The sequence below is a fragment of the Ostrea edulis genome, chromosome 10 (genome assembly GCF_947568905.1).
Source record: "Ostrea edulis chromosome 10, xbOstEdul1.1, whole genome shotgun sequence".
NCBI classification, from domain to species: Eukaryota; Metazoa; Mollusca; class Bivalvia; order Ostreida; family Ostreidae; genus Ostrea; species Ostrea edulis.
Window position 1 is genome coordinate 24,184,292 of NC_079173.1, and position 61,090 is coordinate 24,245,381.

General features: G+C 36.2%; 1 protein-coding gene across 1 annotated transcript; it reads right to left on the reverse strand.

The window, feature by feature from the left end:
• Window positions 1-6,722: 6,722 nt before the first annotated feature.
• Window positions 6,723-33,975, reverse strand: LOC125665304 (blue-sensitive opsin-like). The gene is made up of 3 exons (XM_048897955.2): window positions 33,346-33,975; window positions 8,947-9,016; window positions 6,723-7,243 (listed from the first exon to the last, which is right to left on the reverse strand). The coding sequence occupies exons 1-3, from the start codon at window positions 33,973-33,975 to the stop codon at window positions 6,948-6,950; spliced, it is 996 nt and encodes a 331-aa protein (XP_048753912.2). The 3' UTR covers window positions 6,723-6,947.
• Window positions 33,976-61,090: the final 27,115 nt, after the last annotated feature.

The window sequence follows — 61,090 nt, forward strand, 5'->3', positions numbered from 1 at the left end:
TTTGTGAAATGTTACATGTTTTGGGGAATCTAATCTGTTGAGAGACATACACACCATTCAGACCATTTCTCATAAAGTAGAGTTGTCAGTTTGATGACAAAAAACCGTCTTGAATTTATTGTGAGGAATGGTCATGTAATGTGTGGAAAAGTAAAACGTTTTACAGTTGTAGATTTTGGACAAGGTTCGTGATTTCAAATATACTAAAACTTTACCAAATTGAGCATATACTGTGGTACAATAATTTCACATTTACACAGTCTGATTAAAACCAGACCTTCAGTATGTCTCCCCTATTTTTCTCCCCCGTTTTAATCATACTGTCCTTTACGGTAAGTGCATCGGGTGGTATTAAAATATTGTTTTTCTTTCTGTTCGTCAATTACCCAAATCAACCGCTGATTTATCCAATTCAAGACATAATATAATAAACATTAAACAATTAGATTTATTCACATAAGTACAACATACAAATAAAACTCAGTTAATGATATACATTCATGCTTTATACCCATACTATAAACATTTGAAATTAAATATATCCAGACAGTCGTTTAAAAATTGGAATTAATCTACACTCGAAAAATTTCAACCCAAAAACAGACTTTTGAAACCCGTCCCAACCCATTTATGATAAGAATAAATCAGATTACGCAAGTCAGTTATTTATAACTTCCGAACTAAACTAATGGCATAAGTGTCGTAAAAGACTACAGGACAAAAAAAAATTAACATACATAAATGATTATGGAGACTTATTACAGGATCTGCTTTCGATACATTTAACATTTGAACATGAAATCTCCTAAATGTGTATGAAATTCACCAGAGAATCAAATAGATCATATCAAATAATACTTAAGTGTAAACTACATCATTTATATCTGCTCAAACGTAAAGCAACAGGACAATGTTACTATGGGCTTCCATACATTTACAATGTGATACAAATAAACTAATGAACAATCAGAATGACAAAATATAATCTGTGCAATTAAAGAAAGGAATAGAAACTTCAAATATACATTTAACTTGCACCGTGGATTGCCTACAGTTGGGCATTTCCAACAAGAATAAAAAAAAAAAATAAAGGCACTCTTTCACACGAGATTTGGCGCCAACAGACAACACGGGTGATGTCAACAACAAAAAAACGAAGAAAAGATTACTAAACAATGAGCAGTAACTCTGACTGAATCCAGAACAAAGGTACTTAATTCTATTTCATTAAAATTATTTATCTAAAAGATTTCTTAATCATAGCCTAATACCAAATTTAAAAGTAAAAATGTGCTTTTCCTTGAATTAATCAACTATAAGCCTTAAACGAAATTAAGGATATGAAGGTATGACATGTTAGTAGCTACATGCAAGGTGAAGATAACGAACAATGATTAATCTCATAACTCCTATAAGCAATAAAAAATAGATAGTTGGGCAAACACGAACCCCTGGACACACCAGAGGTGGGATCAGGTGCCTAGGAGGAGAAAGCATCCCCTGTTGACCGGTCACACCCGCCGTGAGCCCTATATCCTGATCAGGTAAACAGAGTTATCTGCAGTCAAAATCAGTGTGCCAAGAACGGCTTAACAATCGGAATGAAACACGTCGGACAGCATTTGACCCAATGCGAGGTTGTATTGACGAACTAGATCGTTATAACGACCATGAATTTGCAAAATGCTGACTTCAATCGAGACTGTTCAAACCCCTGTACCATCAACTTCTTTGTCAGTAGCTTACCTCGATTTAAATCTGACTATACGCAGAACAAGCATGTATTTAATTTTACATAAAAAGAAATGGAAGAAAATAAAATATTGATTGATTGTGTAATGTTTAATGTCTCTCTCACTCTTTCACTCATATGGATACGTCACCATCGCCGATGAAGTACTTCAAAATTTAGGCCTATGCTCGGCCCTTATGGCCAATGAACAGGGAGGGATATGTATCGTGTCACACCTGTTGACACGGGACCTCGGGTTTTGCGGTCTCATCCGAAGGACCACCCGATTTAATTGCCTCTTACGACAAGCAAGGTGTACCGAGGGCCTATTCTAACCCGGATCCCCACGGGAAGAAAATACAAAAGATAAATAATGACGAATATAAATCCCATTTCATATAATCTCTGAGTTCTTATTCATGATAGAACTGCAACAATAATTATTGCATAATTCCTCAATCACGATTACTTCAGAAAAAAAAATGTAAATAATGAATTGAAATAGATAAATAGATACACGAAGTAAAACTAAAAATAAATGTCTAATAAAACCAACACACCACATGCCAAGTGAAAATCAACCCAAACGTACGGGCCTTTAAACTTTATACTAAAACATTCTTAGTGTAACAAAAAATAAAGGAATTTGACCGGAAATGACAGATATATGCGTTACGTTATTTGATTGGTGAATTATTAATTTGAAAAGCCACCTACAGTGCCCCCCCCCCCCCCCACATTTTTTTTTCAAATTTAAGGTAAATCGCGGTATCTTGTTTCGGAAAATGTACTAAACGATAAAAGAAATAATATTTTTTTCCACTCCCGGATAAATAAATGACAAAATCTTTTGATTTCTTGAATTACTTTATTTGGAGTAAAATTTGGGTCATTTTATTAATTTCACCTTATTAAAATGATCGAAAATAGTACAAATGATTAAATAGGAGAAATATTTCAAGCCCATAAAATCTGTAAAATCCAGGAGCTTCCGGGGCCCCCACCAGGGCTTCGACCTGGACCCATTGCCTCATAAAGTGGCGCCCCCCCCCCCCGTAACCGCAATTCCTGGATCCGCCCCTGACCTAGCGTTCTGATTGAACAAGAAGAATGATCAAGCCTAAGTGTAATTAATACAAACGTAGTCGATGAATGATAGAAAATTATGGTAACATACTAATAAATCACTACATTATATTTTTTATACATTAAACAATTTCGTTGTTTCCAAAATAAATCAAAATACAAATGAACAATTCTGATTAATCGTAACAAACGCAGATTCAATTTATACTGCCTCCATAACTCTGATTTAAATATCTGTTATTGGTGATATGTCAACTCGAAATCAAACATAAGTCATACAACACTGTATATCTAAATGTCAACTCGAAATCAAAATGAGTTATACAACACTGTATATCTAAATGATAATACAATCCATAAATACATGCAATAGAACCAAGCAAATAAATATACGAATATAAAGTTCAGAATGAAGTAAAACAGAACTTCATTCCGAATTATCTCTAGCAGAAACAAACATGTGATCCCTCGGTCATATCCACATAAGTTGACAAATCATAACCATGCATATATGATTTGATGCTCTCTGACGAATACGTAAACAAATGGCATTCTAATATCGAATCCTGAGACATACATGCATTAAATGTCAAAACTAAAAGGGGTACCATTCACTATATTCACCCCAGTTAATGTTTTAGGAGGAGTAAAAATTGGGGCTTTATAGAACATTTACTGTATCAAGGAATGCATCTCTATAAGGGGTTTGTGAAGTTTTGGAATCCAGTATAGTTACCGTAACTCATATTCATTCATCCTATTGACTGGGATATTAAATACGTTTAATACTAAAGCGTTATTTTCAAGAATTTCATCGTTTCAAAGGGAATTTGCAGTGAAAGTAGGATTACCAAATGTTTATTTTGCTGACATCAGCAGTTGTAAAACTGATCACCAAATGTGGAAACGTTTAAAATACAGTTGTAATAATGAGCAAACAAATGCAAAGTTGTTACAAGCTTTGTCAGCTGGAAGCTATAAATATCCCTCACGTAACCTATCGAACTCTTTTATCTTTTCTGGATTACTAAACACAGACGGATAAGTGTACACACCCTTCCTTTGATGTGGCTGATGCGGGATCTTAATATTCCGCATCATGTACTTTTAATCTATTCTGATAAAGTGGTAAGTGCCTTCCTTCTCATATTTAGTGAATCGTTTGGCAAAATCTTCAGAATTTATAATAGAAATTGATTGATTGATTGATGTTTACCACCACACTCAACAATTTCTGTTATCTGGTGGCGCCCAGTTTTTTATTGGTGGAAGAGAGAACCCAGATACAAGGTACCTGGGAAGAGACCACCGACCCTGCGAAAGTAAACTGGGAAACTTTCTCACTTACCGACGCGAGCGGGATTCGAACCCACGCCGGCAGAGGTGAGAGGCCGTGTGATTTTGAGCGCGATGCTCTAACCACTAGGCCACGGAGGCCCCTCAATCTTAAGAATTTATAAATAGAGATAAATGCTCTACTCCTGTAGAGATAAAGATCCCCATGCAATATTTCGATCGCCTATTGCGGCTCAAACCTACGTCAGAGGGCCACAATTTGAAAAAAAAACTGAATCTGCACTACCTAGGGATGTTTGCATATTTACATAACTATTTATGGTTACTTACTCCTCCTAGGCACCTGATCCCACCCCTGGTGTGACTGGGGGTCCGTGTTTGTCCAACTCTCTATTTTGTATTGCTTATAGAAGCTATGAGATTGATCACTGTTCGTTATCTTCGCCTTTCATGGTCATGTTCTTGGGAAGAAGATTCTAAACCATTTGTCCTGTATATCTTCATGAAAACCTTTGATCCCATATTGTTTTCCCATCCTATCCATGGGGATCGTGATCCAGTACAAACTTAAATTTACACTATGTCAAAAAACTTTCATATAAATTTTCACTTTTAGGCACAGTGGTTTTTAAGAAAAATATTTTTCCTACACATTCTCAAATGAATATTTGATTTCCTACTGTGCTCCCATCTTACCCTTGAGGGCAATGATTTGAACAAAACTGCATTTGCACTATGTCAGAAGCTTTCATGTAAATTCCAACTTTTGTAACCCAGGGTGTCCCATAATATCTTATACTATTTCAAACGTAAATAAATAGTCAAAGAATAAATAATTATTACATAGTTTAAATATTCTACCTCGTAAGTTTTATTACTAGCATGTAGATAACCATATGTTTTCAACAACGAATTAGAAAATTATGTAAATGCGAACAAATTAGTACAAAATCAGGCAGATGTTCCAAATGACGTCCTTTCTGCGAAATATCTATACCAATGTGCTTCTTGTAGTTCCCGACCACAGTGGCAGCTCAAATATTTCAAATATCTATTGAAATTGCAGCTAAAGGCAAATATAACTTCATTCAAATTATCTAGACTGAATTCACACATTCTGTCCCTCGGGTACCCCACAAATAAAAGTCTATAGCGGGTCCGGGTCATGGAATAAGTAGATCAGACATCTGTCGTTCTGTAGAAGATAAGATTCTTCCTAACAACCAATGACTATCCTGGCAGAGCGTGGGGCGCCATTGTATTAAGCCAAATGTCTATTTGATTATTTTCGTATACATTTTGGTGAAAATCTTTGCTTTTAACTGAGTTTTGGGGTATTTCTTCAAGCCTAGCGATTCTCAGTACTTTCAGTACTTTGATTGAGTTGTTTCTTGTGACAACTTGATCTTGGTCTACAAATATTAGAATGTCTTCTGTCAAAAACAGAACCAGTTTGTTTTAAATCTTCTAACTAACCTATGAATTTATAATCTGATGAGTTTTTTCTCACCTGGATATTTCTGCTGTGTACTTTGTGTTGCTGGTGTTGGTGATTCTGCCTGACAGCAGAGCTTAACTATGTCCTTAGCTTATTCTTTAGAAAATTACAAATTGTTGTCAAAATCACAAATATTCTCAATGCAAATTCTAGAATTTGGTTTTCACATATAAAACTTTAGGTATACATGTAGACCTTTTATTTAGTATACAGATATATGTATACATATATTGTTTAAAAATTGTAGTAAATTCATTTTAAAATGATATCAGATATTATGGAACATCCTGCACATTTTGTTGCATTGCATTTGTTGATACCGGACGGTTCACGATGTACAACAAAAAAGTGAAGATAACGAACGGTTATCAATCTCAAAATACGAAAGTGATAGTAAGGAAAACGTGTACCCTTGGAAACACTAGGGATGGAATCAGGTGCCTGGGAGAAGTAATCGTCCCCTGTTGACCGGTCACACCCGATGTGATCCCTACATATGTATTTGCCTCACGTAAACGGAGCACTTCGTATTAAAAATCAGGAACGACCTAACAATTTCTAAAAAAACAAAACAAAAAAAACCCAAAAACCCCCAAAAAAAAACAAAAAAAAAAAAACAAAAAAAACAAAAAAACAACAACAACAACAACAACCCCAAAAAAAGAGAAAAACATGTCACACAAGATTTGACCAAATACCGGTTGCATTTGCCAATCAGATTATTATAACAACCATGTAGTTTTTGCGAAACGCAGACATTAAACGACACTGTTGAAACACCTGTAACATCAATTTATTTGTCAGCTACCTGTTTCGATGTAAAATTTGATCATACGCAGAAAGTGTTCGCGCGTGTCGAATATGATGGGAAATAAAAACGCCGTATGCAGGCGATAGTGGAATATTCTATATGAAAATTGAAAGTTGGCGAAGGAGGAGCTGGACTCATTTCGTTTGTCCTGAAGTTAAATTGTTAGCTTCTCGTTAATGTCTCTATTCAAGAAATCATCTAGATATGAACGTGATATCATTAGGGCAAATGTGAGAGGAAACTACTTTGAATACGTACATGAACCGCTGTACTAAGTATACAAAAGTCGTAAATCAAAATTTGAGTGTAGACAGTGTCTAAATATTTCAACACAAAATCTACATGAATATATATAGGAAATTTAGAGACTTTAATCACCGTCTTAATCCGTCTTTCAGTTGCAAAAAGGTGGATGAAACACCACTTCCCGACATGATTTCTTCTTAACAGTCGGACTAGGTAGAGATCCCTTTAAACCAGAAACAAAATATGTATACACACTGTATGCAAACTTTCACCACTTGTCAGACATTGGTGGTTGCGCAATCCCGCACTACTGTTCGTTGAAGTTGCAACACCTCGTCCCGGTTCCTTGGTCTGGTACGCCAGAAGGGAACTCTTGTTAGGAAAGGTATCAATTTTTGGCACTCAGAATTAAATTGTTTATCTCTCAAGAAGTAGATATAAGGATTCCATATTGGGACACTTTTGGCGAGAATCAGTGCAATAGCAACACAGACCAAATTTATCTGGTTACTTTTAGTTATGCTGATGTATAATGCCATACAAGCGTATGGGGTCCAGGCGCCGATGAATGTCACTGCAAGATAACATAGAAACAGACATCAAGGAGGTACTCTACATTGTCATAAAGGCTGCCTTACTTTTAAAACATGGATGAAAATATGAATATTAGCAATATTTGTCTATTCATTTATGAAGTTATCGCCTAGCCGAGAAGCTCAGTACGTTAGCATGTCGACTGCTAAACTGTAGATCGCGGGTTCGAGTCCAGCGGGGCTTTTAATTATTTTTTTTCAAACTGCTTTCAACTTGGATTTTTATCGTGCCACACCTGCCGGATCCACACGATATTAGAATAATGCTAGGTGACGATAATGAACAGTGCTCAATGCAAGGTGAAGATAACGAACAGTGATCAATCTCATAAATCCTACAAGCAATACAAAATAGATAGTTGGGCAAACACGGACCCCTGGACACATCAGAGGTGGGATCAGGTGCCTAGGAGGAGTAAGCATCCCCTGTTGACCGGTCACACCCGCCGTGAGCCCTATATCCTGATCAATCTCATAAATAATACAAAATTATATAAGAGCAGGACAAACACGGATCCCTGGATCACCTGTGGTGGGATCAAGTGCTTAGGAGTAAGCATCCCCTCCTTACAGGTCACATCCGCCATGAACCCTCTGAGAGTAATCAGTATGTGAAGAACGGCCTAACCACTGGTATGAAGCATATCACACAGTATTCGACGGAGCGACAGGTTGTATTTGAAAATAAGTTCATTATAACGTTCACATATTGTAAAGATATAAAATGCAGTCTATCAAATTCACCACTTCCAAACAAATACAGTTTCGTCATCGTGTCATCCCGGATATACAATTACACCGCACAGAGAATCATAAGATTAAGTATATACATGTACACCCATAAAGATTTCCACCGCACAGAGAATCATAAGATCAAGTATACATGTACACCCATACACAATTACACCGCACAGAGAATCATAAGATCAAGTATACATTTACACCCATACACAATTCCACCGCACAGAGAATCATAAGATCAAGTATACATTTACACCCCTACACAATTACACCGCACAGAGAATCATAAGATTAAGTATACATTTACACCCATACATAATTACACCGCACAGAGAATCATAAGATTAAGTATACATTTACACCCATACACAATTACACCGCACAGAGAATCATAAGATTAAGTATACATTTACACCCATACACAATTACACCGCACAGAGAATCATAAGATCAAGTATACATTTACACCCATACACAATTACACCGCACAGAGAATCATAAGATTAAGTATACATTTACACCCATACACAATTACACCGCACAGAGAATCATAAGATTAAGTATACATTTACACCCATACACAATTACACCGCACAGAGAATCATAAGATCAAGTATACATTTACACCCATACACAATTACACCGCACAGAGAATCATAAGATCAAGTATACATTTACACCCATACACAATTACACCGCACAGAGAATCATAAGATTAAGATAAAATTGGACGATCGTCGGAATTACAAGAAGGTTTTTCTTCGACGCTGAAAATTCTGCCTACTTATTTGTGCTCGAATCTTTGTCTTTAAAGCTTTAGTTTGGTTGTCAAATTGTTTTTTTAACAATTAGAAACATATCTCCAAAAAAAGAGACTAAAATCAAAATTCAACCAAATAAACGCTTTATGGTATATTGTGTAATGCAACAACATTGAACTTACCAATCATGAGGAAGATGGTGATAGAAACGTAAATTTCCCTACTCTTGTTCACTCTGTTTGTATTCATGATCTGAAATAGAAATATTACATGAAACTAAGGTTGCACTACCCTCGAGTTCTGAACATTTAAAATTTAAATTCGTTTCCTTTTAGATTCACCATCAGAGTTTTGTTTCCTATGTATCCATTGACCCGACCCTCTAACTTTGTGTTGTAATGGACAAAATGTGCAGCTGTTGAAATTCGAACCCCTACTTTGTACTCACTTAGGTAAAGACTATGTTTACCAGGTTAGAATAGGTCCTCAGTACCCCCTTGCTTGTAGTAAGAGGCGACTAAATGGGGGAGGTCCTTCGAATGAGACCACAAAAACCGGGGTCCCGAGTCACAACAGGTTTGGCACGATAAAGATTTCGCCCTGCTCAAAGGCCGTAAGCGCTGAGGATAGGTCTAAATTTTGCAGTCCTTCGCCGACAATGGTGACATCTCGATATGAGTGAAACATTCTTGGACGGGACCTTAAACAATATACAACCCTGTCATTAGAGGGTTATAGATGAAGTGTTTTTCCTGTTTATTCAATATTTTACGTCGTTCGAAGCGGCTAATCAGTTAGGTAGCAAGATGGGAATTGAACCCGGGTCTCTGGCACACACATCCAGCACTCTACCAATGGAACTAAAGGGTTAAGCCACTAACCAGGGCTAGTTGGAACGCCATATCACTCACATTACCACATTGTCCCCCTCCCTTTTAAGAGTCGTCCCTGACTCTTTCGGAGTACCAACACCGGTGGTGCGAAGTACTGAGGACAATCTCTTTCACCCGCCCGAGATAACCTAGGTCCCAACGTGTGCGCCAAATGTAACGGAGACTTGGCTGATAGGATTTGAATCCGGGACTGTGACACACAAGTCCAGCACTCTACCAATCGAGTTAAAGGGTTAACCTACTAGCCAGAACTAGTAGAATGCCATACCACTCACACTACCACATAAACACCTGAGTCCGTGATACCTGTATGAACACTAATTTCCAGGTGAGTGCTATCTGACGTTGCTGCTGGGTGATTTCTGTTTATGGTGTTGTAACACGTGTAAGCTTGATTAGAAATTAATGTTTCTGCCATTCATTTAACTGAATGGTAACAAAATGGTAATTGAAACGTACTGTATCAGTAATTTAATGAAGTTACCATTAATTCACCTTTCAAAAATAACTTAATTTATTGTCGCCACCAACAGTTTGAAATATGTTCTTTATTTAAACATTGCATGTAATTTCTTAAATAAGTATTGTGAAGACAAATTGATATTGATGTGAGGGTGTTTGAATCATTGTCTGAATAAGCAGACGACACACTTAAATCTACCAATACACATTAGCATAACAAGTCCAATGTGAAGAATGTAATGTTGAGAAACTGGCGTTTTCATCAGGATTGTTCAATTATAGCAATGAATAACATTTCACTGTTTGCGTTTTCGGCTTTAATGCCTTTTCAGAAGTTATGAAATGAAATACAATAGCCAAGTAACATCAACATATCAGGACGGAAGTAATTGTTCTTTGTGACGTCATAATGTGGTGTATTGCTATTTGGCCTAGATTGTTCTACAAAGTGAATAGATATTTAATTGTCATTGACACCTGTGACCGAGATTGTTCTAGACTCAGTGTTATTTTTAGTAGAAAGATTACGTAATGGTTGCATCATTTAGTCTTTCAAGATTGCACTAAAAAATCCATTGCCATTATATATACACTCACAGTCTGGAATTCTTTTGATAAAAAGAAAAGCTCTAGTTAGATATGCTGGATTATCATACTATGAATTACGAGTTTGGACTTACTATTTGTGTGTGTGTAAATTCTGTTTGGATTTATTGTTCAACTATCGTAAGTTAAGATTTTGCTTTTGTAACAACTTTCTTTCAATTTTTAATTGTAAATAAATCTTATTGATAGTTTAATTGACTTTTGTTAGTAAATTCTGCTACGCTATATTAAGGGTTTGTTTTGACCCATAACAGAATTGGGGGCTCGTCCGGGATTTAAAAAAAAATACATCGCATTTTTTTTTTTAAAGATTTCAATTTCATTTTTTCTGAATTTTTGAATTTCATAAACAGCAGGATTGACCATGTTATTCGGTTACAGATTGTCTTGACTCGCCATATGTTCAGGTATTCAATGCCTTAAAAATAGATGAGTTGATCAGTTTAGCTGTACACTTCGGGTTACAGAGAACCGCCGCGGTGGCCGAGAGTTTAGAGCGTTCGCCCCGCATGCGGAATCCCGGCCGCGGCAGACTTAAGTCGTTAAAACAGGTAGTGACAATTCCATCGCCAAACGCTCGGCATCAGGTGTGAATGTCATGGGTCCTCGGAGATGACCTTAAAACGGATGCTTCGTCTCACAGTAGGTATGTCACGCTAAAGAACCCTCACTGCTCAATGGCCGTACGCGCCGAGCATAGGTCTAAATTTGAAGCCCTTCACCGGTCTTGGTGACGTCTCCATATGAATGAAAAATTCTCGGATGAGACGTTATATATAAGTAAGATACAATCAATCAATCAATCGGGTTAGAGATTATATCTTCAATGCGAAACAACAAAGTTACAGTCGCTAAAAACCTTGTAGAAGAAAATATTTTTGAGTCATACGATTTTCCAAAACAATCAGTCGAACCAGCTAAAATGTCGGAATTCGAATTTCAGTTGGAATTAGAAAAATTAAAATTAGAAAGAGAAAGTCAGAAAATGCAAATTGAGAAAATAAAACTAGAAAATGAAAGGGAGGCTGCAGAGAGAGAGAGAGAGCGAAAGAAAGACGAGCAGAAAATGAAAGCAGAGAGAGAGAGAGAGACAAAGACAGAGACAGACAGGGAAGAAAAATCAGAGGGAGAGAGAGAAAAAAACTGAAACACAATTTGAGCGAGAAAGAATGCAATTTGAATGAGAACAAGATATGTTTGAGAAACACAAATGCCCCCGATAATGGCCAATTCCATAGATGGTCAATGTCACAAGGACAAATATCTTGGTACCAGTAGAATGATATTGCCACAAGAAATGCTCATGAAAGCTCTAATATAACTTTACCATTTAGAAGTTATGACCAATGTCATTTTTTTAAAAGTAGGTCAAACTTCATTGTCAAGGTCATAGGGTCAAACATTTGGGTATCCACGGAAAGGTCTTGTCACAAGGAATACTTATGTGAAAAATCAAAGCTCTAGCACTCACGGTTCAAAATTTATTAGGAAGGTTAAAGTTTTCAAAAGGTAGGTCAAACTCCAAGGTTAAGTGTAAAACAATGTTGGTTCCTACGGAAAGGTCTTGTCACAAGGAATACTCATGTGAAATATCAAAACTCTAGCACTCAATGTTCAAAAGTTATTTGCAAGGTTAAAGTTTTCAAAAGGTAGGTCAAACTCCAAGGTCACAGGGTAAAAAATGTTGTAAAGTTTCTGACAGAATGACAGACAGGACAAAAACAATATGCCTCTCGATCTTCGATCTCGGGGGCATAAAAAAATAAAATTACAACAAAAATCTGAAGCCTTGCCTGTCACACATGAATTTGATGCAGCTAAAAATATCAGGTTAGTCCCGAAATTTCAAGAAAAAGCAGTTGATAAATATTTCCCTCAGTTTGAAAAAGTTGCAGAAAATTTGAAATGGCCACGGCAATTTTGGTCCACTTTGTTACTAAGTGTTTTGGTTGGCAAAGTAGCCGAAGTTTACTCGGCGCTGGCCATAGCTGAAAGTTCAAATTATGACAAGGTCAAGGCCGCAATATTAAAAGCTGATGAATTAGTACCCGAAGCGTACAGACAAAAATTCTGAAAATTTGACAATCAAACATATTTAGAGTTTGCTAGAGAAAAAGAAGATTTATTTGATCGATGGTTGAGATCTAATAGAATTAATGCAAATTTCAACAACCTTCGTCAACTCATCAATATTTGAGAACACATTTAGAAGATAAGACTGTGAGAACTCTTGAGGAAGCCGTAGTTATTTCAGATACTTATACTCTTTCTCTCTCATAAGAAAAATTTTGTAGCAAAATCTTAAGCTACTAGTTCATCAAAACGTGTAGACTCAGATAAAAAGAGTGCTTCGGAGGTTCAATTTAGTTCCCAGTCACCACCTCACAGTGGTTCTACGTCACGTCCAAGGTCAGGACGTTCTGAAAGTTTCTCTGGCGTAGGATCGCTTCCTACTTGTACTAATAGTAAGAAAAAAGGTCATCTGATTAGTGAATGCTCTAAGCTTAAGGGGAAAAAATCACCTCGACAAACCACAGTCACATGCTTGTACAGCATTTAGAATTGATAGGAAAGCCTTTGTTTCGTTTTGTTCTGAAGCTCTTGATGTTCAGGGTTCAAAGTCCAGTTCTGTTAATTCTAGGGAGGATTATAAGCCCTTTTTGTCTCAGGGATTTGTTTCACTCAGTGACTCTAAAGAAGTTAAACCAGTTCAGATTTTGAGAGATACTGGTGCTGTACAGACTTTATTTGCCTTTGTCTGAGCAGACGTCTACTGGTGGGTCAGTTTAATTACAGGGTGTTGAGCTAGGCGTCATTCATGTTCCCTTACATAGAATTTATCGGAAATCAGATTTAATTACAGGACCAGTTATCGTGGGTGTTCGACCTACTGTTCCTGTTCAGGGTGTTTTCTTGTTGCTAGGCAACGAGTTAGCTGGTGGTAAAGTCATACCAGATCCTATAGTTTGTGAGAGAATCACTTCCAATGTCGCGTCTGATGAAGAAGACGACGACCTATATCCAGCTGTTACTAGATCTATGATCAGAAGAAAAGAAGTCGAGGCTGACCATGTTCAATCCCTCAACACAGCTGGTTCATCTCAAGATATTGAACTAAGTGACACTTTTCTGTTTGACCTTGATCGCAGTTCATATGAAAACAGACAGCCATTTATTAGTGAGTCTTTACAGAAAACCAGTGACGATGTTGGTCCCAATATACATTTAAACGAGGACAAGGACGCCCTCAGTAGAGAGCAGCTTCTGTCTGAGCAAAATAAGGACCCTGATATTATTCAACTGAGCAAGAGGGCACTTACACCAGAAGAGGGCGCTAAAGTTGGAGAGTCTTTTTATACCAACGCCGGGATCCTTAAGCAAAAATGGCGACCACCTGATGGCGGGTCGTTCACCAGATAGTGATCCCAGTAATATATCGTAGGAACATCATGAGTTTGGCTCACGATAGACCCACGTCAGGTCATTTAGGAGTCAATAAGACTTGTAACAGGATTCTGAGTCATTTTTATTGGCCTAAGTTAAGAAAGGGTGTTTCTGAATTTTGCAAGTCTTGTCATGTTTGCCAAATGGTAGGTAAACCTAATCAGAAAATTCCATCTGCCCCTCTACAACCCATTCCAGTATTCGAAGAACCATTCAGTATGGTGTTAATAGGTTGTATAGGACCCTTGCCTAAAACTAGGTCAGGGAACCAGTATTTACATACTATCATGTGTACGTTCACTCGATTCCCTGAAGCTATACCTCTTAGGAATATTAAGACAGAAACCATAGTCAAGGCCCTTACCAAGTTTTTCAGTTTTGTAGGAGCGCCTAAAGCTATTCAGTCAGATCCAGGTTCAAATTTTATGTCAGGGTTGTTTCAACAGGTCATGTACGAGTTCGGTATTAGACAGTATAATTCTAATGCTTATCATCCCGAGTCTCAGGGGCACTTGAACGCTTCTATCAAACACATAAAACTATAATGATGAAAACATATTATCAGGATGATAAAGACTGTGATGAAGGGATTCACCTTGTTTTATTTGCTGTTAGAGAAACAGTTTAGAGTCCCTAAGATTCAGTCCCTTTGAATTAGTGTTAGGCCATACAATTAGAGGTCCTTTGAAATTGATGATAGAAAAATGGCTAACTGAAACTAGTGCTCTTAACGTTTTAGACTATGTGTCTAACTTCAAAGAGAAACTTGCCTGCAAATTAGCCCACGAAAATCTCAAAGAGTTCTCAAGCCAAAATGAAAGTTTGGTATGACAAAGATGCTAGGAACAGAGTTTTTAAACCAGGTGATAAGGTTCGTGTATTTTTGCCTGTTCCTGGTCATCCTTTGCAGGCCAGATATTATGATCTTTATGAAACTGAAACCAAGCTTAGTGATGTGAACTATGTAGTTAAGACACCTGGCCAGCGTAAAGAAAAACGAGTTTGTCACATTAACATGTTGAAAGAGTATTTTCATAGATGTGACCGAAATTCTGTAAAATCAGTTTCCACTTTAGCCAACGTTAAAACATTACAAAATTGTACTGAGAATGAAATTAGTGTAGAAACTTGTGAAAAAGACTTAAATCAGAATGTCCGTTTAAAGAACTCCGAAATTCTTGCTAATCTGGATACCAAACTAGGACATTTGAATATTGACCAGAGAGAACAAGTTCAATGTCTCATGGCTAATTGTCCTTCAATTTTCTCGATTGCTCCACAAAAGACATATGCTGCTTGTCATGATGTTATAGTTGGTGACGCTTTGCCCATCAAGCAGCATCCCTATCGTATAAATCCATTAAAATTGCAGTACAAGCTGGACAATGACATTATCGAACCAAGTAAAAGTGACTGGAGCTCACCTTGCATTCTAGTACCGAACCTTGATGGCACCTACCGATTAGGTACTGACCTTCGAAAAGTGAATTCTGTCAGGAAAACAGACTTTTATCCGATTCCTAGAATTGATGACTACATGTATATTGACAAAATCGGAAATGCCAAATTTGTTAGTAAATTTAACCTGTTGAGGGGTTACTGGCAAGTGCCGTTGACTGAGGGAGCCAAAGAAATATCTGCATTTGGGACTCCTGATGACCGTTTCCAATACAAAAAGTTTGTTATGACAAATGCGTCAGCGACCTTTTAGCGGATGAATTATTTCCTTCTAAATGACCTTCAAGGATGTGAAGCCTACATTGATGATGATATCATCTACAGCGACACATGGGAGGAACATCTCCAAATCATGCGTGCATTCTCCGATATTCTGGCGAGAGCAAATTTAACAGTGAACCTTACAAAAAGTAACTTTTGTCATGCTACTTGTAGAGTATTTAGGTCATAAAGTAGGTCAAGGTTATGCTACACCTATTGTGGCTAAAGTGAAGGCTATTGCAAAGTTCCCGATTCCTACAAACAAGAAAGAATTAATGAGATTTTTGGGCATGGCAGGTTTTTACAGAAAAGTTTGTCCAAATTTTTCTTCAACAGTTTGTCCTCTTACCAAATTATTGCAAAGAGGGCTAAATTTGTATAGATAAAGGACTGCAATGAATCATTTTGTAAAATTAAATCTGTTCTCATGAATAGTCCATTTCGATAGAATTCTATTAAGTTTAGGAGCCTTCTTTCTGTTGTTTGTTTTTAATTGAGAATCTTTTATTGTGTTTTTGAGACTGGAAAACTCTTCTAGCTGTTCCACAATTATTGTGGTTGCAAGGGTTATGCGTAACTACAAAAGGAATATCGTTGTTCATGTCGTTCTCTTCGTGACGGGAGTTTCTTAAGATAGATATTGGTGTGTTCTGTGCTTTTTTATTTCCATCATTTTCTGGATAAAATTGTCGCCGAAGGTATAATTTCAATTCCTCCAGAATTTTTTTTTTACCATAATGAAGTATCAGTAGTTATTGTACATATCTGTCTAGCCATGTGGTATGGAATGTTACGTTTAGTATGGGAAGGGTGACATGCAATAAAGATCCGTGATCTGGAAATCCAAAAAGGCAGTTCTTTATCACTCATGTCCATATAAAGTAATCTTTAGTGATATTTTGTTCAAATGCAACTAAATGCTAAGAGAACGGTGGATATGGGTAGTTTGCAAATGCCGGAAAGAAAAGGTCACAATGTACGTGAAAATCACGCTCTGCTAGAACACCTGTTCTACGATTTCATGATGTAAATATTTATTTGTATTTCTAAATAGGACTTTGAGATAGACCACGTTCCAATACACATGATAAATCAATTAACACATTTGAGGTGAATCTACAAACAGAATTATGGCAGGCATGTAGCATCAGAGGAACCAGACTCCCAGTTTCATTTGACAATGTAGAGCAAATTTAACAGTGAACCTTACAAAAAGTAACTTTTGTCATGCTACTTGTAGAGTATTTAGGTCATAAAGTACGTCAAGGTTATGTTACACCGATTGTGGCTAAAATGAAGGCTATTGCAAAGTTCCCGATTCCTACAAACAAGAAAGAATTCATGAGATTTTTGAGCATGGCAGGTTTTTACAGAAAAGTTTGTCCAAATTTTTCTTCAACAGTTGGTCCTCTTACCAAATTATTGCAAAAGAGGGCTAAATTTGTATAGACAAAGGACTGCAATGAATCATTTTGTAAAATTAAATCTGTTCTCATGAATAGTCCATTTCGATAGAATTCTATTAAGTTTAGGAGCTGTTTGTTTTTAATTGAGAATCTTTTATTGTGTTTTTGAGACTGGAAAACTCTTCTAGCTGTTCCACAATTATTGTGGTTGCAAGGGTTATGCGTAACTACAAAAGGAATATCGTTGTTCATGTCGTTCTCTTCGTGACGGGAGTTTCTTAAGATAGATATTGGTGTGTTCCGTGCTTTTTTATTTCCATCATTTTCTGGATAAAATTGTCGCCGAAGGTATAATTTCAATTCCTCCAGAATTTTTTTTACCATAATGAAGTATCAGTAGTTATTGTACATATCTGTCTAGCCATGTGGTATGGAATGTTACGTTTAGTATGGGAAGGGTGACATGCAATAAAGATCCGTGATCTGGAAATCCAAAAAGGCAGTTCTTTATAACTCATGCCCATATAAAGTAATCTTTAGTGATATTTTGTTCAAATGCAACTAAATGCTAAGAGAACGGTGGATATGGGTAGTTTGCTAATGCCGGAAAGAAAAGGTCACAATGTACGTGAAAATCACGCTCTGCTTGAACACCTGTTCTACGATTTCATGATGTAAATATTTATTTGTATTTCTAAATAGGACTTTGAGATAGACCACGTTCCAATACACATGATAAATCAATTAACACATCTGAGGTGAATCTACAAACAGAATTATGGCAGGCATGTAGCATCAGAGGAGCAAGACTCCCCGTTTCATTTGACAATGTAGTTTTTCCACCATTTTCTACATGTGAAGTTCGATTGATGCAAGGTGAAGATAACGAACAGTGATCAATCTCATAACTCCTACAAGCAATACAAAATAGATAGTTAGGCAAACACGGACCCCTGGACACACCAGAGGTGGGATCAGTTGCCTAGGAGGAGTAAGCATCCCCTGTTGACCGGTCACACCCGCCGTGAGCCCCATATCCTGATCAGGTAAACGGAGTTATCCGCAGTCAAATCAGTGTGCCGAGAACGTTGATCTGATTTTATGGTAACATTTAATGTTTGTGGAAATGTAAGCTTGAAGCGAGTAATTGAACTAGACCCAATGAGTCAACCGTTGCACAAAGCGTAAACAATTTATACTGGCTTGTTAAAGGTACTATGTAAAAGGAGATTTCAATCATGTGCACGTACATTATGTACAAAAATAAATCATCACGCAAATACATGTAACTGGTTGAAAATAACATGCCCACAGGTACAAATATTTAAACATGTAATACAAAAGCGATGTATAATACAGGTAAATTGAACTGAAGGATAGGAACAAGTTATTCCAAAGTATATATATGTTCTGTTTTTTGCAAGTTATTTTTAAACAACTTCTTCTCCGATGAAATTAGAAAATTACTTCAAATAAATATATAATTATGTAGTCGTATCGCATGACAGCACGTGCACGATATTAGCCTTGGAGTAAATACACATATGGAATTGTAGTAGCTTTACGTTGATCAATTCTTTTTTAAAATCCTTTGCATTCGGTTGTCGAACCCAATATCTTCCTATTCGGGTACATTTCCACTATTATACATGTAACCGTTGAAAAATAGCTTTATCAAACCATATTGTGACGTCCGTTTTGGGAAAGGACGTCGTCTAAATAGGCCTAGTGTTCTGCCTACAGGCACATGTTTTTCGTTATGGATTAAATGTGAAATAGCATTTTGTATTCGGTGGAATGTTTCCGTTGGAAGACCTAATCACCAAAGACTACGAAGATATTGTCAATAAGGAACTCCAGCGTACTTTGTTTTTATTTCAACTTCAGAGTACTTGTACGCGGAATCAGAGTGGCGTTTAACAAAGTAATTATTTGGATAACTGATCACTAGAAATGAATTTCCCTTTTTCATTTTTGTTCTAGAAGCAACTGTCTATGATGTCAAAAAGTCTAGTCTTTAATGCAAGGTGAAGATAACGAACAGTGATCAATCTCATAACTCCTACAAGCAATACAAAATAGATAGTTGGGCAAACACGGACCCCTGGACACACCAGAGGTGGGATCAGGTGCCTAGGAAGAGTAAGCATCCCCTGTGAGGAGTGACCGTGTAAAGTGTTGAAAATGCATACGTTTGGATGTTGATTTGTGAAAAGGTTTGTGATTTCAAATTTACCAAAAGTTCTTTATAATAGTTTAGAATCCACCTTTGATTTACACCACTTCTGGCATATGTTGTTCGTGAAGAGCTAAGCAATGCATGAAAGGTGAAGATAACGAATAGTGATCAATCGCCTATAAGCAATGTAAAATAGAGAGTCGGACAAACACGGATCACTGGATATACCAGAGGTGGAAGTAAGCATTTGCAAAATTTAGGACTCCAGTATGCTATTTTGGAACATACGAAAAAGTCTATTTTTGCGAAAGAATTTAGATATAGTCCCCAAAATAAGGCTTTTTTATATCCCAGACAGGACAAGCTGATGTCCATATGTCCAATATAGCTACACGGATGGTATCAGTTCAGTCAAAGTTGTTGCTTTGTGAAGTATAGCTGCTCCTGTCTGATAAAATACAAACCAACCAGATCAGATCAGGAACATTAGTTGATGGAGGATATATGGAGATTGCTCAGGGATTATAAGGATATATTTTCTAAAGGAGATACTGACTTCGGCCATTATATAGAATTTTTAAAAAAAGAATTAATTTACTGGATGAAACAGGTATATAGACTAATCCCGTCATCTATCAATGATAGATGAAGTTAGAAAATATATGGAACATTTGATAACTACAGGAATAATTAGGAAGATAGGTTCAACATTTGCATCAAATGTTGTTCTTGTACAGAAAAAAATGACAACGTTAACATTAGGGTGTGTATAGATTATGGGATGCCCAACAAGAGATTAATCAGGGATTCATATGACCTTCATCAAAGATTCACATGACCTTCACAGGATCGAAAATATTCTTGACACACTTTCAAGATCGAAGTATTTCTCAGTTTTGGCTATGAAATCGGGATATCCAGTGGCGGATCGTGTCTCCCCCCCCCCCCCTAAAATTTTCAATAAGGTAAATCGTGGCATCTTCTTTAGAAAAATGTACTAAACGATAAAAGAAGCAATAGTTTCTTCTATTCCCAGAGAAATCAATGACAAAAGTTTTGATTTCTTGAATTACTTAATTGGGAGAACTTAATTTTTTCCAAAACGCCTTAAAATTTGCGTCATTTTAGTAATTTCACCTTATTAAGAATGATAGAAAATAGTACAAATGACTTAAATTAGAGACATATTTCAAGCCCTATAAAATCTATAAAATCCAGGAGCTTCGCCCCCTTGGTCCCCAACAGGGCTTCGCCCTGGAACCACTGGGGGCCTCAAGGCGGCCCCCAAACCCCCTGCCTCATAAAGTGGCGCCCCGTAACCGCAGTTCCTGGATCCGCCCCTAATATAACAAAATAGCTTCAGCCTAGATAGTCATTAACGCAGTCGGACCGATTTTATTTTAATCTAATAGTTTACCTTTCGGCAACTTATCAAAATTTGATGGAAGAATGCTTAGGAGATTTGAACATTGAAATATGTGTCATATATTTGGATGATTTCATAATTTTTTTCGGATTTTTATGAGCAGCATATAGATTGATTGTCTTACGTCTCGTCGAGAATATTTCACTTGTATGGAGACGTTCCCAGCTGGTGGTAAAGTAGGAAATAGACCTATGCTTAGGGTTCAGGGCCATAGCAGTAAGGGTTATTTATGGTGCCAACGCCTGCCGTGACACGGGACGTTCGTCTTAACTTAATATCCGAACGACAAGTGATGTCGAGTGTTTGGCGAAGGAGCATTCACTACCTATTTTAACGTCTTAGGTTTGACGCGGCCATGGCACGAACGGGGCTCGAACTCACGACCTTCCGGTTACGAAGCGAACACTCTACCACTGAGCTGTCGTGGAATAAGGGAATGCAGTCCCAAGAGGAATCGAACGAAATGCAATTTATACGATAAAAAGAGGTAAAATATGTTGGACTCTTTGTATGATACATGCATCAAGGCATATCTACAGATCCAAAAAAGGTCATGGAGGATTTAGAATGGGCAGTTCCTATTCATTCTACCCAGGTAAGAAAATTCGTTGGATTTACAGGATTCTACAGACGCTCATTAAGAATTTCAGAAAAATTGTTAGACCTTTACAGGAAATTATGCCTCCACAGAATGAAAGACGAAACGGGTTAGAACAGAAGTGGAAGGATGAATTTGGGGTCAGCAGCATTTAATAAGCCGAAACATTACATGGCAAATGCACCTATTTTGCAGATTATAAGGCTATTTGTATTCGGCGCGTCCGCGCATCACAATTTTTCTAAAGAAAATTTATCGCTTATTTTTAATCGTACGTTTCACCAGAAATCTCACGTGGTGAGGTCACAACAGGGGTAGATGTAATATATACACAGACACTTGAGGCATGGTGGATCATGTAACACGACCCCCCCCCCCCCCCCCCCCCCAACCTTCTACACACCTATTTAACTTATGCATTGTAAATATACATTAACCATCATTTAAATATGTTATAAATCACGTTTTCAGCGATTGTAAGAAGAGATACCATCACTGATAGCGCGAGTTATTTTTACTAATATCTAACAGAGGTTCCCGTTAGCCTTAACACCATAATTATAAAAGGAAAATAAGAGTGTTGATCCCAGATCAGAAAAGTGGGGGTGTGCATAATCCATGCCCGAAGCCTGTGGTTTAACAATGAACTGTACGTCAATGTATAAATTAAATCACTTCTCATATATAATGCAAATATTGGCCAGTTTATCTGAAATTTTACCACTCCCTTCCGAATACATCAAGTACCAGTTCACTCAAAGTCAATAAAAGCGTGCAATCGATGTGTGCTATACATTCATGGACCCATAACCTCCCTAGGCATGGTATACTTTTTATTCCCCCTTTACTTATAAACTTGGTAGGAAGCGTAGATACCCTAATTTTGTAACATACGTGACTGTCGCCGACTCAATTTTTAAAATTGAACAAGCAAATATAAAAATCCGAGAGCGTGTTTTTTAATTTTCTTTGCGTTAATATCATTTGTATTTCCTAATTTTTCATTCAATAAAAGTTTTAACACCTTTTGCGTATGATTTTAAGCAGTGGTATATACCTGGTAGATTACTCCATGTAACCAGATTATATTATGTGATCATAGGGTCAATTAAACACCCAATGTATGGACAAAGATTTCGTATTATCTTTATGTTTTTGATCTATTTTGGCGCTAAATTATTCAAAAACTTTGGGAAAATATTCATCAAGCGATATTTGGATGTGGTATTGAAGAGAAGTTATCATTATTTTCAAAATTTTGCATTTCGATTTTAGAAATGTAACATACGATACAATAAACTTTTTATGAAAACGTATTTGCAGAGCAAATGTTACCCCTTTTATGAAAATCTTGTAGTGTACAGAGAATGAAAATATAAACATTTCTTTTGCAGAAGTCATTGGTTGGTCTGAAATTTGACAAACGTGTCAAGATGTAACATTCGTGATGTAACATTCGTTACCGAGAAATTAATTAAAGGGAATGATATAACAATTTCCCGCGTATTTTTGCTCTCTGTCTGCATGATGTGGTATACGACATGAACGTCTACTATGAACATTTGAGTTTGAAAGTCAATACGTGTTAAACTTTGAGAATTAGGATTAATTTTCTCTTACGGTAAGTACTGTTACAACAACTGCAATGTTTGATATACAATATTGATTAAGCAAATGGAATGTTTTGGTCTGAATTTGTTCTTCTGATATCAAAGAATGTATATCGTATTCCAAATACATGTATCTCGAAATTCCTCTGGTGTAAGAATTGCATTGAGTAGAACGCTGGGAACATACGTTACTCAACGTAACGTATGCTACTTAATGAAATGCTTGATTAGACATCAAATATTGAACTACATTTTGACAAAATATCATCATTAACGATATGTTTGTTGAATATCAACTATGTTATGAAGAAACAAATGTGTTTTTGTTCCCGTATTCACTAGCATATACAGATATCCTCTGCAAGAAATACAGGCCATGTTTTTCTCTGCTACTGTCTTATTTATGATACATGTAACTATGCAACTCTACATTTATCAATTTGCTAGAATTCAGCAACTTTTCATAATATATCTTAGAAATGATGGGATTAATCTCTGATGACTGTTCTATGCAATCTTATAGAGAAATCATTAAAAAATATTTTGTCTGAGTGTAACGTATGTTACCAGAAATTCCGTTACGTAATATTATTCTACTTGTTTTTAATTATTCATTTATTTTTTCAGAAATGGCGCTTGTGAGAGCAGAAGTACAGAATAACTACCATGAAAAAAATGTATTAAAACATAAGAACAACCATGAAAAAATGTTTTAGAAATAATATTAAATGCTCCCCTTGTGGCAATACTGACAAGGTAGAATGTCTGTATAGACAGTGAAAATAAAGGTTTAACTACCGGTCAAAGCTACCATAATGATACATGTAAGTCTTGTCTCTCAAAATACTTATAAGCAACTGGTCAATTGAGTAATTTTGTATGACCTTTGACCTTGTGACTTGAAATCCAATGGGGGTCATCTATTCATAAGGGGGCACCAGTGTTTCAAGTTTGATGTCTATCAAGGAAAGACTTCTCAACGGACAATAGTGTATGTCCAGAGTAGTTTAACCGTTGTCCTTTTGATCTCAAAATCAATAGGGGACATCTATGTCTTAAGGTTCACATTAAATATTCATTCATAACACCGCGTGGTGGATTATACTGACAGTTTCTATGGAAAGGTATTCCAAAATAAGCAACAAAAACATACGATTCGGTATACATTTAATCAAAATGTTGGGAAATTAAACATTTTCTTTATATTATTATTGTAAACAGATTGTTAGAAATGGGTAAATATGTTTCTTTCCATTTTTTAAATAGAAATGATGTGTTTATAGTAATGAAAGGAAAAATAAGAAACATACGTTACTTACATTCTTTATTATAACAAAGAGCAATCCAGGTTTCAAAATATGTCTGTTATTTCTATAAGAATCATGAGCATTTATATAGCGAAACATCAATCTTTTACTTTTGTTTTAATCACATATTTATTGCAAATTAACAAATTCAGAAGAAAAGACACATTTGGTAAAAAAAAATTTTACTTGTCTACGTTATATTTCTATTAAAATTGGTATTTCCATTGAATTAAGTGATGTCGTTATAATTTTGCAACATCAATCGTAAAGAATAACTGATGATGACATCGTTTTGGCATAATATGTTCATGGATGTACTGTTATGTAAGTGTTGAAACATACCTTACATAATTATAGCGCTACTTCATTTACATACAAAAAAGCTATCGTTCTATATCTATTGCTAGTCTTTTGTTTTCATGTTTCATACATATTGAACTGTTCGAGAATATTTGTTAATCAATTTTATTTTCTGCCATTTCAAATATATTGAAAGTGATATCTAGTCTTTTATTTTGCGCTCTTTAAATCTTATTGCTGACTTTTACAGCAGATAATTTCTTATTGTGTTGATTAAATATTTTCTTTGAAAACCTGTATTTATTGTCTTTCGCAAATTAGAAAAATATATGCTCAGTCAATTCCAATACAAGTTGTGGAATAATACATGGAAAATTAATGTTTATCTTACATATCTAGGACTCAGTAACGAAGGTTACATGTGACAAAAATCAAAAAAAAAAAAAAAATACCATACTTTGACCTACTGTAAAAAAAAATATCTGTCATACTTAACTTGAAACAATTTGAGGTGAGTGTTCAACAGATATTTACCATTAATAAACGCATGTTACCCATATATATATTTTGAATGGTCGATAAACGATGATTTTGAAACCCTCAATTGCACGCTTTTATTGACTTTGGGTGAGTTATGTTCTTATATACACTGTATGCGCGGTTTCGGTTTAATATGGCATTAGGAGAAATTGTCGTTGATGAAGGGGGAGGGCTCTGGCTTTAGTCAAATGGGCCCAGGCGAGGTAAATAATTTGAAATGTATGATATTAACAATTTGAGTAGGAATTATGTATATTACAATCGATAAAAGTCAGACGGTTGATTTTAAATATTTAGACACCGAGGAGAGACTCTTAATTGTTTATTTAGTAAATAAGTATTTGTCATAAAAGTGGAAATCACTGTGTGTTGTATCCTAGCACCTAAAATTGTAAATTCTCATATAACTTTAAACAGTTTAGAGCAAAATATATATCGATAGCTAAAAGACACTAAGTGTCATTAATTTGTTGGCTTTGAAAAAAGATTTGATAGGGCTCGATATTTGCGAAGGCTATTTCCATAAAAAAAAAAAAAAGCGATAAAGCTAAAAAGTAAAGAAAACCAAGCTCATTTGAGTAGGTAAACATTGACCACGATTGACGGGCGGTCACGCGGACGCGCCGAATACAACTTGCCGATTATAAATAGCAATTCGAGCTTCATATACATGCTAGTTCATAAGGTTTAGGAGCAGGTCTGTGACAGGAGCAGGGTGGTCAACTGCGGGTTATTAGTTATGCAAGCAGAACTTTAGGAAAACCTGAGGAAAATCATCCTGTAATGAAGTTGAAATTTCTGTGCTTGAAGTGGGCATTAATAATATTTGCTGAGAAATTTTATGATTATCTCTATGGACAGAAGAAGTTCACTGCAAAAAAAAAGACAACAATCCTCTAATATACATTTTGTCATCAGCAAAGTTATGCAACAGGTCAAAGGTGGGTTTCTGCATTACCAGCGTTCCATAAAAGAACATCAGTTCTGAGACAGTCAAAACAGTATACAACCCTATGCAAGTACAGCAATTAATACATTGTTAACATGGTGGAAACAGTGGAACGTTTCGATATTGTTGAAGTCTCCATTGGTCCAGCTAGAGTTAAGAGAACTTCGGCTGAATCAGCGAGGTAAATGAATCAGCGAGGTAAATGCAGTGAAGGCAAGAACACCTCCCGTGAAAGACAAAGACTACATGGACCCGTGAAGGTCCGATTGATTGATTGATTGATGTTTTCCGCCACATTGCTTGTAGGAGTTATGAGATTGATCACTATTCGTTATCTTCACCTTTCACTCAACAATGTTTCAGTTATCTGGTGGCGCCCAGTAAGTATTGGTGGAAGAGAGAACCCAGATACAATGTACCTGGGAATAGACCACCGACCTTCCGAAAGTAAACCGGGAAACCTTCTCACTTACCGGCGCGAACGGGATTCGAACCCGCGCCGACAAAGGTGAGAGACCATTTGATATTGAGCTCGATGCTCTAACCACTCGGCCACGGAGACCTGTGAAGGAATTTCAAATTAGTTAAAGGGGTATTAGAATGCAGACATCATCAGTCATCTTGTATTGCCAAAGCAACTTACACCTAGTGATTCCTTTAACAGAACAACACAAAAATATGGACCACTAAGGGAGGGATAGAGCATTTTCTTAATTAACACAGATTCTTTAAAATGGTCATGAACGTAGATGTAGAAAAATGGATCAAGAATTGTGACAGATGCCTGATTGGTTGTTTTGCTGTTTTCCGCCACACTCAACAATTCTTTATTTATCTGGTGGCGCCCAGCTTTTATTGGTGGAAGAGAGAACCCAGATACAATGTACCTGGGAAGAGACCACCGACCTCCCGTAAGTAAACTGGAAAACTTTTGCACTTACTGGCGCGAGCGGAATTCTAACCCGCGCCGACAGAGATGAGAGGCTGTGTGATATTGAACGCCAACGACAGATGCTTGAAAAGAAAATCCTCTTGTCAGAAGACATAATTGGTGTATATTACGTCTTCTTATCCTTTATATTTAGTTTGTTTAGATTATCTAAACTCAGAAACTATACCATCGCTTTAGCTTTGTCAACTTTTGTAATAATGATAATAATATCCTTTATTTAAACAGGATAACACAATTAGTTTAAAAACTAGTTTACATTGTGGTCCTGAAAACATATATACAGACAGCAGTATTATACAGATACAATATAAAATAGTATATGAAGGTATGTTGTATACATACATGTACGCTATTTACATACCTAAAGCTGAAAATAAATAAAAAATAAAACTGAAAATAATCAAAAACAAATCTATATGGTTTTAATTTCCCGAATGAAAAATTTTTCTAAGATAAGCGGATTTAAGAGTTTTCTGGGTAATATTTTAAAAATTATGGCATATTCCATAACTGTGAACCGTAAATTGTAAACGATCTTCTAAAATATTGTGTCTTTGCTCTCTGGATATATAATGAATTACTTTGACTTAATCTGGTAGATCTACTGCTAATTTCATGAACATACTGTAAAACATCTAAATAATCGGGGGTTAGACCATGTAAAACTTTGAAGACAAGAATGATACTAGTCGTTCTATCTATAAAATAGTCTGACAGAGGCATCCATCTAAGTTGCTGCATCATTTCCGTTGTAGGTGTATAAAAATTTCTATTTAAAATCACTCTAGCAGCTCGCTTTTGAAGTTTGCATAATTTGTAAAGACCGTTTTTGTTTTTCATATTGCCCCAAACAGTACAACAGTAGTTAAAATGAGGAAAAACAATTGTATTAAAAAATCCAGTAATGATTCAGTTGACAAGAATGAACGTAATCTAGATAATACACCTATTTTGTTTTCAAGTTTTTTGGATAAAAATTTCAACATGTTGAGACCACGTGACACATCTGTCAATATAAACACCAAGTAGTTTTGCACATGATACATTTTCGATGGCGATATTGTCGACTTTTATCGAACGTTTTCTACAATTTCTTAATCTTTTTTCCGTACCAATTATCATGCACTGCGTTTTCTTGAGATTGATTGTAAAGTTTGTTTTTATCCCTCCATTCCAAAGTATTTTTAAGATCCATATGTAATTTGTTTTCTATAACATCTATACTTTTATCCGAGACATCTTGGGTTGTATCGTCCGCATACATATGGGCTGCAGAGTATTGTAAGCAATCTGGATAGTCATTTACATATAGCATAAAAAAACCAAAGGACCAAGTATTGATCCGTGAGGTACATGTACTCATATTGCAATATCTAATTTGTCGGACTGAATTCCATTCCATCTAGCTCATTGTGATATATTTGTCAAATAAGATTTAAACCAATTGTATAAATTTTCACATATTCCAAAAGACAGTAGTTTGTGAAGTAATACGTTATGATTTACTGTATCAAAAGCTTAACGTAGATCTATACAAATAAGACACCTGTAAGTTTTCCATTGTCAATGTTTCGTAACCATTTTGCAATAATAGTATAAAGAACTGTTTCTAATGAATGTTTGGGTCTAAAACCAGACTGTTTTTCATTGATAAGATTGTGACGTATTAGGTATTCGTAAAACAAAGTCGCGTTTCGCATTGTCTCGCATTGTTGATTGGTACTCCGACCCTGTTACGCACCGTTTTCCAATTTGCGTCCGTTTTGGACTTGAGGGCTTTCCGATGTAAATAGTCACATTGTGGCATTTCCGATAAAATGCTGTCGTCTATCCACTTTTCTGGGTCTGCTTTAATGTGCCTTTCTCATAGGAAAGTGTTTGTCGATTACTTGGAAGTAGTGATATTTAAATACAGCCCACATATCATTAACATCTTCAAGATTTTTAATTGAGTCCCCGTTTATTGCTGCAAGGTCAGACAGGAATGAAAATTCCTCGGCGTGTTTCATGTCTCTATACTTGATGTACATGTGTTTATTTTTTCCCTTGTTCAATTTATTTCTTATTATACCCCCCGCAACAAGTTGTGGGGGGGGGGGGGGGTATACTGGAATCGGGTTGTCCGTCTGTCCGTCCGTCCGTCCGTCTGTAGACGCAATGGTTTCCGGACTCTAAAGCATTATCCTTTCCACCTACCGTCACCATATCATACATATGGACTACCCATGGGATGAAGATGTTCCCTATCGATTTTGGGGTCAAAAGGTCAAAGGTCAAGTGCACTGGACATCGAAGTAGCAATATGGTTTCCGGGCTCTAAAGCATTATCCTTTCCACCTACAGTCACCATATCATACATATGGACTACCCATGGGATGAAGATGTTCCCTATCGATTTTGGGGTCAAAAGGTCAAAGGTCAAGCGCACTGGACATCGAAGAAGCAATATGGTTTCCGGGCTCTAAAGCATTATCCTTTCCACCTACAGTCACCATATCATACATATGGACTACCCATGGGATGAAGATGTTCCCTATCGATTTTGGGGTCAAAAGGTCAAAGGTCAAGCGCACTGGACATCGAAGTAGCAATATGGTTTCCGGGCTCTAAAGCCTTATCCTTTCCACCTACAGTCACCATATCATACATATGGACTACCCATGGGATGAAGATGTTCCCTATCGATTTTGGGGTCAAAGGTCAAGTGCACTGGACATCGAAGTAGCAATATGGTTTCCGGGCTCTAAAGCCTTATCCTTTCCACCTGCAGTCACCATATCATACATATGGACTACCCATGGGATGAAGATGTTCCCTATCGATTTTGGGGTCAAAAGGTCAAAGGTCAAGTGCACTGGACATCGAAGTAGCAATATGGTTTCCGGGCTTTAAAGCATTATCCTTTCCACCTGCAGTCACCATATCATACATATGGACTACCCATGGGATGAAGATGTTCCCTATCGATTTTGGGGTCAAAAGGTCAAAGGTCAAGTGCACTGGACATCGAAGTAGCAATATGGTTTCCGGGCTCTAAAGCATTATCCTTTCCACCTGCTGTCACCATATCATACATATGGACTACCCATGGGATGAAGATGTTCCCTATCGATTTTGGGGTCAAAAGGTCAAAGGTCACGCGCACTGGACATCGAAGTAGCAATATGGTTCGGTTTGTCATGCCATTTGTTTTTTACACTCAGAAAAGAGGTAGTTTATACGTATTACCAACACCCTTTGGGAGATTGGGGTAAGCGGGGGGTATTCTTAGTGAGCATTGCTCACAGTACCTCTTGTTGTATACACCAAATGGTGATCACTGATTCCAATAGGTATGACACCACAGTTTTGGTACACGGTTTTATCGCTAACATAAGTTATCGTTATCTTCACCTTGCATACATGTATATGGTCGATGAGAGTTTGCGAATACGACGTTACTCGTGTTGGTTGGTTGATAACTTGATGTAAATCCGTTTATTTCCATTGTAGATTTGAATTTTGTATTTTTAAGTAGATCTATGTTAAAATCGCCAAGAAGAACGATTTCACTATTGTCCGTCATTATTTCGTCGATCGAATTACCGTCTGCTTTTGCATCCGGTGGTCTATAAACTACCGCTACCGTGATTTTCGGGGAATTAAACTGTTTTATATCCAAAGTAAGCATATCCAATTCTTCTTCATTTGTATTTTGGATGTCGTCCATTTTTCTTTAACAAAGACGAGTAGGCCTCCTTCATGCCGATCTCTGTCACGCCGAACTACATTGTAACCTTTGATTTGAATTTCATTGTCCAAAAGTATTTTTATCTAATTTGCTTTCTGTGATTGCAAATATGTCGAATTTACCAGTATGTAGTAGTATTTTTATTTGATCAAGTTTGTTCGTAGTCCAAAGACATTAGATGACCACCTTTGGGAAGGTTTTGAATGAAACCATCAACAGATACGTCCAAATCATAATTATTAGCAATCAGCTCTACACATGTGTCACAAATCCATTCGACTGGAGCAGAAAGTTCTATGTTACTTTGATCGGTACCGTTAAATTGACAGAGAGGTCCTGGATTTAACTGTATATCGTTTGATAGTATCAGACACAAAAAGACATAAATACTAAGTGGTACTCGCTTCACGCTTTGTAACCCTTGAAACTTTGGTCTTGTCCATTTTCATTAGTCTTGATAAAATTTCTTTTCCGTAGCACCAAATTTTCAGATTTGTTTCTGGCCATTGCATTCCCGGTCCAGTCATTAAATCCTCATCAAATTCATAAGTGAAAAGAACTGTCGATAATTGAAGAATAAGCAAAAGTGTGTAGACCGAATCCGATGTTAAAGGACACAACGCATGTTTCTAAACTTTTTCATTTTTTCAGCAAAATTATCTCTTTTTATGCCTAAAACTACTTTAAATGTGTTTTAAAGAAATATTTTGTGTAGTTTTCGAGTTTGAAAGCGATGAAATTCAAATCTTGCATATTTTCGTTCGCTAGTTTACGCGCCATTATGTGTGACGTCATATGCGCCCTCGGGTTTGAAAACATCTATTAGCCATTTCATAAACAGATTAGATTTAATCGATCAAAAACCAATTATCTCGTTAACGGCTTGTAAATAATAATGCATTAAAATGTTTTGTGCCGTGCTCGGGTGTACTAGTTGTCGGTAGAAAGGATTTAGACTGAGTATTTTTCAATTTTTCGAAGGAAGGTACGAGAAAAAAAGACGTGAATATTTTTTTTTTGTTGGAGCATGAACTTTACCTTAAAAAACACACCCAGTCACCTTTCCAAACACCGCTTGGACAGAGACCCTGATAAACTGCGAGAAAATGGATATATCGAAGCTATAAGCACTGGTAGGCCTATAGCATACATTCTGTTTTGCTCTTCAAATTCAATACACACTCGGATCAACTGACCTTCACCTTGTAACAACATATATCGACGATACAATGTAACTTCTACCAACTGGTAGATTTACAAACAAGAAAAAAAAAATTAAAGATACAAAATAATTGAACTTTTAATTATACAAATAATAAAATATTGCATTTCCTAACTTTAAATTGAATTATAAAATTATTTCCTTATTGAACTCGTAGCATCTCGAAAGCGTCAGTACGCTATACGCCGTGCAGATCACAATTCAAAAATAGTAATAAGATTGCTTTACCAAAATAAAATAATGTGATTACCACTTTAAATTTGAATATTTTTATTGATTTGTGTGTGTTGTCTTTTTCTTTCTTTCCGATATGCAAGCGTGACAATAGCTTGACATAGGGCCTAGTTGTCAACAATTTAACGTATCATAATTTGTCTAATCCAAAAATAAATGAATGATTGCACTGTTTATTTTAGAAAAACAGCGTCAATTACAGATGTATAAAGGAATAACATCACCAAACAGTTTGTAGACAGCAACCCATATAAACATTATTTACTCACAATATTGCCGATTTCATACACGCTTTACTCGCTATATTTGGGTATTTACATCGCTATATGCGTGCATTGGTGGCGAAAACGTATAAAACTCGGAAAATTTGTCAACATCGATTTAAATATTGCCCATGCTAAATAAATTAAGCCCCTAAAAGTTGGGGTTTTAATAATATCTCGCAGTACTTTCACAATTCGAAGGGATTTCAAAACTAGACGTTTTGAAATCGGAGCTTAAATTTAAGTCTGAATTGTGGTTAATTATCGCAAAATGTCGGCGAACAAACTATTAAAATTAATTACTATAAGCATAAAGAAGACGAAATGCATGTAATGTTGTATACTTTGAAAACATGAGATGTGTCCTTTAACGCACAGGTGACCACGGTGGCCATTTTTTTTTTTTTAAAATATATATTTGTGATGATTAACGCTAAATTCATTATGTATTTTGTCTTAGTTGTAAACATTAAGCAATTCATTTTAATGAATTAATAAACAATACATGTATTACTGAAAGATGGGGGCTATATCTCTTTTTCGTGTCAGATTTACAATTATCTTTTGTTCCTATTGTAATTTATATTTATATTCATATCTGTCATCTGCTTTCATCACAGATTTAATTCATGAATTTAAATTAAAAGATACAACTCATACAGTAACAGTTAAGATAAGACTATCACTGTGTCACAGAATGAATGTTCGTTGAGATAATACATATAGTTAAATAATACTTGCCTTTCTGTAGACCATCGTGTAGCAGAAGAGAATAACAAACAGTGGCAATAGGAAGCACGTGCAAAACAACGTTATGTTGAAACTGATGTCACGTGACTCGATGCCCTTCCAGTTTGGTCCACACGAAGTTCCAATGGGTTCTTCAACATAATTACTCCACCCGAAATTAGGAGCGGCTGCCAAACACATGCTAAATGAATAGCACACAGCAACACCGATTTTGGCAGATAGGGGTGTAGTCCTGTGGTTGTGAACTACACACTTGTACCGTGAGAAGGCAATAATACCAAGCAGAGTGATCTGAGAAAGACCCAAGAAGGTCATTAACGTTCCATACGCTGTACATGCCATGTCACCTAAAATCCAATAGGTGGTGAAACTGGTAATAATCAGCATTGATATCCCAACAGAGGCCATCAGCAAATCGCCAAAACATAGGGCGAATACCAGATAGTGGTTGGCGGATCGAAGCTTCTTACTGCATATGAACACATAGATTGCGACACTGTTCCCTGCCGTGGCTATTAGAAGGAACATGATATAGATACATCCAGAGGCATAATAAGCTGCTGCAGGCAATTTCTCATGTACCTCAAGATTCCACGCCGAAGAAAAGTTCGATCCATTCATTTTACATTTGGAAGATTTTCTGCGGACTATTTGAAATGCCCAGAAGTTATTGAAATTGTGCTTATATATTTGTATTTAACAATTATCACAAAGTAGTATCAATTTTCATATTATATACATCTGAAGTCACGTTCAGTGTTAGAAAGAAATTATTGATTAGCGGAGAGACTTTACAACTCCGCCCATACCGATACTGAATTCAAACTTGCTAATCGGAATATGAATCACGAACATAATATCTATTGAAAATACGTTCACACACACACACACACACACACAGAGAGAGAGAGAGAGAGAGAATGAATTAAGAGCTGGAACGTTCTACTTTTTCACTTCAACAATGAATGAACGGTCAACTAACGGCGAACGCAAGGTGATCGGTGTGTGTGAATACTGAACGAAATTCGCGAGGGGTCCGGGTTAGAATAGGTTCTCAGTACCCCTTGCGTGTCGTAAGAGGTGACTAAATGGGGCGGTCCTTCGGAGGACCCATGTCACAGAAGGTGAGGTACGATAAAAGATCGCCCCTGTTCAAAGGCCGTAAGAGCTGAGCAAAGGCCTAAATTTTGCAGCCCCTTTGAGGCTTCACCAGCAATGGTGACGTCTACATATGAATGAATAATTAAAGCTGTATGACCCGATGTCCATGTATTTTTTTTTTTGTACATAATTACTTTAAAGCAGATTAATTACTTTATAAAGTTATTAACTTTTCCTTAATTACATGCTTGAAAACATCTGCATGTAAAAGAAAACAGTGCGAATATTATTTAGAAAGTAAATATAGTGGCTACATATATAAATCATCCCATAATAGACGTCTATAAATAGACCCACGCGCGTCAGGGGAATCCCAACATGATGTATTAACTCACACGTAACTGCCTAGTTTAAGGCTGAAAGAGCGTAAAACAACGAATTACTAAGAGGTATTTGATATTTTTATTTCTATTAAACTTATGGTACGGTACTGTTATAACAAAATACACAGCTTTACACAGATGATACCATCGATGATCTGAAGTTTGAACTGGTGACGTGACTGTCACTTGAAATGGCAGAGTGACGTGGTTATTTGTAAACATCGATTTAAAATCAAATTATTTGGGTTAAAACAGGTGAAATAATTTATGATATGTTGAACAGTCTCATAACTACATACGTGCGATGATTTAATAGCGTTTTTACGAGATGGAAAAAAATATTGTAATTCGGACCATACAGCTTTAAACAATACCCAACCAACCAACTGACCGCAGTTTGGTGAACGGTTGAGTGAACGTAGAACATGAGCACAAAAGCAAACCCTTAGATGTTTTCCTTACATCGTACTTATTTCATAATCAGGTAAGAATAAAAGATGTATCATTTATATCTTAATACTAAATACATTATGTACTGCTGATATCACCAGAGAACATTAAAAACTGTACACCTGCAATAGGATTCATTAAAATCCTAGATAGCTAACGTCATCTCTTGTGATAAGAGGATTTGACCGTTTTGACACTCTTTTTAAGTAAATGGTCACCCGCACCTGGATTAATGTTGGTTAATTCCCAGGTTCTTTTAAATTTGAATTCTGTTTGGTCTTATTTTTTAGCATGTTTTCATACCTAGAGTCAACCGTAATGACAACACAGTTCAACAGACAAAGACGTTTATTTAACAACACACGAAGAAGAGAAAACAAATAAATAAAAGATTCAATGATGATACCAAAATGATAATGAAAAATCCTGTCTCTGAATATAAAGTATATGTATATATAATGATAATAAATAATCCAACCCCCAACCCAGGGTAGGGACAAGTTATCCTACCTAACTTATACGGGGGGGGGGGGGGGGGGTGGCTAAGAAAAAGGAAACCCTTAAATTATGTATTTATTTACTTAACTCCTAACCTTTAGGTTTTGGGGTCTAAACGAATTTAACAGGATCCATCAGAGAAAGACTTGTGCAACCTGGTATATACCTAATAAAGCTGAATCTAAAGTGAGATACTTACAGCAAGTTAATGCTTTCTAAGTCCCCCAACTAACTAAGAAAATCAGGATTTTTATACTAAATTAGGATAATAGAAAATCATAACTTTGAATATATTGAATAGAATACTGAGGATATGAGCTTTATCCCTATTTTAATACAACCCATAGGGGAACATGTACTTCCGGATAATTATCCAATGAAAATCATGGTTATGAAAGTTAAAGTAGTTTTGATGATGGAACGCGTGGGCATATGCAGAAACTTTCAAATAAGACTTAAGTGTAAATAAACAACTAACTGAAGGCAATACAACGTCAGAGACAGGTAGATATACAAAATAAAACATAAATAATATGCATATTAATTCATTCCCGATACACACCTTTTTTGTGACCATTTCTTACAAGTAAGTAAAGACGCATGCAATATCATGAGAAATATGGTGCATCTGTAGATGTTTGCACACTTTTAATGACGTTTCTTACAAGATTTAGTATACACTGTACAACTATCTAACCACTGTTCAAGATTTCCTGCATGGAAATGATACTAGAGACGAATTTGACTCCATTCTTAGGCATTCTGGGTTGTTGTTTTTTTTAGTTCTTACAAGTTCATTGTTATTTCGGATTTCCAATATTTCGGCTTGAGCATCACTGAAAATACATTATTTGTCGAAATGTGCATCTGGTGCATCAAAATTGGTACCGTATAAGTTTAACATACTAAAGGTACGGTTAATCAAACGGTATTTAATGATAAGAAATCTGGAGATGTCTGGCACATACTGACATAGTTCTTTTCTGTTATTTAATCATAACCTACAGTTGAACTTTATCATTCAATATTATTTCAAAACATATTTTTATACGCCTCTCCTCAGGCAGTATTATGATAAGGCACTGTCCGTCGGTCTGTCCGATGTCATGTTTTCCGGACGTTTTGTCTACAATAGATCCATGTACATTTGGTGACAACTTTTCCCTCAGGATGGGCAATTGTTTGAAAACAATTTACCCAACACACCGTGGAAAAAACTTTTAGCCTGTAACTTTGGTGAAGAGGAGATAATTTGGGCACATCTTTCGAGAGAAATTTACTCTCTCACCACTTCCCGAAACAGCTTATCGGCTCTGGATCCTGATAACAATAAAATATGAATTATACCTTTCTTAAACCTGCCTTGATATATTTTGAGTTGCAGACACATTTATATACTTAATCTACATGTATGATATTAAGGACATATTTTAAAGTTTATTTCAAGATACATCTTTATGCATTATCAAACTTTATACTGATTCACAATTAGTACTTTAATAGGGAAAACCTTTTAGTGTTGTCTTCACATAGCCTACCTTCCTTTGACAATTGTCGTGTTTATTTGCGACATGTTCGACCACGGATTACCTCTTACTTCCCTTTATTTTTGCAGTAATTGACAGCACTGGTGTCTACACAATCATGTTTCTTAGCATTCGATTCCAGTTTCTTTGATATACCTGTGCATACATAATGAAAGGTGAAGATAACGACCAGTGATCAATCTCACAACTCCTATAAGCAATACAAAATATAGAGGTGGGCAAATACCGACCCCTGGATATACCAGAGGTGGGATCAGGTGCCTATGAGGAGTACACATCCCCTATCGACTGGTCACATGCGCCGTGAACCCTATAACTTGATCAGGTAAACGGAGTTATCCGTAGTCAAAATCAGTGTGCCAAGTACGGTCTAGCAATCGGTATAAAATACTTCAGACAACACTTGACCCAATGACAAACTGTATTGGTAAAAGATCGCCACAACGACCATAAAATTTGCGAAATGCTGGCTCCGTATACATCGAATACCGCTGTTCTAAGTCAGTAGTCAGACTATTCTGTACGCATGTGCATCCTTCCTCGTAAACAATGCGCAAATGAATCCTGATAAACATAGTACGTCTATAATTCAACGGCTGGGAATTCCGACAAAGTGAAAATAGAAGGTACGAATAAGAAATAGATTTCACTTAAATACATGAGGGTATGAACTGCAACGCAAAATGAAAATAGAATGTAAACATAAGAAACTAGATGCCGTCATAAGACATAAGACCCGCAGGTAAATATACTCTCCGTCGTACTGTGTAAATAGCAAAAAAGCCACAATAAATACGATCTAACATACCCTATACTATAAAATATTCTCCCCGCATGTCAAGATGTATTGGATATTCTGTTGGGCAAGTACCCTGGGGTCATCCTAAACCCTATTTCATAATTGTTTAAATGAATTTAAAACGATTGACATCCTTAACCATAAATCATGTATTCCTACTGCATAAATCATGGTGCATTGAATATTCTGATGAATAAGTGCCTCGAGGTCATTCCATCTCCATCATGTTTTGTAGTTCAAATATCTTTGATGGTTGAGATTCCAACCCGTAAAGCAAGTACATTCTTGCTGATCATGACACAAGGCACTTCAATTGACCATCAAGGTGAAAAAGAAAAACTTCCGAAAACTTACTGCACACCTAAATGACACAAGCAATCATCCCCAAACGATGATTTGAATATTGCATAAAATGTAAGAGCAGTTATGGGAACCAGTTTTTCTACAGAAAACATCGTTTTTTCAACCCCCCAACTGGCTCCTAGGGTGAAAATGAAAACTCTGAAACCTTATTGCATAGCAATATGACCTTCCGTCCTCTCATTGTATCCACAGGGGCTAAGCCCGTTTGGGCCCGAACTCTATGATACCATAGACATAGAAAGGGGTCTAACTCTGACCCAAATAAAAAAGGAAGTAAGTAGCGTATATTTGATGTGAAATCTTAATTGACAGGTCCGAAATCTTCCACACTAGTCTGAATTTCACTGCTATCATAGGCAAGAAATCACCCAGTGACCTGGACCGGTAAATGTCCTAGTAAAAATAAGCATATGAAATCGGGAGAACGATGAACAGCTGTATATCTCTGTTATTTTAAGAACCCGTGGCTTGAAATTTGGCATACAAATAGTTAAAACATTAATCTATGTAGGGAGATCGACACATTACACATACCGCACCTAGTTTCTGATATTTTTTAGGCATTTGAAGCGAGTGGGTAGTTTTTTTTTATCTGGGTCAGAGTTAGACCCCTTTCTATATTTATGGTACCACAGAGTTTGGGCCCAAACCGGCTTGGTTCCTGTGATTGTATCCATTTTCGGTGTACGACGTCGGAATTTGCTCAAAAGAACCGGTATTGTGTGCAGTACGTGTAATTACCTGACGTAATCAAACACGTGCAGATGAAACTGCGTCATCCAGTGGTAAACTAAAAGGTGAATGAATGATAGCTTTGCCATTTTCCGACTGGATGGCACGGTTTTATCCTATATACACAATTATAGGCACAACTGTATATGGACTTTTTAAGTCACCTGAGTAAACCTATTGCAATTGGTTTTCGTCCGTCGTGCGTTAACAATTGAACATTTTTAACTTCTTCTTAATAACTACCAGTCCAATTCTTTTCAAATTTGGTATACATGAAAACAGCACATATTCAAAATACTTGTGTGACACTTTTTCATGAATTTATAACAAAATGATTATTTATGAATACGAGTGAAAAAAGATGCATGCAGAGTTTATAAGTCTTATAACCACAATTTCACAACGTAAAATCAATTGACGTCCATGTTCTGTCAGGCAATTTTGTTGTTATTCAATATTTATTTTTTAAATATTTCATACATGTGAAGTGTATCTTGGGTTCTGAAAATTATGTAGCATAATTATACAGTATTTATTTCTTGACTGGGTTATTGAAATAAATGTGTTTGAAGTCGCCTAGCGGTAAATGATTTATTCACTTACATGTATCGTCTATATTAAACTAGCAAAAACTGCTTTCCACTTACGTGTACACGTATTTTCAATTTGTAAATGATTGGTTAGATATGGGTTACTTATTGCCAGCAATGTAAAATTGTTTGATTTCACTACAACATTTTGACAGATTTAAATAAGTATGAAGATTCCATTCAGGGCTTTCTTGTCAATCATAACATCACGTGATTCATTCACGCTTGGCTGAACAAAGCAGTCCCGGGGACTGCTTTCTAGAGCAGTCCCACTTTTTGAGAGAGCAGTCCCCGGGACTGCTTTCTGGGTCTGGTTGGTACTGTAGGGCTCACGGCGGGTGGGACCGGTCGACAGGGGATGATTACTCCTCCTAGGCACCTGATCCCACCTCGTGTGTGTCCAGGGGTCCGTATTTGCCCAACTATTTATTTTGTATTGCTTATAGGATTTATGAGATTGATCACTGTTCTGTATAATGTCAACTTGTTAAAAAATTGAGAAACTTATGTTTGTTTATAACAAAAATATACGATTTAGTCTGTCCTCCATAACTCATAGATATAATCTATTTTGATTTTTTTTCTCTCGCTTCCTTCTTTTCTGTCCTGCCCTTATGTGAACATGATTATGTTTGTGTGTCTGTCCCCTGTATCTCCTTTTCCCATTGGAATGTATCACATGTACCTGACCTCATATGCATGTTCCACGTATTGTTGGTTTGAGTGAATAAAGAAACTTGAAACAGGATGGACGTTGCCCTTGTTCATCTTATTAACATCTGTCATTCTATACATGTACATGTAATTAGCTTCTGCTCCGTTTGATAAGAGACTTTTCACCATTTCCTATTACCGAGAACAAAATAGACCCTGATAAACTGTTGATTGGTGGATGTGTACGGCGGTTCTTCATAATGGGTTCATTGATGGATGTTTACGGCGGTTCCTCCTAATTGACTGGACGATTTCTATACACTTATCAGATAGGGAAAGACGTTCTATAAATTTAGCCTTTGTTAAAACAGAATATGCCAATTCTCCTACTCTTTAGATAGAAAATGACAGCTGATCTTAAAATGAACTAGAGTCATATATTGGTCTGACACAACTAACATCTTAATATGTATGTGGAATTTAATGACCCTCCGAAGAAAAAAATGCTCACGGTGAAAAATATGGCCATGTTATATATTCATTAAAGGAATAATTCTTTATGCAAAAAACTTTCACAGAAAATAGCAAATGCAGCATTATTGGAAATTTATAACACTGTTATATTTCCTCATTTAAATTACACGTGTATTGTTGCAGAGTTTCATGCTCAGCCAAAAACAGGGCTTTTATTGACAGACTTTTTAAATTAAAGATAAGAGCAGCCAGAATTATGTATGAAAGCCGACTAGGCGCATTTTGAAAGAGTAAAAAAATATCTTAAGTCGTTACAACGAGTTAGTATCTTGTTATAACGACTTAATTATCTCGTTATAACAAGATACTATCTCGTTATAACGACTTAATTATCTCGTTATAACAAGATACTATCTCCATATTACAAGATAATTACCTCGTTATAGAGTTAGTATATCGTTATAACGAGTTAACTATCTCGTTATAACGATTTAGTATCTTGTTATAACGAGTTAATTATCTTCTTATAACGAGTTAGTATCTTGTTATAACGAGTTAATTATCTTCTTATAACGATTTAGTATCTTGTTATAACGAGTTAATTATCTTCTTATAACGAGTTAGTATCTTGTTATAACGAGTTAATTATCTTCTTATAACGAGTTAGTATCTTGTTATAACGAGTTAATTATCTTCTTATAACGATTTAGTATCTTGTTATAACGAGTTAACTATCTCGTTATAACGATTTAGTATCTTGTTATAACGAGTTAATTATCTTCTTATAACGAGTTAGTATCTTGTTATAACGAGTTAATTATCTTCTTATAACGAGTTAGTATCCATGAAAATGTTGTGGGTCTGTTCTTTCCAAAATTTAATCATAACTATTATAAATTATCAAAATTCGCAAAATTGAATTTATAAAATCTCCGGTTTACACACTAATTTTTTTTATGATGACTGAATGTATTGCGTTGCAATTTTAATCGTTGTAAAGATGACAAGAAAATGAAATGTTTATTTCTGGCTGTGAATAGGTGACGATATATTTTCTTCTATTCAACAAAAATACTTATTTTCCATTGTCATGAATAAAGAGGGTGTTGCACCAAAGTGGGAATTTCCCCTTATATCAGAGCTCCGTGCCAGTATTTGTGACGTAGAACTGACCTACATCCATATTTATACTTTTGCGTATTTGCCATTTAAATACCCGTAGGATTCCCCAGTACTAAGGGCAAACCTAATACATTTTATGTGTCAATACATTATGCATGAAGTCTAAACATAATTTTTGAAATCGTGAAAATTAAATTGTCTTTTTTTCTTCTTCTGAGTATCAGATACAATGTATACGGTTACATCTTACGAGTGTATCAAATATTTAATATTCTATACTACTACAGTCCAAAAGCTGTTATACTCGTATGACTTGTATTATTGTCTACAACCAACAGTTGGCAACTGTACATAGCTCTGACCACAAAACAAAAATATGGGAAGTTTAATACGCATTAATGAAGTTCAACATAATTCGAAGTACATGAATCTGAAAACATTGATTCACCATTATAACAATTTGCTACTGGAATACATAAAAAATCTCTCGCTGTGGCCTTCAATTCGACATTTCGATATATCGATGATGTTTTGTCTATTAACAATAATAACTTTCATTCATATGTCAATTTGATTTATCCCTGTGAGCTCGAAATAAAGGACACCACAGAGTCGTCCATTTCTGCTTCATACTTAGATATTTTATTGAAAGTAGACATTAACGGCAAACTGACAACTCAACTGTATGACAAACGGGATGATTTCAGCTTCTCCATCGTCAACTTCCCATATTTATGTAGCAATGTTCCATTATCACCTGCATATAGTGTTTATATATCTCAACTGATTCGATATACAAGAGCTTGTTCTGCGTATAGTCAGTTTTTAAATCGAGGTAAGCTACTGACAAACAAGTTGATGGTACAGGGGTTACAACAGTCTCGATTGAAGTCAGCATTTCGCAAATTATATGGTCGTTATAACGATCTAGTTCGTCAATACAACCTATCATTGGATCAAATGCTGTCTGACGTGTTTCATACCGATTGTTAAGCCGTTGTTGGCACACTGATTTTGACTGTGGATAACTCCGTTTACCTGATCAGGATATAGGGATCACGGCGGGTGTGACCGGTCGGCAGGGGATGATTGCTCCTCCTGGGCGCCTGGTCTCACCTCTGGTGTGTCCAGGGGTCCGTGTTTGCCCAACTATCTATTTTGTATTGCTTATAGGAGTTATGAGATTGATCACTGTTCGTTATCTTCACCTTGCATATCATAATATTATTATCCACTTAAACTGTTTAACGGTTATTTACCTTGTTTGGCCTTAAAGTTTTTCTTCCAAAGACATCATGCCTTTGTCAAAACCTTTCATTCAGAAAAACATACAACCTCGACTATTAAAACACAGGTATTGCGTACTGTATTCGGTGTGTTTGGTGCGAGTCCTATTCACAATCTAATCAGTGTCCAGGTTGGAAGCTTATTTCAAACTCGGCACACTGTAATAAACAGATTTGACTAGAAACATTTATGAAAACTAGAAGTGTGTTTCAATTAAGAAAAAAAAATCTCGATGGAAAATGCAATACTAAACAAAATTGTGTTCGTTAGGGATTCGAACCCGGTCGTTTTAAAAATTAAAACATCGATACATATAAAAGTCGATGACCTTACCCCACTGAACCACGCAGTAGACCAAGTTGAAAATATCAGTGAAGTCGTTTCGAGTTTTTGAAATTTACAAAAAAATGCCCTTGTAAAACAAAATTTCAAAGCGACATGCAGTTTTTAGTGAAAAATTTGAAGAACATGTTCATGCTAAAACAAATTGTTTCACGGAGGTAGTTTTATCTGAAATTCGGGGATACCCCATCCATTTTAACGCTAACAATCATATCACTTATTTTTTGATTTGAATTCGAATTATTTTGGCAACTTTCTGTCAATACACGTCTTTTAAACTTATTTTCACAAATCTTTGAATCAAGATATAATTTTATCGATATCTCATGCAACACCTTTAAGGAAATTAACATGAGACGTGCAACACCTTCTTTAGATTTTATTGTTTTATTATACCACGTATATTTTGACAACATATTCGAGCTAACTCGATATTTGAGCAACAAATCAGCCAGCTTAGATGCAGATGATTTTACCGAGAATATAAATGTATTTATACTACTAATGCAAGCAAGTAGAACTAGAGCTTCTCCTTTTTTAGTTCTCCTGAGCTGAAAGCTAAGTGATTTTTCTCATCAATTTTTGGCTTTCGTCCGTCTCTGCATGTGAACCTACGATGGTCAGATCATAGTTAAAACCCTTACCTGGCGAAAGGTCACAATCTCACGAAAAAATATTCAAATATTACCGGTAAGATATATATGAACTTACTAACATCTGCAAATTGATATACTTTGATGATTTATTTTACAAGATATGCATTTTTACAAACACTTACTAAGTTGACGTGTGTTTTTTTTTTTGTTTTTTTTTTTATCTTGGATTGATTGATTGAATCTGAAATTCTAGATTAAGAAAAAAAATTGTTTATTTGTTTAAGTACATGTAATTGTATCATTGCTAGTACTTGTTTTCAAACAGGTAAGATATATCATTTTAACGAATTAGCTATAGTTATCTCGTTATAACGAGATACTAACTCGTTATAACGATAACTCGTTATAACGAGATCAATCGTTATAACGAGATAATTAACTCGTTATAACGAAATAATTAATTCGAGATAACTTAACTCATTATAACGAGATACTAACTCATTATAACGAGATAATTAACTCGTTATAACGAGATACTAAGCCGTTATAACGAGTTCGATTTTTTTTTTCACCTTTCAAAAATGAGCTTATCCGGCTTACGTGATATTGAATGTGAAACGCAGATTTTTTCACTCATATTGAGATGTCACCAACTGTAGGTGACCTTGACTTATTCCTGTTTGCACCGAGAGCATAGAGCCGCTGTAGGCGTAGCACCTCAAATTTTTATCTATGCTTAGCGCTCAGGGCCTTTATCGTGCCAACGCCTGCCGCGACCCAGGAGCTCTGTTGTTAAGGTCATATCCGAGAAACTCATGATTCTAAAAGCCGAGCAATTACTACCTATTTTAACGTCTTAGGTTTCGAACTCACGACCTCCCGGTTACGAAGTGAACCAGTCAACTTCATTCAATATCAAGCTGAAGGACGATTTCTATAATATAAAAAGTAGCGAACAAGTAATGTTTCAAATCATATATTTGGCACCAAAAGCATGGGGTAGCATGTGCACCGGGTTTGATGATCCTAGCCTTGTTGACATTTTTACTTCATGACTACCAATCGAATATTTTATCATTTATTTATCATTTCACCACTTCCTTTTCACTACACCATGGACAGTAGGTTTGATTATCTTTGCCTTATTTGTACAATGTCTATCTTTCCCACAAGGGTTAAAAGGCACACAGAAAAACTTTCTTCTTGAAGAATCCTCATTGATTAGTATTTGATATCCTACAGATCTAGTGGGCGCTGCACGTTAACTAATTAACTCTGATTAAATCTGCCAAGGACGAACAGAGTGGATGACCGGAACCCTTTGTTGGCGTGCATGCTATATCCCTGATTTTTCTCATCTCTCCAATTCAAAGACAAAAATGTCATCGCCTTCAATGAATTTTATCTCTTTAGTATGGTTAAAGTTTCCTTCAGTCTTGAAGTTTCAGTGCTTCCTCACCATCCCAAGGTTTCCACTTACAGCCCTTTGCGAATGTATCTGCAGAGGACCGTCTGCATTTTCAATAGCACATTAATTTTCTCTGAAATCAAAAATTGTCGTCACAGCCTTTTTCGTATTCCGTGCATGTGGCCCTTGCAAAGCTTCAGTTACACCATCCCATCTCTGGTATATGCAGGGGTTCGTGTTTGTCCAACTCTTTATTTTGTATTTCTTATACTCCTGATCCCACCTCTGGTATATCCAGGGGTCCGTGTTAGCCTAACTCTCTATTTTATATTCCTTATAAGAGTTATGAGATTGATCACTGTTAGTTTGGTAGTTATCTTCACTTTTCATTGTATTCTGAGATAAATGAATCACGGCGGGTGTGACAGATTAACAGAGGATGTTTAGTCCTCTTCAATTTATAATCCCACCTCTGGTGTGTCATGGGGTCCGTATTTGCTCTAATCTCATTTTTATATTCTTTATAGGAATTGATGGATTGGTCTTTGTGCCGTAACCGGAACTTTGAGTTCTTCCCGTCATGTTTCTTGTCTTTATTGTTTACCTTCGCCCATAGATTCGTAAGACATATGTTGTCGATTTTGCACAACATGTGCGCCATGCATTCAGTTACTTACCTTTCTTACTGTTATTTTGACCCACCACAGTGTAAGTACACATTTCATGTACAGCGTCATGCCAAAAGTATTCGCGGAAAATGGCCGTCGCGGTGCGAGAGTTGTTGCCCTTCACTTAGAAAACTGAACGTTATCAAGTCAATACGTAATAAAAGTTAACTTTGAGACAATCCCTGAAATCAGTAAACAATCCCGGATGAGTGACGTATGAAAAATCGTCTGCAGGTGTAACTTGTGCTGTCAAATTGTAATGTAAACAAAGATGGGTCGAAAGTCAAAAGAATTGTCACCGGACAAGAAAGAAGTGATTGTGAAATTAAAAAATGGGTCAAAGACTCAATTGGCCGGGTTGCAATATTTAGAGTAAATAATTTGGGTAGGGATTTATTTGGTGGTAGTTATCTGTTGCCCCGCTCGACTTACTGCTAATAATGCAGTCACGGACAACGACATGTCTCTTACTGTTACCGTGAATAGTCACATTTCCACGTTTGAAAGATTTACACTCGGTCGTGGCGAAATAGGACAATGGATGTCTAGAAATTGTGGACGTTGCTGGCTTATTGGCCTCACAAATTCTGCAAAACATTTTGCCATCACGAAAATTTCCTCCGCCATTTCAGGACTGGGGTTCTTCCTTTACTTTTGCATTTCTCTTTAGACATTGCTACGCCATCTTTTGATGCAGAACTTTCCCCGTGTGATTCTTGAATTTCTTTGTTACATGTACAAGGCTGAGGCTTCTGTTTTTTACTATTGATAAATCCAGTGCTCTAAACCTCGTTTTCCCGCCATCTTGATTGTTTTGACCGAGACTAAAAATATTTATTCAGACTTCCGATCCCGATTCTAAAATTTTACTGGTTGCCCAAATTTTCTTCACTCGCGAAAATACGACTTAATTATAATCTCTAGTTGCAAAATTGATTTTCTGGTCGCAAATGCGACCGTTTTACTCGCAACTTGGAGCACTGCTGATATATGTAATATTAAGTAATAATAACTAAAATGAACAATAACTTCAGGTGCTTGAATTGTATATGATTATATGATAAAGAAACAGAATTTCTCTATTTATATTGCAAATTTACAACTCATGCCCAGAAAATTTGACATTCATATATAATTGAATTTTTCCTCAGAGGTAGTGCAACTAAACTTAACCACAAAAGATAATCTCACTTACCTTTTTCAAGTTGAACTCTATTTTTAGTAACAACTTTTTGCTGTAGCGCCCATATTCGACAAAGGTCAGACTTCAAAAAACCTAGTGCATAACTTCAATATATATACTTACTTTCTGCAAAGTTTCAAGGTTGTACATAAAAAACTGTAGGAGGAGTTGATTTCACAAAATTTCCCCAACCGCCCGCCCACCCGCCCGCACTTCACCATACTATAGACCGAATTTGCACTTCGTGCAACCCGGCCAAAAATGATGGATTTAAGATCAGGGGGATTTCGAGGATGCTGGGGGTGCCTGAGTCTACTTGCAGATCAATTTTGAAGACTTTCCAAGAACGGCGTAGCTTGTTGAAGGCAAAACGAACGGGTCGTCCGAAAAAGTTGTCCCGTCGTGGGGAAACGAGGTTGTTGCGGTTGGTGAAACGGAGCAGAGGGAAAGTGTTGAAGGATGTCACAACTGAATTCAATGTCAGAAATGATTTAATTAATGTCAGTAAGCGGACTGTGCAGCGGATATTACATAAATATAAGATATATCGGAGAGTAGTCAGGAAACGCATGGTTGTGAAAGAGGTCAACAGAAAAAAGAGACTTGCATGGTGTTTGCAAAAGCGGAGATTGACTGTAAACGAATATTGGCGAAACATTATCTTCAGTGACGAGTCACAAGTTGTTATTGGTCAGAATGATAGAGTCTAGGTGTGGCGATCCGCTCATGAAGCTTACAAACCGGAGTGCATGTTTGCCGAATGCAAGCCCAAGGTTTCGGTATTGATCTGGGGATGTATTACCTGGTATGGTCCTGGTACCCTGTGTAAGGTAAACGGCAATATAAATGCCGATAAATATATTTCTATATTAGATGACCAACTTTGTCCCGTAATTGCTCGTCATTTTCCCGACAATTCCTACACCTTCCAAGATGACAATGCCCCCGTGCATCGCGCCCGTGTTGTCGAGAGATACAAGCACGAAAACAACATCCGTGGAATGATTTGTCCAGCCCAATCACCAGACATAAACATTATTGAAAACTGTTGGCATCGGGTAAAGAGAGATTTACAAAATCGGACTGGCGATATAACTAACCCAGATCAGCTGTTTGAAGCTATTATTGGTATTTGGCAGAACTTATCCATGGAGTACATTAGGAACCTTTACCAGTCCGTACCACGAAGAATTATTGCATGTATTCGATCTAAGGGACATCTTACAAAATACTAAAGGTATTTATACTTCATTACTTAGTCCAAAACAGCGAGTTTGTAATGCGAAGCGAGATAACTCTCATTTGACGTCGGCCATTTTTCCGCGAATACTTTTGGCACGACGCTGTACATTCTGTATTAACGGAAGGGTTTTTTTTCTTTTTGTATGTGTATATTTCTGTAAGTCGCCAGTATTGAAACTGTATTTTGTGTTTATTGTATCGATGCATCAGTTAGGACCTTTCTTCGTAGTTTATCTTTCAACATGTGTTTGCACTGTTTACAATTCCTTCTTTTCATGATTAATTGTGGGTTTAGCTGATATTGTACCTCGAAATTTGTGAGACAACTCTATTTTAGAGCCTTGATCGAGTGAAAAAAGTATGGCAAGCCGTTACGGTCATAAATTGTAATTCTGCATACAAAAGTCTAGTATGGCCTACCGTTTTTGTCATAGTTGTAGTTAATTTGCTTATTGTCTAGTTTTTAAGTGTTGTAAGTTCTCCTTGTAATTATGTATTCCTTTTCTCTTGTAGTCTTTTACCACTTCTCACAACAACATTAAACACCCAATATTTGTGGTCGGCGTTTGTTGTTGTGTGGTTATACTGGAGGTAACCTCCCGAGGCATCAGACTTCAGTCTTTGCTTGCAATCTTATATTGTTTAATGTACAAGAGGCGATTATTCAGATCCTTGCGTGAGACATCCTTTTTTCACGGATACTGAACACGAAGTGCGTTATGATTATGATCCTGACCATTCCTTTTTCATGGGTGTTGCTAAAACGCGGAACGGAACGGAAAATATTTTATGCAATAATGTTATGAGGAGGTCGGCATTTTGTAAAATCAAAAGGCTTAAGAACGAGGGGAGCAGAAATTATAGAAATTAATCCTCAGAATCCACCATTTGATATTAATACCTCATACTAATGCATTATTATGTATTTTAAAACGGTGAATTTTGTGGATGAATGTACCAACAGGCGCTTGCGTAATATTTTGCATAATAAGTTTTAATAATTTGTTATCCCCTCCAACCCCAGATTGTGACAGTATTGTTTCACAAATGAAGGAAAATAAGATAAACATACTGAAAAAGACTTGAATTATAATTAAACCCCTTTCAAATTTTATCACTTTATTCTGGCTGTTACCTTAAAAAAAAATTATGAGTCTATTCAATGAAAAAAAGCCCCCCCCCCTCCCCGAAAACTACATTGTAAAAGATAAAATAATTTTTTGAACAATTTTCCCCCAAACATAGCCTTTTTTAAATTGAACGTGCTTTTAATCGAACTAGATATGTTTAAGATAACTGAATTTTAATTTAGTTCTACACCTGGTACAATATACATTCATGTATCACATCAATTTCAAATCGAACGAGTCCGGTGTGGAAAAAAAAGGTTTGCCTCATTTTGGATGAATTTATGGTTAAGTTCGTACCAATATCCTGCGGATTAGTGTTGAAAATGAAGATATCCAGCGGGAAAGAAAGGTTGAAACAGAACCAATGTTAACGTTGGTGAAGTTTTACGACCCATAGTAAGAGGAATTAACAGATTTATTTCATAATATATGAAATAGCTAAAACGCTCACAGATTTTATGCTTGAATGGAATTAAAGGTCATCTCATTATTAATCTAAATGTTAAGCTATACAAGTATATGGTTTATAATTAGAGATGAACTGCCAGAAGTCTTCTCTGTTAGTTAAAAAATAATAAATCAAACGCAAGAGGCTGAACTTTTTAGCTTAATAACATCATGAATTATCGTAGTTTAATACATATCACACTCCCTTCTACAAACACATACAAAAAACGAGAGATGTTTCACGTAAATATAAAGCTTCTCACTTTTCACTGGTACATTCTCTAAAATTGAGTTATCTCTCTTTGCCTATAATTGAAACATTCCTTTCTATGAAGTATGATACATTTGTCCTTTAATTGGATGCTTAGTTTAATTACTATTTAGCTATACTCACTGTTAGTGGATGTACTACATTTCCTAGCTGCCATCAATTCTGTGTGTTAAATGTGTCCTACGTGAAAGGTGACAGATAACGAACAGTGAGTGATCAATCTCATAACTCTCATCAGCACTACAAAATAGAGTTCGGTAAACACGGATCCCTGGATATACCAAAGGTAGTATCAGGGGGACCAAGCATCCCCTGTCGACCGGTCACACCCGCCGTGAACCCTATATCTTGATCAAGCAAACGGAGTTATCCGTAGTCAAAATTAGTGTGCCAAGAATAGCCTAAAGAAAGTCAGACAGCATTTCACCCAATGTTAGGTTGTATTGGCAAACGACTTGTTTGTCAACAGCCTGCCTCGATTTAAAAACTGATCATACGCAGAGCAAGCTTTTGCGTATCGAACCAGTTGAGAGATATAAACACCATGCAGGTGATAATGGAATACTGCTACATAGATATAGGAAGTTGATGACGGAGAAGCTGAGATCATCCCGTTTATCATAAACTTGAGATGTTAGTTTGCCGTTAATATCTATTTTCAACTTAAGCATTCATTCCGTGGGGATCCGGGTTAGAATAGGTCCTCCGTACCCCTTACTTGTCGTAAGAGGCGACTAAATCGGGTGGTCCTCCGCATGAGACCGTAAAAACCGAGGTACCATGTCAAAGCAGGTGTGGCACGATAAAGATCCCCCCTGCTCAATGGCCAAAAGCGCCGAGCATAGGCCTAAATTTTGGAGCCCTTCACCGGCAGTGGTGACGTCTCCATATGAGTGAAATATTCTCGAGAGGGACGTTAAACAATATTCAATCAATAAGCATTTTGAGAGTATTGCATAGAAATGCATACATGTAGTCCCCTACCGGAGGCAAAAATAATTAGACCGCAACAATATTCGAAGTTCATTATGAGGCTAAGGTTATTGTACAGTGTAATGGGGAAAATTGGGAAAAACGGGATAGGAATGGTTGGAAATTAACTACTATATAGGGCTCACGGCGGGTGTGACCGGTCGACAGGAGATGCTTACTCCTCCTAGGCACCTGTTCCCACCTCTGGTGTGTCTAGGGGCCGTGTTTGCCCAACTAACTATTTTGTATTGTCTGTAGGAGTTATGAGATTGATCACTGTTCGTTATCTTCACCTTTCATTCAGGTATAAAGAATAGACGAGGAAAACTTCAAAATTTATCTGGAACTTGTTATGGCAAAGCAATCATCATGATGCACTAAATATCAAATAAATATCTGTATACACAGCAAAAAAGTTAGGAAAACTGACAATTCATGCTATTTTTCTACGTCCAAGGGCCAAAACTATAAGTGAAAAATCAACGGACTGAAACCAAATTCGACATTGATCTGTAACGTGTTATGGCAAAGCAATGTACCAAATATGAAATAGATATTTGCAAGCACAAAAAACAAAAATCGAAAAACTGATAATTCACGTTATCTTTCTAAGTCTAAGGGCCATAACTTAGTGAAAAATCAACGGACCAATATCAAATTCGACGAACTTGATCACTAACTTGTTATGGCAAAGCAATGTACCAAATATCAAATGAATATCTGCAAGCACAACAACAAAAAAAGTCCGGGAAAACTGATAAGGCTCATAACTCAGTGAACAATCAACGGACCACAACCAAATTCGAACTTGATCAGTAACTTGTTATGGCAAAGCAGTGTACCAAATATGAAATAAATATCTGCAAGACGAGAGAAAACAAATGCGGAAAACTTATTTGCAGGACTGACATACAGACAGACGGACGGAGTGCAAACATAAAGTCCCTTTCAACTTCGTCGGTAGGGTACTAAAATTTCTAAGTATGTAGCAGAAGTAGATGACTGCGGTTTTTTTTCGAGTTCAAAGGGATATATCGAATCGACATATGAATGAAAAATAGCATTGTTAAGTGATAAAACGTCGTCAATATATCTAAATGTCAAATTGAAGGCCACAGCAAGAAATTTTTCCTTCTCACGTAAAAGTTTTTGAATAAATAAATAATGAGCATTGCAAACGAAAGACAGTGTTGTTACAAGTTTTGTCAGCTCGAACCAAAACATATCCCTCATGTAACCTATCTCATTCTTTTATCACTTCTGGTTTACTAAACACAGAAGGATAGATAGTACGTACTTTTGTTTTAGTGTTTCTATTGCGGGATTTTAATATTCCTCTTACACTTTTAATCCATTCTGACAATGTATGAAGTTCTTTTTCATATTTTGTCCATCGTCTGGCATAATCTTTGACAGAATTCATAATATTGATGAAGTTCTGTTGCCAATTGAAAGACCAAGGTTCTCTGTATTTAGGAACTTTTAGAATAAGTGATTTGAGGTCCTCATTTTCAACTATATCAACATCACCAGAAATGACATGTTCAGCTGGACAATAGTTGAAAGTACAAGAACACGTAAGTTGATTAATAATCAATGGTAAAAGTATATTTGTAGGAAGTACAGGGTGTAGACTCGAATTTGAAATAAGTTGGAATACACGACTGGAATCAAAGTGACGAAGAATGTTGCTTACGTTGACGGCATCTATTCCTTTGTTTGTTTTGAGCTTGAGGAACTGGCGGCAAGATTCAAAGAATATCATCCATGAGCCGGGGTGGTTTAAAGATACTGTGATTGACAACATCCATAATCACAGAGTTCAGTCTATATTCGGATGTTAAAAAATCCAAGTATAGATTAGCTGTGGTTTCTTCAAATAACGTATGTAAAACTCTCAATTGAACAAAGTAAAGTTTTGTGCGAATATGATATGGATCTAATTGTCTGTTGACGTAAGATAAAGGTGCATCAAACGTGACATCAATTATACTTAGTCTTTTATATGAACAATGTCCATGACTGCGTTTCCGTGTTTGAGTATTTGGAAAGAGTTCCATCCCATTCACGTTATTTCCTTGTGGACTAGTCAAATTTCCTACATCATATACATTGTCATTGCATCCTCCCACATAAATTATAAGCCACATAGGTTACACTCAGTAGTTTAGACAACGTTAGGAGATTTATAAGTCAAATTATTAAACGTTTTGGTAGGATCTAAAAAATGAATCATATCTCTTGAAGGAGCAGAACAGTCTTTAATTTGGGTATAAGAATTTTCGTTTCTGTACCAAAGCTAACAATTTGACGATTGTACATAAGACAAAAATCTTTGATATTTCAACGGATAATCATGAAGTAAAAGAAATAATTTATGGTCCACATCACACACTTTCTCTAATTTTAGTGGAAATAAAAGATTTTTTTTTTTCATTACTGAATAAACGTTTCAGATCATTTAGAGATATAATAAACAAAATAAGTTGTCTCGTTCAAGGCTTATTCCAGAAATTTTCATTCCGTTTTTATGTTATACATATTACATGACGATTCGGATTCAGATTTTATTGAGTGATTTTCCGCTCCACGAGCAGCACATGAAGATCATCCTTGATGTTTTTGGTTTAAGTTGGAGACTACGTAGTGTATGTTTATTTGTATTTTGCTATGTTAAGCAGTATTTTTAAATATTATATTTGTTTCTCACAGTCACATGTTTTGATGAAGCAATAGCCTATTTTCGTAAACTTGGTTGGTCAGGTTTTCGAAAGGTGCTTGTGAATAAACATGTTTCATGCATTTTATCAACATGTACATTACTGGTTTTCAACTCCATTTATTTCTATTATAACGTGCATGTGTAAAGTTTACAACTTCACTATACCAAAGTTATTAGGTTGTTTATTATTTGTATGGAGTTGCCTTTCTGTCATTGCTTAATTTTTATAACGCCAATATGCCATTTTTCTATTCTCCTCGGCCTATATCAAATACTGTGTAAATGCATTATGGTAATATGCATTTTTTCTGTCTATTGTAGCATCTACGGAATAAAATTATGTTTACTAGCTGTCTGATTTATTTCGTAAGCATAGTACAGTATATGTCTCCTCCTTGTCTGACACCAACATTGCAGCAAAAAGGGTCTGGATATAAACCATATGATATCATTCTTGATTTGATGCCATTACACAGTTGTGTGATTAAATTAGAGCATTTACCATCTTTATTATCTAATAATACTTTGTTCCTAGACGCCAAACAGTGTCAAATGCTTTTTCGAAATCAATAAAAGCAGAATACATCTCTTTCTTGTAAGATTTCTATTTGTTAATTCAGCTAATGAATAGAAAGGTAAAACTACTGCTCAACATAGGGAATTAAAATAAAAACTAGCTTGATTTTCCAACGGAAGTTAGACTTTGTATATTGATTCAGCTTTGCATTCAAAATTAATGTGAACTATTTACCCAAGCAGCGTTTCAAAGTGATAAGTTTATAAAAAAATTTTTTTATCTGTAATGTCACCTTTGTATATATTCAATGAAATATTTAAAAAAAAAAATGTCCATTGAGAAGGTATTACTGGAATGACAAAAAAGTCGGATAAAAATTTCATATACGTGTGTCTAAGTGTAAAGTTGAAGGCCACAGCAAAATATTTTTTCTTCTCGCGAAGAAGTGTTTGAATAAATTTTGCCCCATAAAAATAATATTTCAAAAATCGCTAAAACGCATTAAAGATGCGTATAGCCGAGTTGCAGTTTGGAAAATTATGCACGCTTGCATTCATGAAGTACAAACATGCACGTATTTAATATAGTTTATAAGTATGAAGTTTTGAATGGCCGCCATAGGTATTTAGTGTGATAATGAACTTGACCTTTGGATTTCAAAAGCAACATGAATCTTGAATGCCATCAGGATTTGAAGTCTGATAAACATGCACCAGCAAGTACATGTATAAAAGTTAGAGGCAAGCTCAAATCTACAGTATATAGTGAAAAAGAGACCTTGACCTTTTGACATCAAAATAAATAGGAACCATTCTTTTTTGGATCTGATCAAAATACAAGTCTGACAAAGACGCAACAAGTAGTATATGAAAGTTAGAGACCGGACAAGCTCAAATCTATGGCATTTAGTGACAAAGTGACCTTTGACCTCAAAATAAATAGGAACCTTCATCTTTTGGATGTGATCATGTTATGTAAGTCTCACAAAGATGCACCAAAAAGTATGAACGTTAGAGACCAGACAAGCTAATTGTGGACGCCGCCCGCCCGCCCAACTGGACGCCCATCCTTCGTCAATTTAAAAGACGAGATTTTCTACGCAACTCGGCTAAAAATACATAGTATTACATGTAAGGTGACTTAATGCTCTTTTCAAAGGTAAGTAATCGGTTGATTAATACTCCGGTTTAATTCGAAATTTAACAATGTTGTGTTTCCTCTTCAGACAATACAATACAATTCGGTCTACATCTATATTACAACCTTCTTTGTAAAAATCATAAAATTTATATAATAGTAGGCCTGCATGTAGTACATTCAGAAATTAAAATATATCTTTTTAAACAAAAAATATTCCTTTGAATTTTATTATCTTAAATGTTATGATTTCTTTTTCATATCATTTCTTTGATCATTTTGAGCACATTTAAATTTTATCTACGATTTTGTTCTTTATACAAAATCTTGTTTAGAAATAAAACACCCGACGGTAATGTGTCTAGAAGCAGACGTCCCTAGTTGTCCAACTCTTTAATTTTGCATCCTTTATAGGAATTGTGAGATTGATCAGTTATCTTCACTTTTTCGTATAAATAAAAAAAAAAACCGCTAATTATGAATGTTTTTATTTTTCCTTCTGTTGTTTTACGACTTATATGAGATTTATTCCTCGATGTAGAATTCTAGGTGAAGTGCCACAAATTTTGACCCATTTATGCTGCTCATAGCCGTAGGGGATTTTTTTTTTATTGCGCCAACGTTTACCATGCGACCCCAGTTTTTATAGCTATATTGTAAGGACACGTCAAAATGCCGGACACTTGGCTAAATAAAATCAACACCAGTTGAATATTAAACGTTCTAGGTAATACGCGGTCCTGGAATCTAGACTCGAACCCAGCATCCCGGTTCCGACGCAAATGACCTCACCACTTGACTGAATACATGTGTATCGATTGATTGTATAACGTTTAACATCCCGCTCGACAATTTTTCATTCATATGGAGATGTTACCACTGACGGTTAAGGGTTGCAAAATTTAGGCCTATGTTCGGCGCTTATGGCCATTGAGCAGGGAGGGATCTTTATCGTGCCACACCTGCTGTGACACGGGGTCTCGGTTTTCGCGGTCTTCCCCTAAGGACCGTCCCATTTAGTCGCCTCGTATGACAAGCCAGAGGTACCGAGGACCTATTCTAACCCGGATCCCCACGGGATTCACTAGTTGAAATTTATACCCATCTTCCGATTGTTGAAATATATGTACATTTTCCCTCTCAGTACGAAACTTTAAATATATCATATTTTAAAAAAGTTATTGTGCTTGTAGTTTTTCACTATAAAATTAAAATAAAAACCAGATTTAATTTGTTATTTAAACAATTTGATACATTTTACATTTGGTTGAAAATGTGATAAAATCTATATATATAATATTAAAACCACCAAGACCAACATGATCATCTTTATCAATGTTTACATAGTAACCGTGACAACGTTTCTTACTTGATATAACTATAGATAAAACATTACTAAGTAAATGTTAAACATTCTCTAAGGCTTGTTGTATAATACCTGTTTTCCAACATGCCTTTTCAGACTGTACTTGGCTTATAACGGTCAATGACTTGATACATTGACCAATGGGCGTCCGGTGGATAGAGTGTGTTTTCAATAGATTCATATGAAGACTGACTCATACAGTAACCGAGGTATATTAGTTCCATCAGATCGACATATTGATGGAAAGTCCGATGGAAATGTTATTAAGAACATGCTAGTTAATTACTCTCTTACTTATATAAGTTTGATATAAGCGTGTGCATTTGTAGGATAAACATTAATTGAATTCAGCATTGAATGATTATTGAACAAAAATGATTTTATAATCACAACGTACATGGGAACACAATTTCTTATGCGTTATGAAAATTTGAACGTTCGACAATTTTTGATTATACAGCCAACACGCTCGTTTTAAACGCCCTTCACAGACAGGGCATATCTGTGTCTCTGTCCGCCAGGCAATATGAGCAATATTAAGTCAATGGGTCGAATTAATTTGAGTTACCGTACCTATACTGGTTTCCTAAACCACATAAAAACCCTTACAAAGATACATTGCTGGATCCAGTAAGTGCTCTACCAAGCCCCTATCTTTGCTCCTCAAGAAAATATTAACAGCTGTAAAGGAGAAACTTTAAACTTACTGTGCGACTACATATGCCAGAAATGGTGTAAATCAAATGTGGATTCTATAGGTTTTAGTAAACTTGAAATCGCAAAACTTTTGTCAAATCAACAACATTTGTCAAAACGTATGACTTTTCAACACTTTGCACGACCCTTCATCACGATAAAATAAAGACTAGACTTTTTGACATCATACACTGTTGTTTGATCTTCAAGTAAACGTGGATGAGAATTCGAGTAATTATTGTAAGAGTTATTATTGTAAGAGTAATTATTGTAAGATTACACAATTCTCGAAACAAATGATATCAAAACGACTAGGCAGATCTGCAAAACACCGATACATTCGTAATCCTCCAAGCAATTTTAATAGGTTTTTCACAGCATATATAAATGACTTCTTTTGTTAGACTTACTTAATCACGTTTCATTATTCAATAAAGATTTTTTTCAACAAAATTGTTTATCGGAGCTATCTAGATAATGTATAACTTGTATATTCCGTGCAAATTCCAAGGCGTTTTTCCAGGGTACAACTTGAAGTTGATATTAAAAATGGGTTTTCTTTAAGCATAGATTTCTTGTGAATATAGAAGTACAGAGATGTTCGGTACATGTACGATACTAAAGGAGTGGCTTTTTCAATTACCATCGAGACCACATTCATGACTATGCCTCTATATACATATATATGCACAGATTCATATGATTTAGCTCGCACTCAAGGGGATCTTGATATACATATAAAACATGAAAATACAAGATACCATAAATATGCTAGATAAGAATAAACATCAGTTTCAGGGCGTATTAAAATAATAATAATGAAATACACACACGCACACACAGCATATAATTTAATAGGTTGTGTATACACTTACACAAGACTTAGTGTATTTACGTTAACTACGATAAACCGGATATGACCATGCCAAAAAAAGTATGACGTAATAGTGACTAAATGCAGAATAAACATGGATATGGAAGAACTCGAAAATCCCCTATTAAGAATCACTATCATGAAAGTTGAAGATGACGAACAGTGATCAATCTCATAATTACTAAAAGGAATACAAAATAGAGAGTTGGGCAAACGCGGACCCCTGGACACTCCAACGATCAAGTGACTAGGAGGAGTATGCATCCCTCATCAACCTGTCTCACTCGTCGTGACCCCTATATCTTGATCAGGTAAACAGAGTAATTTGTATTCAAAATACGTGTTTAAAGAAAAACCTAACAATTGGTATTAAACTATTCAGACAGTAATCGACCTAATGGCAGATTGTATCGTTATAACGGTCATGTAATTTGTGAAATGCTGACTTTAAACAAGACTGTTGAAACCCCTTTAAGATCAACGTATTTGTCAGTAGCCTGCTATGATTTTAAAAACTGATTATACGTAGAACGAGCTCTTGCAATATATGAACAATAGGACATTGGATCGTGATCTCGCTTTTTTAGCTATGACCCTGCACTCCACTGTACACAGGCAGACGGTTGATTGGTCCTGTAATGTTTTAACAAGTCAACCTTCTAACGGGATTGTCTCGTCCCGTGGGGATCCGGGATAGAATAGGTCCTCAGTACCCCTCGCTTGAGACGGTCCTCTGGATGAGACCGCAAAAACCGAGGCTCGTGTCACAGCAGGAATGGCACGATGAAGATCACTCCCTGCTCAAAGGTCGTAAGCCTTTCGCCGGCATTGTTGACGTCTCCATATAGGTGAGAGATTCTCGAGCGGGAGGTTAAACAATACACAACCAACCAATCGCATCGTCTCACTCTTTATTTGGACCCAGCAGCAGGTATATCAACGATGATAAGCGTTTAACAGAGGTTCATCAACGGTTTTCGTCAAAATTTGCAGACTGCACAATTGCATCAAATACAAGCATTACTAGGGGCCTTAGTTTGCAAAATGTATTCAACCACGAAAGTTGGACAATCTTTCAGATGTCGTTCCTGAACTGACCCATATTGTCATTTTTCTTTATACAAGGTCCGGAACAGGAAGAAAATACATTTCTATAATCTTGATCATCTGAACCTGTACTTAGACAGATGCATGTATATTCCTTTTCTTGGCTGCGTAGATTGTAACATCAGCAGTCAGACCAAAGTGAAAGAGTGAATGGTTCTTTAGAAATAGGCTAATTCGATATGCAAGAGCTTGTTCTGGGTATAGTCAGTTTTTAAATCGAGGTAAGCTACTGACAAACAAGTTGATGGTACAGGGATTTCAACAGTCTCGATTGAAGTCAGCATTTCGCAAATTCTATGGTCGTTATAACGATCTAGTTCGTCAATACGACCTCGCATTGGGTCAAATGCTGTCTGACGTGTTTCATACCGATTGTTAGGCCGTTCTTGGCACACTGATTTTGACTGTGGATAACTCCGTTTACCTGATCAGGATATGGGGCTTACGGCGGGTGTGACCGGTCAACAGGGGATGATTATTCCTCCTAGGCACCTGATCCCACCTCTGGTGTGTCCAGGGGTCCGTGTTTGCCCAACTATCTATTTTGTATTGCTTGTAGGAGTTATGAGATTGATCACTGTTCGTTATCTTCACCTTGCACTTTCCTAGTAAAGATGGATATTCAAAGAAAAAAGATGTGACGTATGGCGTCTACTATAGATAGAATGCAGTTCAAATGTGTGGCCGGCTTGGATGTCAGCACTGTTTTAGTTGAACAAATCAGAAAGTGGGAGGAAAACTGTTCCTCTTTCAAAATATAGAAACTTTATATCCGATTAGATTTAGTTTGATGAATTGTGCATGATAGCCCAAAACTCCTATCAAAATAACTTAATTTCATTTAGGGACAGGCCTTTCCTAAAGTTCTAGTGCTTCAAGGGGAATATTCATGCCAAAATCGGTACTCAAATAGAGAAAACATTGTTTTGGTCAGATATTGAGGTTATTTTCACCATCTCAATTAATAAATTTTAGGTTTCAACTGTAATTTTGAAAAATTCAAACATACATACGACAAACACATACCAATGAGAATTGATATGACAATGACTTTTTCC

Excerpts from the sequence above, each read along its gene's own strand:
- LOC125665304 (XM_048897955.2), bottom strand. The coding sequence starts at position 33,975 with ATGAATGGATCGAACTTTTCTTCGGCGTGGAATCTTGAGGTACATGAG. Across the intron at positions 9,017-33,345 it reads ACACGATGGTCTACAGAAAG|ATCATGAATACAAACAGAGT; the intron begins GCAAGTATTATT and ends TTTCTATTTCAG. Across the intron at positions 7,244-8,946 it reads CACCATCTTCCTCATGATTG|TGACATTCATCGGCGCCTGG; the intron begins GTAAGTTCAATG and ends GTTATCTTGCAG.